The 65645-nt window shown below is 36.5% G+C and overlaps 8 protein-coding genes across 8 annotated transcripts; 3 read left to right on the top strand and 5 right to left on the bottom strand.

The window, feature by feature from the left end:
* Positions 1–20421: 20421 nt before the first annotated feature.
* Positions 20422–22788, top strand: LOC113492819 (juvenile hormone esterase-like). The gene is made up of 3 exons (XM_026870496.1): positions 20422–20683; positions 20974–22253; positions 22449–22788. Exons 1-3 carry the CDS (start codon positions 20483–20485, stop codon positions 22657–22659), a joined length of 1692 nt encoding a protein of 563 aa, XP_026726297.1. The 5' UTR covers positions 20422–20482; the 3' UTR covers positions 22660–22788.
* Positions 22789–27113: 4325 nt separating this feature from the next.
* Positions 27114–29580, top strand: LOC113492818 (esterase FE4-like). Its single transcript, XM_026870495.1, has 3 exons — positions 27114–27388; positions 27616–28895; positions 29070–29580. Exons 1-3 carry the CDS (start codon positions 27185–27187, stop codon positions 29278–29280), a joined length of 1695 nt encoding a protein of 564 aa, XP_026726296.1. The 5' UTR covers positions 27114–27184; the 3' UTR covers positions 29281–29580.
* A 4044-nt stretch (positions 29581–33624) lies between these two features.
* On the top strand, positions 33625–36268 carry LOC113492816 (esterase E4-like). The gene is made up of 3 exons (XM_026870493.1): positions 33625–33877; positions 34049–35331; positions 35541–36268. The coding sequence occupies exons 1-3, from the start codon at positions 33674–33676 to the stop codon at positions 35749–35751; spliced, it is 1698 nt and encodes a 565-aa protein (XP_026726294.1). The 5' UTR covers positions 33625–33673; the 3' UTR covers positions 35752–36268.
* Positions 36269–37243: 975 nt separating this feature from the next.
* Positions 37244–40923, bottom strand: LOC113492817 (juvenile hormone esterase-like). The gene is made up of 3 exons (XM_026870494.1): positions 40696–40923; positions 37928–39210; positions 37244–37796 (listed from the first exon to the last, which is right to left on the bottom strand). Exons 1-3 carry the CDS (start codon positions 40894–40896, stop codon positions 37586–37588), a joined length of 1695 nt encoding a protein of 564 aa, XP_026726295.1. The 5' UTR covers positions 40897–40923; the 3' UTR covers positions 37244–37585.
* Positions 40924–44724: 3801 nt separating this feature from the next.
* On the bottom strand, positions 44725–47274 carry LOC113492806 (juvenile hormone esterase-like). Its single transcript, XM_026870484.1, has 3 exons — positions 46838–47274; positions 45202–46487; positions 44725–45022 (listed from the first exon to the last, which is right to left on the bottom strand). The coding sequence occupies exons 1-3, from the start codon at positions 47051–47053 to the stop codon at positions 44812–44814; spliced, it is 1713 nt and encodes a 570-aa protein (XP_026726285.1). The 5' UTR covers positions 47054–47274; the 3' UTR covers positions 44725–44811.
* Positions 47275–49260: 1986 nt separating this feature from the next.
* Positions 49261–51219, bottom strand: LOC113492813 (carboxylesterase 1C-like). The gene is made up of 2 exons (XM_026870490.1): positions 49935–51219; positions 49261–49586 (listed from the first exon to the last, which is right to left on the bottom strand). The coding sequence occupies exons 1-2, from the start codon at positions 50858–50860 to the stop codon at positions 49379–49381; spliced, it is 1134 nt and encodes a 377-aa protein (XP_026726291.1). The 5' UTR covers positions 50861–51219; the 3' UTR covers positions 49261–49378.
* Positions 51220–53621: 2402 nt separating this feature from the next.
* On the bottom strand, positions 53622–56232 carry LOC113492812 (juvenile hormone esterase-like). Its single transcript, XM_026870489.1, has 3 exons — positions 55644–56232; positions 54148–55421; positions 53622–54071 (listed from the first exon to the last, which is right to left on the bottom strand). Exons 1-3 carry the CDS (start codon positions 55842–55844, stop codon positions 53861–53863), a joined length of 1686 nt encoding a protein of 561 aa, XP_026726290.1. The 5' UTR covers positions 55845–56232; the 3' UTR covers positions 53622–53860.
* Positions 56233–60847: 4615 nt separating this feature from the next.
* LOC113492808 (esterase FE4-like) lies at positions 60848–63325 on the bottom strand. The gene is made up of 3 exons (XM_026870486.1): positions 63125–63325; positions 61542–62830; positions 60848–61273 (listed from the first exon to the last, which is right to left on the bottom strand). Exons 1-3 carry the CDS (start codon positions 63323–63325, stop codon positions 61063–61065), a joined length of 1701 nt encoding a protein of 566 aa, XP_026726287.1. The 3' UTR covers positions 60848–61062.
* Positions 63326–65645: the final 2320 nt, after the last annotated feature.

Below are 65645 nucleotides of genomic sequence, written 5' to 3'. Positions count from 1 at the left end.
CTTGGTTCAGAAGTGCGGACTGCATGAACCGATTATGTTGAGTCGTTTTCATTTAAAATGTGAAACAGCTGTCATTGGTCCTATAACAAAGTGGTCAAGTGTAGCTCAGTAGTTTTCATTTGAAGTCGTAGACTAATAATCAGTACTTTTACTTGAAATTAATGTTTAATTTAATATCTTTAGTGGACTTGTATTTTGATTGGTAGTTAAGTACCTCAGGTATCGCAAATGATTCGTTGTATTCCCCAATCACATTGTAAAAAAGTTCCTAGGTTCGCTTCTATCTTTTAAATAGTCTTCGTATGTTACCAAAATCCCAGGAGAGACATATCGAAAAGATCAAGATATTTTTATTCCGGTCAGACCGTTTAAAGACGTGACGTCTGAGGTCCCTAAACGCTGGAAACACGGGATTTTTCTGAAGGTTTTTGCTAAGGTGTACTTCTTAGTTTGATATCAAACTAGGATCATACATTTTGTAATAGGAGATCAGTGAACAAGATAGTTACTTCCGAAAACATTTACCAACAACCTGTGTTCGAAAGATTTATTTGTATCTTGTTCAAAAATACATCAGCACAATTCTAAAGAAGTGACAACAATTCCGCGTCAACTTTAAAGTTCCAAATAATTACAAAGTCTTAACAATGTCAAGTCGTTTGCATATAAAAGTCTTCGACAGTCAGCGGTGAATATTGCGCTAAGTTCATTATCATGAGAATGATTGATGCCATACATTTATGGATGACTGAGTAATTTATTCAAGTCATGTATTATGTATCTAGGCGATCTCATTTATCTAGGTTTAGTGAAATGCGATTGGATTTGCCGCGAGATGTGTTCGATGCAGTTATCGCCATCAATACTAAAATTAAAATGATTTTTTTTAGTAGGTAGAATAACCGACAAGAAATTCCAGTAGTATGATGTACATCGGGCTTTCGATTTTTTGTTGTTACGATTGTTTTAAATAATCATATATTTCATCCTAATTTTATTATAAGTAGCATATGGATATCGTATTCGATTTAGTTTTCAAACTGTAGAGTACCTAAGCTGAATCCTCCAAAACATTTGGCTTTCAAAACTTTCGAAGAAAAGAGTTTTTTTTCATCTAAAAATTGTATTTGATTAGTATACTTAAGTTCATGGTGCATACTAAAAATTGTGCTAAATGGACCAAGGAACTCACTTACATAGACGAAATTTAAAAAAAAACTCATCTTTTTTGGGCAGTCACGTTATTAGTACAGACTTTAATCTAAACCATTCACATTATACGATACCGATGCTTCCTACACGCTATGAAAATTCATAGACAAATCACCAGTTCCGGCAGTTTCCTGAACAAGTTAGTAGCTAATGCAATCACCGTCAGATGAACGACACTGGAAACCTTTTAGCGGCTCACTCGAAACTCGCAAACCTTTGGCTAGGCCGACGCGTGGCACAGGTATTAGAATGAGGAAAAATTGAAATCTGGAAAACTTTTCTCTACATGAATTATTTAATGATAGATTTACAGGAATTTTGGATAAAAAGCTAATTTAGTCAGAGACTAGTGCCAGACTTTAAATCTGTAACCTGTATATGATTGAGTTTGCCTTCAGGAACAATTTTGTATTCTAGAATGAAAGAAAGATTTAACCATAGCCATGTCATGGATCGTGAGATACAGCATCTCGATAAACAGACGGCTAAACTAACGGGCTGCTAAGGCAGTATAAAACTATACCAGCAGTAAGTAATTATAATTATCGATTCCTTTAACCCAAGGATTGCTCTAACGTCAATACATTACGAATCCACAGTTTTAAATTACCCAAATAGGATTGCCAGTTCTATTTTACAAGTTTTCAGTTAATTCCGGTTCGGTCTCGCGGTGGACCTCAATACGGCTCTGTGCCACTATTGTGTGCAAATTTTGGCTCATTATCAATTACGATTGAGTTATCAATTAGCGGCCTGCCTATGTATGTGTATGTATTGACCACATACAAGTGTAGCTACAATGTAACAACGGGATGAGAGGGATTTTGTGGAATGGATTGAACACTTTTGTTGAGGATTCATTATTATTCATTTTTATCACTTTTGATACGGATTCATTCATCAACTTTAGGATAAAAGATTAGTTTTTTTTTGATAATGAAGTAGTGAATATACCTACATGTAATCTAAAGATGCTTGTTACAAATGTGTAATGTGACACGAATAATGGAAATAGGTTCTAGGTTAAGCAAAGGTTGTTTGCTCATAAGATGAAGGACCAATTTTTATACGCATTTTGTTCTTAAGCCTCAGCGTAAATTTACCACTTTATTGTATTATTTGTAGATTTGTATTTGTATAAAAAGGAATGCGCCGATGTTGACAAATCAGTAATTGTCTGGCAGTGCAGCGGACACGGCTTGACGTCCGCGTCGCGGTCGCTCTAAATGAACACTCCATTTTGTACGTTCTGATGTAGGTATTCATGTTATTCAATTTTAAATTTAATAAACTTTAGAGCATTTTTCACTGTGTTCCCAAAACATCAATTGCGATTGATATAGTCAAAATTACATTTTCAAACGATGTGAACTGTTTTATTATAACTTCTACTTCCAGTATCAATTTCCATTGACTTAGGTATAAGGTACCTATGTATTATATTTAGCAATAGTATTAAGTAAGTCTTTGACAGCACACAGCATTAGCCGGCAAATTTAAATAATTAACGAACACGATTAAAATACAGATTACTCTGCATCGGACTCTCTTGAAGGAAGTAATGCCTACCGTGGTAAAATTGGAGAATTATGCTAAGCGAGCGGAACCGCGAGGACTGTAAGACTGTTTAATTTAATACGAGTATGCATTTCATTAGTAGCAAACGGTTGCCTCATCCTGTGCTTATGAATGAGTGCTATTACGTATTCCTAGAGTATGTGTGTACCTCTGTAGAGTCGGCAACACAAGTCCGCGGAAATCAGATTTACTAAACTCCTATATAAAACCAAACGCTGTTAGATGAAATTGAGTAATAAACTGGCTTAAACGTCAAAATTTTACTGAAATTTGCTGAACACAAATATCACAGATGTTTTTAAACAACGTCTCAGTTCGTAAATATGATCTTGAGAATTGTCTTTCTTACGCTTACGATCAAATATTTTTCCGTAAATAATTCCAAATAACATGGTTTCTTAAGAAAAAAGCCAAATTAAAGCCAGCTCTGTTATCTGTTAATAAAGTTATATTGAATTTATCATTTAGTTAAGTCAAAAGCAAAGGAGTTTGAGAAATGCGGTGCTTGTGTAATGGCCGACGCATGCAATACACGTTACCGAAATTTAGTAGAAGCTCTGTGTTTTAACGTTTCTTATGGACCTTTGAAGCAAATAACCTACATGTTTTATTAAAGACACCTGACGACCGCTCTTACTTTACTCCATCTTGAACCTAAACAGGCATTTCCTTAAAAACTAAATCTGTTAACCCACCCCTCTGTAGTCATACTAGTCATGTCGTAAGCCCGCATAAGTCATGGGAAAGTCCAACATGGAAATTAATTTTATGTGCTTCCATTGGTTTTTTATTACGACTAGGGGTAGTTAATTGCTGATTTAATTACTTGGACGTTGCGTGGTCGCGCCGGTACCGCACGTAGGCTGGTACTATAATTAAACATGTAAAGTTACTTGGCTCAGTACATCTTTACTGTTTTAGGGGACCGTAAACGAAGGACGAAACGTTGTGTTGATATACCTGTAAATTAAATTTATTAATTGTTAGGTGATTTGCGTTTTTGACGTAATGTTGGCGGCAGTCCTTAGATGCTTACTAAAGCTTGAATATCGATGAATATCAAAAGGGTTCGTAATTTAAAGTGCGTTGCTAACGAGTATCCATTCGAAGTAGTTTTATTTTAATCAATACTGCATTTTTGACAGTCGTTAATCAGATCAGCGAGATTTTAATCCGAGCTTAATTCATTATAATCTTCAGCGACTGTAAATCAGCTTAGCACCTTTGAAACTAACTTTGAAACCTTGTAAGCACTCTTTTTTATATTTACTTGAGTAGGTAGGAAGCCGATTTATAATTAGTAACTGTGAAGAAATCGAATTGCTTCATCGGAAATGTATTGACCTTTAAAACTATTCGATAATGGAGTTATTTTTGTCAATCTCCAAAAATGTTATCTCGATCATTTAACAAACCTGATAAAATTTAGACAAACTCATTTAAATTCTATACTTGTCTCAAACTTTGTCACAATTATAAAGTCTACAATATCTATGGACATTCCAAGTTCGAAAAGTCACGTTTTCTTATGAAGCATTGTTTTTTTGCTCAGCTGTCTGTCATCGGGAATACAATTAAAATTATTATTATTGAATGTCACTAGTTGACATTAATTAATGGAGATTAAGATGAGAAAAAGCTAATGTCAGTTAACGTTGAATAATGGCGACGCAAGTGTTGTGGGAAATTTAATTATTATAATGTTGTCAGTTGACTGCTTTTTGTAAATTGAAGTATGGTTTTAATTTAAATTATGAATGCAGCCCAAAATGACTATAGGACTAGGGCTGGTCGTGGTTTTGTCCAAGTATTCTTTAAATGAGTTCCTATGTAGTAAACTTTTTTACAAACGTTAAAAATGATGGGATTTACCTATATTTTTGACAACTAAACGTCTTTAAAAAAAAAAACACTTGGCATGATATCAGCTAATGAAATTAAATTAATTTACTTATGATCCTTAACCTCTAAAATAACTGGGTATTATGGTTTAATTCAGAAGAGGTTGACAAAAAATGATTTTTATTCCAACTCATAACTTCAAGACATACTGAACCCTTTTTTATAAGAGTGACTAAAGTTTTTAAACGTAACAGCTTTGCGAGTCCATGACCGTTTATACGTTTTCACGTTAAGTAATTTCATATTGCATTAAGGGTTGCTAAAGTTACTGCTTGCGTTTAACGAGAGTAACGTTAGGGCAAGTCGAAAAGGAAAATAAAGTCAAGTTTTAAAAATTATATAATTTTTAGGGATCAATATCCGTGCTGAAAGGATAAAAACGGGACCCTATTACTAAACTGTCTGTCCGTCCGTCTATCACAAAACTGTATCTCTAAAAACTAAGACGGTTGAAACGTTCACAGGTGATATTACTATTGCTGCTATAATACCAAGGAGAGTTTAAAAATTACCTTAAAAGAGAGACCTTAACTTAAGAGAGAGTACAAGTGATATTTACCTATTATATAAAGGCCACTGACCTGTTGACTTGGCCTATTTTGCAAAGAAGGTATTTCACCATTTTGAGAACTTTTGCTACTGGCGGTTTCGGTTTTGTAGTATACTTAACACATCTAATTAAAAAAAATCTATTGATCATACTACTATAAATGTGAAGGCTAATCTACCTGAATTTATCTCTGTCTCGCTTTCCAAAACTACGAAACCTGAAAACATGTAAACAGAAGTCCACGCGGACGGAGTCGTGAGCAACAGCTAGTAAATAATATGACAGTAAAACAGCCAGTAAAATGATTAACGATAATATAAACCTAGCTGTTCCCCGCGACTTCGTCCGCGTGGTTAGACGATATAAGTTAGGAATTTTTGAACGAAAGTCCTCGAATATTAATATTTTTCCCCGTCTTTGCCACATTTTCCATTGTATCTTCGGTCCTATTAGTTGCAGCATGATGTTAAAACCTTCCGGTCTACTGAACACAAAAAGATTTTTTGGCGCGTTCAAACAAACAAACAAACAAACTCTTCAGCTTTATATATTAGTATAGATGTTATGGAATGACGAATTCATACCATGATTTATTACGAGCATAACTAAATACCTACATCAATGATTTATAAACTGCCGTTTCGAATGCCAATAAAACGTAGTAAATGTTGTTACCTATGTTATTTGATTGATTAATGCATTTTTTACGTGATACACATTCTATTGGTTGGTGTGTTATTAACGATTTTGTTAATGCGGGCTGTGATTCGGTTTAAATTGACTTGGGTAACTAATGGTTGTGGACTGAAATGTCAATATGTTTTAAAGCTGATTGTGTTGTATACGATATTTTTATTTGAATTAAAAAAGGTGGAGGTTCTGAATTCGTGTGTATCTTTTATGTCTGTTACTTCAGGACTGGATGAACCGATTTTGTTGACTCTTGATGAATAGCTGCTATTTGATCTAATATCAATTCATTGTTTAACATTAAAAACAAATAACCTTCTAAATAAACCTATTGAGAGTTTCTAAATAAATGAAATGAATTCGCTATCGTAGACTTTTCAGATAGTCCAGAGAACCAGATTTAGCTTACTCTCAAATTAAATGCGTGAAGTTTGAAGGGTGGAGGTGGAGGTTGTAATGCTATATAAATTATTTATAGGAAAGTTCTGATGTTTCTAAAATAATACTTACATACGAAAAATTAAATAAAAAAAAACGGATTTTAGGTAGAGACATTAAATGGTATAAAAATAACATGAAAGACGAAAAAAAATGGATGTTAGGGTAAGCCATTTAGGAGTATAGAAATCGAATCCACGACCACCACTATAGTAGCCCCTATACCAACAGGCCAGTCGAGTAAGACTTACTAGTCACAATTGAACAAGGTGTGTTACCTAACCATTAGGATTATATTATGTTACAATCATTATTTAAAAGCAACATAAGATTTCCTTTACTAAAACACTTCACGTTTATATTATAGTATCTTAAAAAAGCTTCCTCAAATAGAGTATTTTTCCGGACAACCTTATTTTACAATTACATTAAGACGGGCTCCCATTACGGTTGATATAGCTTTTATCACTTAGATGTTGGAGCGAAAAATGATGATGAAGATGTATTACAGTCATTATGAGTGAGTGTAAACATGACGTAGACTCCTGTGGGTATGTTTAGTAAGTGATATTGTGTTATCATTAAAATTGATGAAAACTTCTGTGGAATTGGTGTTTAGCAAGTTTTCAGGAGATTAGGTATTGGTATACGTTAAGTCTTGTTTGAATTTGAATGATTTAGCAGTGTTGTAAATTGCTGTTTTTCATTTGAGTACAACTTCTTTAGATGTCACTTCAGTCACGTTTCTATACAATCCGGTTTTCAAATGTTTTTTTATTTATCAATAGATACCTACACAGTTTATAAACAAATCAATCATTTTTTTTAATAGTTTTCTTCAATCGGTAACAGTATAGTAAACGTATAACAGCCGGTACATCACCTTTATCAATCTACAAAAACTGTTCTTAATAGCCCATTAAAAAAAACGGTCTTGCCTTTCTGTTACCGTCTATCAACAAAAAAGTATTGATGAATCTTCAATGGTCTTAAGACTTAACCTTCAATTTATCACGTATCACGGTAGCCAGCCCGAGAGGGCCCCCATTGATCCCACCATACCCTTAAGTTAAAAGCTTGACCCGTCGGTACCCCGGGGGTAAGCTTCACCATGACAGTACCGTTCATACATCATTATATTATTTTAAGCGAGTTGTGTCAAAGTTTAGGTTTCCTACCACTATATCTTAAAGTAATATTTATGCGATTGTGGAAAAGGGACAGCGTATTACAAAGCATAGAGCAGCATCTCTTTCTAACACAGTAATAATATTCCTTTAAGCCTTGGTGGAAGTCTTCAGGAGTTGTGAAGTTTATACTTAAGTTGGTTTAACTTGACTTCAATTTAACTTGAGTTGACAGTCCCTCGATGTAAGTTACACTTGCATTGTTACGAAGTGATGTATAAAGCTGTTTATCTTTCGCGACTCCTGCAGGTGGTGTTTGTGAAGTATGACTTGACGAGTTAAAGGAGCTTCTGTTACAGATTTTATTATCATCTTTATCTTAACTGACATTATTGTTTAGTTATTTAAATTGTTGTACGAGATACGATAAGATTGGAAAGTAACTGAAATATGTAAAACATTAAAATGCCAATAGGCAGGCAGGACAGTTAATAGAAAGAACTATTAAATGAACATTAAACACTAGTAGTGAAAGGTATCCCAGAGATGGAAAAAGGAGAAAAGGGCGACAACCAGAACGCTGGGAAAATTACCTACAGAGAACTGCTGGACTGGAATGGATGAGAATCGCAAGGGATAGTGACAAATGGGAATCTTATGTAGATTCCTATGTCGAAAGGCAAGCTGGGGATCGATCTGGAAGCCGACACTAAAATAATGTTGTATGAAATGTTGTTAACTCATGAATAAACGCTTATTTTACTTTATTTATTTATTATTTTAGCGAGTGAAGTATCTTCGAAATATGTAAATAACGTCTGTTGAGGTCTTTAATTATTCTTTTTTTGGAAGAGGGATCCACCATTAGCCTTGTAGAAAGGCGAATAGATACATTTCATCTATTCGTCAACTGAACGATTTTATGGAACTGACCAGTTAAAGTCACTTGACATCTTTGTACCCACTTAATTTTCGTCATCGTTACTAAGTAAAGAAATGTCACTTATCAAGCTTATCAAAAAGCAAGCAGTAATTTTAAGTCAGCCCTCAATAGTTAAGTACATCCAAGATTTTATTTTATGTCACGTGACTAACTAAAGCATAACTTGGATTGTCTAAAGCAATTCTTATCATTAACGATGGTATTTAATGATAAGGAAGACTTTAATGGGACGAGTGCGATGGCTGCGCGTGCGCATTGCGGGCTGTTAGCGTCATCACACGTAATTAAACATGTTTAGAGCTGACGAGTGAAGCTGTATCGTAAACCTCAAACACTATGTACTCTTAATAGCTTCATATATAGGGTCAGGACAGAAGGTCGAGACGTATCATTTGTCTCGTGGGAGTATAAGCTTAAAACAACATAAGCTTTGTATAAAAGTATTGTGCTACAGTAGTGAGCTTTGTACCTAAGCTTGCATTTGTTTTATCGGAATACTATTAAATATAGGTATGTACTGATTATTGCGGCTTGAAACTTTTAAAGGACACATCCTATTCGATTATATTGTAGGACTTACTAAACTTTAAGTTTGCTTCTTTTATGCGTTTAGCCTGTCGGTCTATAATCAAATCTTGCAAGTTGACTTAAATTTATTAAGCATATTTATTGTTAGTTGTTCGATTTTTTATTGTTAGCTAAGTGTGTTAGAAAATCAAACTTCTGCTATTACCCTTCAGATACTTTGACCGCACCCAGAAACCATTATTAGCTAGAGTTGCAGATATCCCGGTGTTATTAATTTAAGTACATATTTCACTTAAAAACTGTATGAAAAAAACAGTTGAAGATGAAGATTGTCATCAGGGCGCCCTTAAAAAGTTCATTCCCAAGTCTAATCGTGTGGGTTTCCCTTTCTATACTATACTACATTTTAGTCTGCTTTTAATATAACTCTGTAGTATTTATCTATGTTATTTGATTAGTTCCGGGTGTAAAGGCAATGTCCTCGTTCCTGTACACAAATACCCTGTAAATCGTAATGCTTGACTGATACCTTTGAACGTAGACGCTCGTTAGGCGGAGCCGTAATAAAGTGAGTAATGCTGATTTCAAGTTATTACTGAATAGGAAGCAAGATTATAGAATTGTGAACAGCCCGTCCTAAATACTTTGTATTGTGACGTGACTGACTTTTAATTTATTTGTTGGACTGTAACGAATCCTGGAAGCTTATCACCGTTCTAGTATTGCTGTAGTGAAAAAGAAATGCCGGTCTAAGCCATGTATAAACTATCTCGTTTTTTTTTTAATGCAACAATGCCGCATATAGTTTGCTGGGCCCTCTGAGCTCCTTTTAGGAAGTTTAAGCTCACCTTGATGTAAGCCCATCAAAACGCCAAGTCTTGGAAACAAATACGTTTATTAAAATACGATAAAAAGGTAAATTCTGAAGAAAAGTGACGTCATCACATCATGAGTATCCAGTGACGCAATGGCACTGATAATGGCCGACGTTTGTTCACATATAAGTTTTAAGAACAGTCAGTTTTAACAACTGTTCTTTCACTGCTTCAAGCAACGATCGCAATTCTAGATTTTAATAAATACTTAGTTGTGTGGATTTATCGAATGTTTGTTCAACGTAGAGTTTTCTAACAAAATGGTTTTTGTTAAATAATACCTTTATGTATTCCAATTGAGTCACATTTCATGTCGAGCTTTTTGCTATGTTCACCCGCGTTCGTTTTATACTAATTTATTTGTTATTCTAGTTTGTCCAAAAACCCAAATGTATGGTAATTGTTTGCGTAACGAAGTTTCCGGCTAAGCGCGGGTAAATTCCAAACGGGACTAAAGTAAAACATTCACAAAAACAGAGGCTTTTGTGGCACCAGTAGTGACACAAAATCCCTGGATGACACCAGAAAACTGACGACGTATCAAAGAAAAAAAGCAATGATGTTTTTATTCCAAATTTTTATTTAACAAGAGATTATATACGCTTTCGTCATTATACTTTTTCTTTTTTATTATCCGTTAAAAAAGTATTCGCTTTTTACGGCCACGTAAACTTGGAGTGTGCGATGCCGTTAGAAATATGAATAATATAATAGGCATTTATATAGGTATATAGGTATATAGGCCCAGACAGCGGAGAATAGGCGCGTCGGATATTTCAGAAAGCTTTTACAGGCTTTTCCATTACCGTTAGTTCGTAGCGAGGAACTTATAAAGTACTTAGGATGGAACTAAAACTGAAATGGCATGTTATGTTTTCTCGCTATTTAAAAAAGAAGAAAGGAATGTTACGTTATATTGGGTAGTATAATTTGCTAAAAAACATGTTTTTGCCGGCACTACTTAATTGCGACATTTTTTCACACAGAAGCCTTTATGAGCAACGTTGGAATACCGTTTCTAAGATTTGTCATAATCAAATCATTTTTAAAGGGTCTACCTGGAAATGTACTATAAACCTACATAAACTTAAAGAACATGAAAACCACAAGCCGTTAAAGAAAAAACAATTTTGTTAAATCATACTTCATTTACTGTAGCTACATCGCAAAAGCCACTGACTCAATATTGCACATTTGAAGTATCTATTAACTCCTTCCGAATCACCACATCTGGTCCATAAGGAGTCTTAAATCCAACGCTCAACATTTACGAGTGGAATGAATGCAAATAATTTCCACTAACTCTCGTCCCGTTAGATTAATATTGGCAGGCCCATAAAGAGGCGTCGTTATACATTAGACCCAAGTCAAATGACTCGTGTTACTGAGTGTCCGCTTTTGTTTTGCTTCGGTAAGGCCCAGGGCAGTGGACACTTTTGTATCTTGGGTCATATACAAGCTACTGATTTCTTTTTATAAAATCAGCTTTAAATAGTCCACGCATACGTAAGAAAACTGTGTCTAATTATCGCTATGTGACCTAGCAACTACGGTTTCCAATTTTCGTTTGCGGTAGGTATATTGTAACGGCAAAAATAATCTACGTTAACTTTATACGTTGTCTACTATGCCATGATATTTACAATAATTAAAATTTATAAAAAAGAAGAAAAGGATAACATTATATTGAGTGACGCGATTGGTGTTCATTTTTTGTTTATTCAATAGTTTACTGGAGCTGTTTGGGGCTCTTTTGAAGGAGGAAGGAATTTTTCATAGTAGGTACCTGACGCCAAATGCAGCATACCACGTGACGATGTAGGCAGCTTATATCGTCTGCAGGCGACAGAGGTGTTAGCAAATAATCTGAATATGATCTTTCAAGTGTCGTTGTAAAATGTCTAGCTGTACAGCTTACTTTATGCACTTTTATCAGGCCATTACTGTACCAGTAGTAAAATGCTTTACACACTGTCCCCCGATTGGCTATACTTACTTGTATGCTGTTGTTAGTGATTGCGAAGCGAACACTCTGCAAACAAAGGACGTTTTAGGACGAACAGCACTAACTATTGCTACAATAGTCTGGACCGATCGTTTCAATTTTAGATCCTATTTAGCATGTATATTGCTAAAATAATGGTCGGAGAGTAGTTGTGCATTTGACTATTTGTCATAATAGTAGTTACAGTTTAATAAATAATAATAATAATAATAAATGCGGACAACATCACATACATTGTTCTGAACCCAAAGTAAGTTGCTATAGCACTTGTGTTATGGAATTCAGATACAACGAAGGTACCACAAACACCCAGACCCGAGACAATGTAGAAATGTGAATTTTTACATTGACCCGACCGGGGATCGAACCCGGGACCTCAGAGCTAGCGACACCTTGAAACCGGTGCGTACGCCACTCGACCACGGAGGTCGTCAACATAATAATGTAATGGTGACTCGGTAGAAAGACCGTGACATACTTTTCCGTCAAATCTTAGCTTCCTATTATTTTCACCCTCATATGCAATACTTCATAGTAGGTACTCTTGGAGAGGCCTATGTCCAGCAGTGGACTGCGATAGGCTGATGATGATGATGATGATGATGATGCAATACTTCTTCACCTTCTTTGGATTGTTCATGTCTATTTTCCCATAGAGCTTGGGTGAATGATGCCTAGAAGACAATACTTTTAAGATTAAAATTCTTAATTGGGCATGTTGGTCTGGTCTCCCATAGCACGTCTTTAAAAAAAACCCGGTGTCTTAATATGCAGTTATCCCGTGAATGGAAAGACATACCTAGTTACTACTAAAACGTTACACCATCGGTCACTTATAGTCCAATTACCTCACTAGAGGTGTGACAAGCTTGACCAATAGTTGTCATCTCGTATGGTAAAGCCCAATCGATGAGTTAAAATGGAAGACAGCCAAACTGATGATTTTTTGCCGAACTGCCAGCCATTTGCAATTCTTCTAAAAATGCAGTTATTGTGCTAATGGGCCGCTGAGTATACATAGCTTAACTGCTAATAGGTTCATCGTCATGGAACAGAAAACAAGAAGGAAGTGTCACCCTTCATTCAGGCTTCGAATCCTGTTACAAGAGGGCTTGACAGGAATAAAACCAGTTCTATCTTATCTCTATTTATATCTTTTGATGAGTAATTAAGAAATCCCGCTTTGGGTCATTTGATGTACTGTGGCCACGGTTATCCTCCCTGCTGGTTACCACTCAATCCGTGGAGTCGATTTGGCGTTTTCTTTTCGTTTTACATTTTACTACGATACCAAGAGTAGACTACTCTGGTTTCCAGCACTAGAGCTATGTAAAGGCACTTCCTTCAACTAAATTTGTTTCCATGTAGGTACTATAACAGTCATTGTAAAGGAAGCCATATTAGTGCGAGCTTGTGTTACAGTAATGGTAGGTAATTACAGAAGGTTTACGCGAATATTGTTGTAGTGTTGAGGACGGGAATCCTTACTAATAGTTTAACGTTTGTTTGCTTGTGTGTTTTTCTGCTTGTAAGACGTTGTGCTAGCGTCCGTTCTGAATATATTTGATCATGTACTTTTGTTTTTTGCTCTGATTCTATTAAAGTACTATGCAACGAGGTGACAAATTGTTGCTCTACATTTAGAGCAAATATTTTTTATATTTAACCAGACTTTTGACTTATCTCAAATATTTTTGTCATTACATAATATGTTTTGCTTATTCCACTAAATAAATAATAAGGTCTATGTAACACCACTTCAAAATAATTGACACAAAGTTAAGATTGTTAAGTCTAGACTTTAACGTGTTTGATTCTAATTAAATTGTGTTTGAGTCCAGCATCCTGATCGTTTCGATATTGTGTCGAAGCATAAAGACTATAATTCCATTAATGTTAATATAAACACGGTGCATTCTCGTGGGAGAGCTGAAGGTATAGATCATTTATTATTTGGTATCGGGACGAACACTGAGCAGTCGCCGTGACTCAATATAATATCCGGTGTGAGACTGGACGCGCGCAGCATGGATAACTTCACAATAATTTACTTATTTTCTTCCTCAGCCTTGTCTCTACTGTTTCGTAATAGAAAAATGATTTAAAACCTTATGACATTCCTTGTACCTACCACCTAAGTTCACATTAGAGTTATATTCAACTTTAGAGTTACATATTTCCACACATTTTGTTCGACTTGCCAAGCCTGTGGCCAAGGGTTGTCTGGTTTAATTACAGGCATGAAGCGGCTTTTGGCCAAAAAAAAACAAGCTCTTCAGGTTTCCTCCTACCTATAGATAAAAGTACTTGTTTACTTGATGTAGTCTCGCTGGCAGTGTAAGTCGGTTATTTTAACTTGCAGATAAAGGGACTGATGAGAATAGATAAGGGCTTGTAATATGACTTGAAATGAGTAAACATACTGCTGTAGATGTTTTTTCGCCGGTGCTTTAGCACAGCCATAGTGCTTGGGCGGGACCGGGTGCAGTTCAAAGAGTGGTATATGGTAGCCTAATTTGAATGCATGTCCGTACTAATAAAACTCCAATCGTCGGTTATTAAACAAAGAGAAAAGAATTTCCTTCTAGTTCTTATTCATAAGGATTACATTTTGGAACAGCCTAATAACTCAGGCCTAACTTGCAATAAAGACCGTTTTGATTTTGATTCAAACGAAATTAAAACCTTTTACTAATAACAGACAAAGCATCGCATAGTGACCTGGCTGCTAGCTAAGAGTTACTCGGTATCTTAAGGAAGATGTACTTCTTGGATCTTTTCCCTGCCCAGTAATAACTATCAATCATTCCGATAAAATAAATATCAATATTTCTCTTTATTTCTACGTACTAATTAAGTGGAATGGATTGGGCGAATAACTGTTAATGAACAAGATGTACATAAGTCTGTAGTTTGATGAATGTGTTAATAAAATAGATAGTTATAAGCTCTAGTAGTTTCGTTCCTTTTATTATGTTTTTATAAACAAACGAGATATAATCCCTGTCGAAGGAAGGAAGTCTCCTTTTTTGAGTCGGTTAAAAGAAAATTGTATTCGTTATTTGTCTTTGCGACCGGACAACTTCATTCCAAAAATTTGAACACCTAGTATGTTTTGCATGGACGAAAATTAGTTTCACGTTACCAAAATCACGATTTTATGTTCAAAATCTCTTATTTTCAGATATATTACTTACGGAAGTCGTTAACATTGTATTATACAACGTTTATATACTAGGTGGATATGTTTTATAAGGAATTCAGATAATATAATGACTCACATTATATTTTGATTGCACAGATCACATTATTTTTTTATTAAAAGATAGATTATTTTTAAAATTGTTTTTGTAATATTTTTTTATTGATTCACATTGTAAAAATACTCAACTCCATCATTCGACTCAATTTAAATACGACTCATTCCATGCCTCTTTAAGTCAGTCAAAAGTCTCTAATCTATCAATACGTCAAAAATACGCGAACTTTGTCTATTGTGCGCGAACCATTAGCCTTCTTGAAGTTTGACGCTTTGACGGGCAACCCCTTCGGATTCTTACGATTCTTATAAAATGTTTTTATGTTGCAAGTAGCCTTGAGGTATATTTATGACTTTATATTTACTATTTATTAATCGTTGTTTTCTTCACTATGAAAAAAAAGTGTTGAATAAAGATTGTGATACTTGATTTACGCTCCGTTTTGGTATAGACTACACAGCTCTATCTTCTTTCCTTTGAAAGTAAAAAGTTCTCAAGAAAATTTAAAGGAAACAGCTCACGACTTTGTAATGAAAATATATTTCAAAAGTCGCTCGCCTCAGCTCGTTATTTATTTGACACTCGATATACTGCCAAAAGTATCTGGAAGGCCATAAAATTGTGCTCTGTTTATCTAAAGGTGGCCGGGAACCGACACCTAGCCGCCCAGACCGCCGCCCAGCCTGCCGCCCGCCCAACGAACACGGTCATATTTTAAGTCCATGTTCTATATATGGACACTTTAATAGAACGTGCTTAAGAAGCTTGGCTTATTTGGACAACTTGTTTGCTTCTGTTTCTTTCATTTTGATTGAATTTTATTGGTTCCCGATTCGATACTGAAATGGCACTATTAAACCAAACCATAGGCGCGTCGCGGTCAAGTTTTAAAAGCTCCGGTAGCTGCCGAAAGATACAGCTCGTATCAGTGCATGAATTAGCGGCTGTTCTACTAGGATTAAGCCTACTAGGACTTATTTTGAAAACTGCTAATTACTTTCTCAAACAACCCAAAAGACATATTTTGAAAATATTGATCATAAACAATAAAAACTGGACAATATTTTTTGCGAGAAGGTGCATTTCATATATATTATGAGTGAAGGTATGCATGCATGCATTTCCTTTACACGTTTAATAACTTATATTAATTACCTTTGTGAATTTACGATGTACGTAGATATTTATGATTCGTAAACCAATATGCTACGAAACATTGTTTTTCTTAGGATTTAATAGTCAGTATATTTCGTTGACAAATAAGTAGCAGTTTATTCCATTACAAAATTCGCGCAAGTTCTATAGATCCATAAAATAAAACTAATTCATTTCTTTTATTTTTGTTTTCTTTATTTTTGTCAATATTGTGTAGCAACGTAGTAGGAACACGAGCTCGTAAATAACGCTGTTCAGAAGATACTGCAGCAGCAGATCTAACTTTTGAATCGGTTAAAGCAATAACAGAAGATTTATTATACAATAAACGTGTTTGAGCTGGAACTACTCAGCTTAATGCGACGATAACACGAGTCCGGACACGTACTGTGCGTAGCTCAGCGGATTGTTGCGAGACTGAGATACCATCACAAACACCAAGAGCCCGAGAGACCACGACGCGCTTCTTCAGTTTCATTACATGAGTTGTAAATTTATACCCACCCCCACGCCCCGCATGACACACCCCCGCCACTGATACACGCACACCACTGTTTACTCCGCACCAAAAGCTTCGAAGTTAATTATGCCGAAGCCTTCGGGAGTTAATTAAGTTTACAGACTTATCTTGGCTGTTAGCCCATTGTTTCGACTTGCTCCCAATCTCATATTGGTTCACTGGCGAGCTCCCGCCAAACTTGTTTGTCTCGCTTCTAATTGATTTATGTTGGGAATGACTGATACGAATGATGGTTGTGAGAATAATAAAAGTATGCTCCTGAATTAGTTTTCATTGCGTCCCGACGAACTCCCGGGCGAGATGCGCGAGGGATTTATTCTTAATTATGGCGGCGCCACGCCACTCCGATCGCATTTTGTTTTTGCTTGAAAGAGAAAACGGTAATATGTCGAACTGTCGTCTTGTCAGCTTGTCACATTAATTAGACCATTTAGTGATGTTACACACGAAACGTGTCAATGTCGAGTTTTCGATGTGCTCGAGCGCCTTGACAAAATATATGCGCAGCGATACGCGTGCCATCGAACTTAGTAGGAGTGAATTTATGCGTTGTGTTGCTGAGTAACCGTTCGACGGCATAATTAATAAAGTTTGTGCAGTTTGTCGATCAGTTTGTCTCGTCGCGTGTCGAGACCCACGCGTACTGAGCTGTCACGCGTGCATCCGGCTGATCTGAAACTGCACTAATATTGTCTCGAGGGAATAATATTACCGCGCTTAATTAACGCTACCCGTCGCTGCTGGGTGGGACAAAGTTATCCTTTTGAACGCTTCTACTAAACATTCCAGCAAAAACTCTCTTTCATCATCTTTAATGTTTTCAAGTCATACCTACTGTTATCATTGATATCGTGCTCATTGATTATAATTTTGATGATGATTATGTTTTTCACCGTGTATTTTATCAATGCAAAGTCATCATGATTTGCTGCTTTTTATCATTTTAACATATATTACTATCATTCAGATGAGTTTGAAAATAAACTGCCTTTGTATTAACACGCCTTTTTAATGACAGGTGTGTCATTACAAAGGCGTGTTAGGTGCATGTTTCAGTTGAGACAGGGAAATTTATCGGAATAATATGCTGTGCTTCAAATTTTAATCAATTTGTCTACATGCCGAAAGTTAAACATTACTTATGAACATAACTTACATTTGGACTTTACTCTGGGGGGAAAGTTCTACCGCCGCAGAATCCCTTTATTATTTCTAGCCTGGAATGACCCACTGCTGGGTAAAGGCTGCCCCTCTCTTCAACTTGTCTCTCTCATGAGACGCGAGTGATCAGTTCGGTAAGAATGAATACACGTCATCCCGCCATTTCTGTCTGGGTCTGCGTCGATGACGTCGGTTTTGAGGTGCTAAGACTGTTATTTGGTGGATCTGAATCTTAGCAAAATTAAAATGGGTATTTGACAAAATAAGACTGTTGTAGAAGTTGTTTACCCGGGTGGTAACAGTCTCACTTTAAAAGACAATGGTAAGCGAATAGGTTCAAATTACAAATAAAACAACATCACTGGCAAATCCGGTATCAAAGATAGGTAATTAAAAGAACTGATTACACAGATTTCTCGTACTTTCAAGGGAATTAAAGCCATGAAAAAACGTTTGCTCTGATTGGACAGTTTAGAAGCTTTACTGATCTAATAATGGATGTTGCTCTTTCAGATATACGGCTTCAGTCAAACGTAAGTAGCCTTCGAGAAATCGCTTCGATAAACGCATGTTCATTGGCAATTAATAGCGTAATTAAAAAGCGGATGTTTGTTTTCTTTTTCCAATAGTAAAATGTAAAGGATAGATTACGCTTGTAATTAAGATATATAGAAAGACTGAATTGAAGACTAAGGAAAATAAAGGGATTAAAATGTATAACTCACTTAATTTTGAGAAAATAACAGTTTAGCTGAAATCAAAAACCTAAATCAAAATTCATTTGTTCAAATTAGGCTACTAAGTAGCACTTTTTGAAGGTCACCCAGTTTCACCCACCCTTCACCGGTTCCTAAGTGTTTTCATTAAGTGGTAATAAAACAGTAAAAATATCCGCAGCTTTTATTTATAAACACACACACACTATCTTGCACATGCAGACCCAATACAATAGTGGTTTGAAAACACACAAGATTTTTATTAAAGAAACGACTAATGGTTTTAAAAACACACTTAAAATATAACTTGTAAAACACGACCAAAAATAAAAATATACAACACCAAAAAAATATCACACGAAAGCTTGACCTACGCCGGGATCGTACCCGCGACACGTCGTGTATAGCTGATTTAATGTGGGGTTCTCAAGAACTCCGCTATCCGTGCAGTTAGTTTGTGAGTCGGCTTGATATAATCTATCCTTAATACGAAACATTTCCATAAAAAAAGATAAAATTAATCTATGTGATTGTTTCAACCAATTTTATATCATGGTGATCGACAAATTCTTGTCATAACCAAAAAGCGTTTAGTAATCCCATACTATACTTTTGCTTGCACGACAGTAGATACAAGACGTTAAAAATGTATTTTGTCAGCGAATATTGAGCTATCCAACCCGATTCCAACGTCTTCCTGTCACCTTACAAGTATGTTTGATGTATAACCTGGGGTCAGAGTTTAAACCAACCGTAGGCTTGTGACGTAATTGGCTAGTGGTGTACACCTTGCAAAGGTGTCAGTGTGTCACTTTGAAAAAGGTTTCCGCACTATACTTTTCTTCAAAGTTTTTAATTCACTGCAGTTTTTATTTTGCAACACGCTCATAAATTTAATAGGGCATTGATATGTGCCAGTATTCGAATCTACGATCTTTGACTTGGCAGTCCAACGATCATACTTCACTGCTTTCATTAAATCAGTAATCGGCTTCAATTGGGTCATAAGATTACAAGATAATAAATACATACCGTGCAGTCTAATTTGGTTTATCGTCGTAATTTTTGGTTGTCATCCTGCGGTTTTACTGCATTATAAGAATAACACATTCAAGTTACAAATTAAAACTGCTGAGTCAAACCCGACGTAACTTTTATGGGACCAACTTACTAATCTATATCTATACTAATATATAAAGCTGAAGAGTTTGTTTGTTTGTTTGAACGCGCTAATCTCAGGAACTACTGATCCAAATTGAAAAAATATTTTTGTGTTGAATAGACCATTCATCCAGGAAGGCTATAAAACATCACGCTGCGTCTAATAGGAGCGAAGATACAATGAAAAATGTGAAAAAAACAGCGTAGGTATAAATCATAACTTATAGCTTCTACCCACGGGGACGAAGTCGCGGGCAACAGCTAGTTTAACATATGAATGTTAAACTAAAATAGAATCAACAAAATCAGTTCATCTATTCTCAACTTCTGAGAGTTTCTTCTCCTTTTGAAGTTGATGATTTTAGTGTTGAAATATTATGTTGGGTTAATTCAAGTTCAATTCGTTTTTGTGTCGTTTAAATGAATTTAAGCATCGCACTCGGCTGAATTGGAGAACTGAAGTTATTTTCAGTTGTATCGTTCGAGAAAGGATGGACAAGTTTCAATATTGATAGTGAGTTGCTGTTTAGTTTTTGCTGCTCATCGTGATTTCTCTTATCTACAATATAAAAGTGTCAGATTTGCCGAAACATTATCACTTCAGTGTCTGCTTTTAGGGAGACAGTAATTGTGAACAAAATATAAGGTGACAGCTGTAATCATGAAGTTGTGGACATGTGTGTTGCTGCTGTGCGCGGCGGCCGTGTGCGTCACATGTGAGCAGCCGAGTGACGAGGACTGGCTGGAGCTGGACACCCCGCAGGGACCGGTGCGCGGGCGCAGGGATCCCGATGCAGACCACCTCTACTCGTTCTATAACATACCATACGCTACAACTCCAGTCGGCGAAAACAGATACAAGGTGATTACATCTGAATAATGTTGCTCTTGAAAATCCATTAATAGTGTTCCCTTTTAATTCAGGCAGGCAAAATGGTCATAGAACAAGTCAAAAACGGCAATTATAAAATAATTATTACTTAGTGTTTCTTTTTAATTCCAGCAAAAATATCGTTATCCCTATTTATTTTAATAACATAACCTTTTTGTGGGTGCCGACATTGAATCGAATAATATACGGCCTACGAACTTTTTGACAATTTATATAGCTTAAGTTGTACTTTACTATGCCTTACCAAATTTTCGTTTTAGGCTCCTCTTCCGGCACCTGTTTGGGAAACACCATTTGACGCCGTAGACAAACGTGTCTTATGTCCACAAACGATAATACAAGATGCCCTGCCAAAAGATTTTGTGGAACAAGAAGATTGTCTGATCGCAAACGTATACGTGCCTGACACGAGAAGGAAGAATCTCTCAGTTCTGGTATACGTGCACGGAGGTGGTTTTGTAATAGGTTATGGGAATTTCTTTAAATTTAAACATTTTTTGAAAACGAAAGACATCGTTCTTGTCACCTTTAACTACCGCCTGGGAGTGAACGGTTTCCTCTGTCTCGGCACTGAAGACGCACCAGGTAATGCCGGTATGAAGGACCAGGTTGCCTTGCTTCGGTGGGTGCAAAAGAACATAGCGAGCTACGGCGGGAACCCTGATGACGTCACTATTGCTGGCTACAGTGCTGGATCCGCGTCAGTAGAGCTCTTAATGCTCTCTAAATCAGCAGAAGGTCTGTTCCACCGAGTTATACCTGAGAGTGGAGGAGCTCTTGCGGTATTTTCAATACAAAGAGATCCTTTGGATATTGCAAAAACGTTTGCTAAACTACTGAATTTCACAAACGTTGATGATAATAACGCTTTAGAAGAATTTTACAAGACAGCTCCACTAGAATTGTTAAATTCCTATCTCTTAACTGAGAGATATGATTCTACGTTCTTATTTTCACCATGTATAGAGCGTGAGACGACAAAAGACGCGTTTCTCACTGAATCACCTTTAAGTATATTGCAGAGAGGTGATTATAGGAAGTTGCCTGTGTTGGTTGGTTTAGCTGATATGGAAGGACTTTTACGCATACACTACTTTGATGACTGGAAACATAAAATGAATGAGAAATTCTCTGATTTCTTACCAGCTGACCTGACGTTCAAATCCGAAGAGGAAAAAGATGAAGTAGCAAATAAAATTAAGAAATTCTACTTTGGCAACAAGCCAGTTGGAAATGATAACATACTTAGTTACGTTGATTATTTTTCGGACGTCTTCTTTACTACGTCTATACTTTGGGCAGTAAAGCTGTATGCTGAGGCGGGGCATAAACAAGTATATTTGTATGAATATTCGTACGTGGATGAGGATATTCCCACAGTACCACACACAAATGTACGGGGTGCGGACCACGTTGCTCAAACACACGCTGTTATGGATGGCTTAAACTTATTTAATCAAAACGAAAGTCTTGCAAGCGCTGGGCGTCTGGTCATGAAGAAGAAGGTTCGACAATTATGGCACAATTTCATTAAAACTGGGTAAGCATTTTTTGCACAAGATCAATATTCAATTGGTAAATGAATTAATGAATCATCGAAACAATATCATTATTTTTGTATGTTGATGAAGTAAATTATTCGTGTATTTGTAACTAAACATCCTTCAGAAGTTAACAATGTTTTTATTAAGCATTTTAATGTGAAAAATAATAATAATAAAATGATTTCTTTTAGTAAACCGGTGCCAGAAGGATCGTCGCTACCAGCGTGGCCGGCGGTGGGCGCAAACTTGTCACCGTACATGTCTTTGGGACAAGAGTTGGAGTTGAAGCACGAGCCGCTGCAGGAAACGCGCTTTAATTTCTGGCTGGACATCTACCAGAAGTACTACCTGGACCCTATACCTCCACCAGCTTCTAGTGCTCAGTCACGCCATGAATTGTAGACATAAGTAATAATTATAGGATATAAATACTTATTATTTTTATAATTATTCATGTCTCCGTCTATATATATATTTTATAGCACGATATTTTTTGGAACTTCGAATTTTTGCGGTATTAAATAGTTTATTTGAAATCCCAGAATGGCAGTCTTGAATGAACTTTAAGTGATAAACACATGTGATAAACGTTGATTAGTTAAACGTTATTAAAAATCGAATACAAATTTTGAGTGCTTATTAAATATTTATAGGAGTCCTACAGGGTTGTGTTATGGGTGCGATACTGATATTTATTTACATTTATAAGTATGAAGTAATTATTAATAAATATGGTAATATTTTCAAGGTTTACACGAGTATGTTTACAATTTATAGTAATAAAATAATCGCATACGTAAAATAGTATCGATATTTTATTCAGGATCGACTTTAATAAAAAAATGCAATAATAGAAGTATAAGTCGCGGCATGGACATGAAAATCATAAACTGCCAGACTAAAACTGAAAATTAGCCAGTCTATTACTCCTCGAGAGATTTTGTCATAAAAATCTTCAGAACCCTTGGATTCTTCTTCCTTTCGTATGATTGATGGACAACCATGAAAAAAAGAGCACCAAGCAAAGTATATAGATTCGAACTCGCTACTAATTTATTTGCGTTCGTAACAATGATAATTTTAATCTATCTATGTTATCTAGTCAACCTATTTTCAGTCATAGTGATCGGCGATTTTGTGACGTGAGCAAAGTCGTCTTCATGATTATTTAGCAATTTATTATAGTAGATATAGTATACTCTATACTTTCGTTAACCTGTCCGCATATCATTTACCGTACATACCGTTTTATAGTTTTAAGTAGTAATAATCGCACTTCGCAATTACCTATCGTTTTAGTGAAGTATTTAATCTAGCCCCTGCGCAAAATCAAAAACAGGTTTTTAATTCTTAATCTTAATAAAGTTGTGTTTAAGGAACTATCTAAAAATTAGGTAGGTTGGTTTAATATAAAATCAGGACAATCAACCAGAAATCGGACATATATTATTAAAGTTTTTATTACAAATATTGATTTAGTACAATAAGCAATAGTTAAACAAATACAAGGTATTAGTTATATGAAGCTTGTAGTTCCTAAATTTTGACTAACTGATACAAACAATTAAATTTGATAGCTACTACGTTTAGGATATGTAGTATATTCGTTGAACATATTATAGTCTTCGAGAAAAAGTTGTTGTTGGGTAGACCGGAAATACTTTTCTTATCTTTAAAAATTAGACATAGACTAGTTACGGAAAGACATCAATGTAGCTAAACATAGAGAGTAATAAAAAACGGCTAAAAGTGCATTTACAACTGAATACTCAGTAAAGTCATCTTATTGCTTTTAAAAACATTTAACTCGTTTCGCAACCGACTAATAAAACGGTTTACTATATTAAAGTGAAATTTCACATAAAATTTTGGGTGAATTTAATATTAAAAATAAAACTCAAAAAAAAATCAATTACCAAAATTAAAATTTGTATAGTGGTTTCTTAGGTTTACGCGAATGTTAGACATTGAAATGAAACTACTTTTACGGATTTTATCGCGGTTTAATTTTTGATTTTAGTTCCCGACGTTTCGACACCTTTGCAGGTATCACTTTTACGGATTTTATGGTCACGGGTCTGCCCGTGACCATAAAATCCGTAAAAGTAGTTTCATTAAAATTTGTAGATTGCCAAAATTGGGAGTAATGCCAATTTTCTCCAACTCCAAGTGTCATTTTGGGAAATGTGAAAGAAAATGACGACCTCCGTGGTCGAGTGGCATACGCACCGGTTTCAAGGTGTCGCTAGCTCTGAGGTCCCGGGTTCGATCCCCGGTCGGGTCAATGTAAAAATTCACATTTCTACATTGTCTCGGGTCTGGGTGTTTGTGATACCTTCGTTGTATCTGAATTCCATAACACAAGTGCTTCAGCAACTTACTTTGGGTTCAGAACAATGTATGTGATGTTGTCCGCATTTATTTATTTATTTAGAAAAAAAAAAAAATTACACTATAATTCGGAACGCCGAGTAATACGTCTCGTTTCCACAGCCATAGCGGTATTCACTTGCAAAAGATCGAATTTTCCTTTTATTCACTATCTATTAAAGATCATGTGTGAGACAATTCTTATTTTGTAATAATGCTGCGATTTAAAATGGTTTCAAAATAAACAAATCAAGAATCGGTCCCTCTGTTCTTCAGTTATGATATGATTAAATGGTGTAAATAACCTGATTTTTTCCATTTTGTAAATAAGCAAAGGTGCTAACGCCATCTGTATCACGACTCATTAATTATTACAAAGTTAGGTAAACATAGGCTCATCGAAAGATTGTAATAAGTTGCCACTAGATGTCGCTAAGTGAATCATCTTTCTGAACGGTGGTGTTGAGTACTCCGCAAATTAATAAGTAGCAGTCGTTGATTCAACATTTTTTTTCAAGGTAGCTTACTATAGGTAATGTACATTGCAAAATACTCAAAAAAAGACAATTACAGAATTTAAAAAAGTCCATTAATTTTATCCCTTCTGGTTAGTGCGTACTTTAATTACCGAGTAACGTTTTTCTGGGCAATGGTAGTGTTACATCTAATGCTCGAATGATATAGTCTAACATTCTAGTATGTAAAACTCAGCAAAATAGAGAAGGCCCGCTACATGTGCAAATGTGGTACTTCCTACCAATCAACTAAGCGTACTAAGTGTATGAGTAAAAAAAAAATCGGGGGAACTTTCCTCGAGTAAGTAATTTGATTAACTCAATAGTTTTCTGATTCTTAGTAATTCGCTTGTGTTTTGTTTTTAATTATCCTACTACTATTATAAAGGCGAAAGTTTGTAAGTATGGATGTATGGATGTTTGTTACTCTTTCACGTAAAAACTACTGAATGGATTTGAATGAAACTTTACCACAATATAGCTTATACATCAGAATAACACATAGGCTACAATTTTTGAGGCTTCTAATGTGAGGTCTTAAAAAAAAACATTTTTTGCGATTACATTGCAAACGCTGACTGAATCCTACAAGATAGATGGAAGGCAGATAGATAGATAGATAGATAGAAGGCAGGTATAAATTATAACTTATATCTTCTAACCACGCGGACGAAGTCGCGGGCAACAGCTAGTCATTATATAGACAAATACAGCTGTGAACCCTTTGCACTTTAGGTATCTACTCCAACTAATTATTGAATTTAAGTTTAACAAGTCAGACATTTACTGAATAGAACTCATACTCATGTTCCTTCCTTTGCCGCCTTTTGGCTAACTATTAGCAGTTTTTTGTTATTTTTCTCTGACAGTGTAAGACGATAATGTCATCATGGTTTCTTATGGAAAATTTAATTTTCTAAAACATTTGAAATTTTGTCGTATTTACAACAGACAAAAATTCAAAATGTTTTGGGCAATTTACTATTAGGAAAAATAAGAGTGATACGTATTTTTTTATTGGTCTTTTTACCATGTTTCATTGCTGAGATGAAACTGAAAATTACAGTTTTAGAAAATTAAATTTTCCATAAGAAACCATGATGACTTCGCACGAAAAAGCCTGATTATGTGACGAAACTATCAGAGCAACCGCTTCTGCAAGAGATCTGCTTTCCAATTATTGTTGGCAAAATGCTTAGGAGAATACGAATAGTGATAAACTCAAGCTAAATCATATAATAGGGGTTCCCTGGTTTCCCACGATGCGTAAACAATTCCTTATAATATTACCTAGTATCTAAGGGGACCGTTTTATTGTTATCAGACGTCCGTTTCAAGTATTTTGATTTGATCCATGTCCCATGAGTATGGTGTCCAATACCAGAACCTGTCATTATCGTCTTACGCTGTACTATAAATAAAGATAAAGAACTTGCATACAGTATACGATTGTAAAAAAAAATCAAACTATCTGTCGAGTATCCATAAAGGCACTACCATTCATTGCCGCACCATAATAGAGAATCATATGTTTATATGATTAGGTATATGGCAAACATGTCTTAACAAGTCTAAAATTAACGGGCCGAAGCCGCTATTGAAGGTCAGGCCAAGTTTATCAATGTTAAGTATATGAGATATAATAAATTGTGTGGCTGTCCACGTAATTTATTTTAGGGTTTATTAAAGTCTTCGTCCAAGCGATTTATTTTAGTTTTTAATTTATGTATTTTATTCAGTTTTTTAAAAGTTTGACGTTTCTACTAACGACTCGCGGCAGGTAGATTTTCCATGTAGGCAAATAATTAAAACTGAGATTATTTTCAATTGATCGAGATCATTTTATTATTTTTGGTGAAAACGTCCCTTCGAAATAGGTAAAAAGTATACATAAAAAATTGATAGAGGACTTTTTGCAAGTCATTATGATTAAAAAAATCTACAGTACATATTATATAAATGCAGAGCATCTACGTTCCGGTATCATTTCAGTATCTCTTTTCAGTGAAATAGTCTACAATTAAACATTGAGAGTCGGAGACATGAAGTTGTGGACGTGTGTGTTGCTGCTGTGCGCGGCGGCTGTGTGCGTCACATGTGAGCAGCCACCGAGTGACGAGGACTGGCTGGAGCTGGACACCCCGCAGGGACCGGTGCGCGGCCGCAGGGATCCCGATGCAGACCATCTATACGTCTTCTATAATATTCCATATGCAACTGCTCCGGTTGGCAAAGATAAATACAAGGTAGTTACATATAAATTGTTTTCTCCACACCGATTACCGACACCGCTTAGATTGAATTTCAAATATTTCAAGTGTCAAGTGTCAGGTCAAAAATAGGAACAAGTTGTCCATTTTTAATAACAAGACAATTTTTAACAAATGTAATGAAGAAATTTTTTTAATACTTATGTGCCTTGCACTTTCGCGCAATCAATTGATACATGACTGATTTCGTATTTTTGTTTAAGCCTCCCCTACCGGCTCCTGTTTGGAAAACACCGTTTGATGCCGTGGACAAACACGTCAAATGCCCACAAATGATGAATAATAATTTCGTGCCTATGAATCTGGTAGAAAAAGAAGATTGTTTGATCGCTAACGTATACGTGCCTGACGCAAGAAAGAAAAATCTCTCAGTTCTTGTATATGTGCACGGAGGCGGTTTTATAATGGGATATGGAAACTTATTCAAGTTTAAACAATTTCTGAAAACGAAAGACATCATTCTGGTCACCTTCAACTACCGCCTGGGAGTGAACGGTTTCCTCTGTCTCGGCACGGAAGGCGCACCGGGTAATGCCGGTATGAAGGACCAGGTTGCCTTGCTTCGGTGGGTGCAAAAGAACATCGCGAGCTACGGCGGAAACCCTGATGACGTCACTATAGCTGGCTTCAGTGCAGGGTCAGCGTCAGTAGAGCTTTTAATGCTCTCTAAATCAGCAGAAGGATTGTTCCACCGAGTTATACCTGAGAGTGGAGGAAGTCTTGCAGTATTTTCTATTCAGAGAGATCCTTTGGAAATCGCAAAAACGTTTGCTAAACTACTGAATTTCACAAACGTTGATGATACTAACGCTTTAGAAGAATTTTACAAGACAGCACCTCTAGAATTGTTAAATTCCTATCTTTCAACCGAGAGCTACGATTCTAATTTTTTATTTTCTCCATGTATAGAGCGTGAGACGGCAAATGATGCGTTCCTCACTGAATCACCTTTAAGTATATTGCAAAAAGGTAGTTACAGGAAATTGCCTGTGTTGTATGGTTTTGCTAACATGGAAGGACTTGTACGCATATATTACTTTGAAGACTGGAAACATAAAATGAATGAAAAATTCTCTGATTTCTTACCAGCTGATTTGACGTTCAAGTCTGATGATGAAAAACACGAAGTTGCAGATAAAATTAAGAAATTCTACTTTGGCAATAAGCCAGTTGGAAATGATAACATACTTGGTTTCGTTGATTATTTTTCGGACGTTTTCATCACCACGTCCATGCTTCGGGCAGTAAAGCTATACGCAGAGACTGGGAACAATCAAGTTTATTTGTATGAGTATTCTTACGTGGATGAGGATATTCCCACAGTACCTCACACAAATGTACGGGGTGCAGACCACTGCGCTCAAACATACGCTGTTATGGACGGCATAGACATATTAAATCAAAACGAAGATCTTGCAAGCGCTGGGCGTCTGGTCATGAAGAAGAAGGTTCGACAATTATGGCACAATTTTATTAAAACTGGGTAAGAACTTTTTATAACAGATCAAACTTATCCTGTGTACGTATCAAATTCTCGAGTCATAATTATATTGCAATTGTTATTTAATGAATTAAAATTTCAATTTAAATGAAACCTTAAACCAATGGTTTTCATAAAGCATGATAATGTGATAAACAATAAATTGATGTCTTTCAGTAAACCGGTGCCAGAGGGGTCGTCACTGCCCGCGTGGCCAGCGGCAGGCGCGGGTAGGGCGCCGTACATGTCTCTGGGACAGGACGTAGCGTTGCATCACGCGCCGCTGCTGGAGACACGCACACGCTTCTGGGAGGACATCTACCAGAAGTACTCCCGGGAGCCCATACCTCCACCAGCTACCAGTGCACAGTCACGCCATGAACTATAGAACATAATAAATATACTGATTAGGGTTTCACATGTGTTTATCTTCATGTGTGTCATTTGTTTGTATAAAAAGCCACTCGAAGACTGTTTACCATATTATTTTTAAGAAATTTAACAGATAAAATGAATGCCTGTGGAGATCTTTGTACTGATTGACGTCAATAAACTCATCTTTTGGTATCTATATCATTATATCTGTAATATTTATTGAATGTGTAAATAAATATTGAAAATTGCTTTATTTTGTACATCAAATAAACGCGAAAAAAGAATTCCCAAGGATTTCAAATAAGTAACACTTTTTCTTGTCTTCCTTTTTTCATCCTCAACGAAAAACTACAGAAAGATGTTAGTCTTTGCAAGCATCATTATCGCCGTTGCCTAATCGATCGGTCGATCAACTTGTGTAGTTGTGGCTAAGCAACGGGATCCTCAACTCCTTGCTATCATATCAGCTAAAATTATTTGAGGATATGTAAAGTTTAGAAACCTAGCCACCTACCTAGCCCAACTTATCATTTTTCCTTTTTATCTAGCTTACTGTGTCCCATTGCTGGGCAAAGGACTTCCGTAAATCGTAATCCTAGGCCGCGATAGGCCGGCGGAACTAACCCACACGTTAAGCGTTTAGATCTTCGAATAACAACAACGAAGGTCTGGAGCATCTAACTATTCGCAATCCAGCTACTTTTCCTCACACTTTCCCTCAGATCTTCCTCATCATCGAACTTTCAAAGGTATGAGGGAAAGTGTTGATAAGTTGGCAGCATCATGATCACTTTTCAATGCAAGTGAAGGTTTGAAACACCTGATTTTAACCAATCAGCCTTAAATGATGAATGAGAAACGTAAGTATGGCCTTAGAAAATATTGTTTGATAGGGGGGCTCCACTCATACTCATAACTCTTCATAGGTAGGAGTTACATTAGCAATGCTTTAGAAATTTTCCGTTTATATGTTTTGGAAGTAAACCTTCTAGTCCATTGAAATGTTACATTTGGGGTTGCGTTTTTTAGAGGACTTAATTTTATTTTTCTGATATGATCTGGGGGGGTCACGATAAAACCAAATATGTATTACATCAGAAAATTTAAATATTAAATTGAAATACATAAAATGCAGATATTATGAATTATTTTTAGCAAAAAATAGATGGACTTATAGAAATTCAGTTGTGTATGTCCTTGCAGCCGTGTGAAACAGGGCTGAATTGCCAGTTATACATAAAGAGCTAACGCTAACCTTTCCAATCCCTGATAAAAATATCTGCATCAAAATCGGTTGCGTATTTTAAATGATTGAAGCATATTCATATAGGAATAGACAGACAGAGGGAGCGGCTTCAATTTATAATGTTATGTGGTAATATTGTCTGGTGAATTATGTTTTACGGGTCTTATTTCCTGACTTGCGTTAAAAAATGTTAATTATTACTCTCATTTTTGCTCTGAAGTTAAGGAGGAAAATCTTTGCACGTTTTCATTTGCGCCTGTTGGCTTTCGCGGTCCATAACTTGACATAGGATTGCCCCAAATTGCGTCACTACACCCGATTCTCCAGTTTGCATTTTTGACTGTTCAAATCATTTCGTAAAAGAGGGTCATGATCATTCCGTTACATCTATTTCTTTATATAAACAATAAACTGTCGTCAAATAACAAACCGAATAAAACAAAACATTGCGTCATGTAGTAACATCAAGATGTAAATTATGAAGCGTGATTATGACTCACTGAGCCAAAAATATATTTGATTGTGACATTATCACCAAAAAGTAGAAACAAAACGTATATAGATAACATCGGTTGTAATCGATATTTTATATGTAGACTAGATTAGTGTTACCTGACTATACCTGCAAAATTTTAGAATGACCATTTAGAAGTATGTCTAAAGGCATGGCGGATAAGTCGTGATTTCACAATTTTGATGAAATGATTATTGAAGACTAGCGGTTGCCCGCGACTTCGTCCGCTTGCTAAGAAGATATAAGTTAGGATCTTTTTAAGTTTTGTTTGTAACGGCCATGTAATTAGATTTTGAACATAAAAGATGTTATTGTGACTAAACTATACTAGTTCGACAGGTACCCTTGCGGACTTTTAATTTTTTTAATTTACAAACCCGTAGTACATCATTTTGTTCTATTGACAATATTTTTGCAGCGTACGCAGAAATAGGTTTCTGATTTTGCACCTTTGGTTACAATATCGCAATTTTTTTACAGAGCCCTATTTTTTTTAAATTTATTATATTATGTTCAGCGGGGATAATGTAGCTTCTTAGCAGTGAAATGATCTTCTAATCGATCCAGTAGTTTCGAAGCCTATTCGTGACAAACAAACAAACAAATCTTTCCTCTGTATAATATTAGTATAGAAAATATTATAATAAACGAGTATAAGTATAAATCTTAGGAAAGTTATATCTGTAAATTAAATATTACCGATACCGTAGCCAAACAATAATATGATGAAAATTTAAAAGTACTAAAAATATTGTTTATGTATTTTTTACTCAAAGTAGGTAGGTACCCAAGCTATTTGCCGCAACACATGGGTTAAATATTATTACGCATTTTGTTACGGGTGTAAGGAATCCTCGGTCGGTCAGAGAGACTCAAAACCGACCTAAGAAAAGGAAACCTAAGGTTGCGTTAATCATTATCAAACTTCATTAGTTCTTGACTTCTTTAAAATCAAAGAATGTCGTCGCTTGCAACAGCTAGTTAATTAAAAAGGAAAGTCCGAAAATATCTATCTTATAAGTATCTTAATACGCACCAGGCCACTGTATAGTTTTTGAAAACATTAATCGCATTCCACGATCTTCCATGTAAATTGTAATACAAAACTAATATGGCTGAAATTGTCAATCAAAGCGTCAACAATTTTGTTTCAAAATAAAAGCGTACTTAGAAACTTTAGACTTTTCAACTTTGTAACGGCGATTAGAAGGTCCACATTTCCAAAATCGGGTCAGCTCACTCTCTAGTACTACTAAATTAATATGAAATTATTCGAATGAGAATATCTTGTTATAACTTCAGCTCGCAATCATCTCAATAAACGAAGAGGTTCTACCACTGGGGCATCAGTAGTGCACAGAGGTGGATGTTTCGAAACAGCTTTACCACGTTAAGAAACTATCAAAGCCTGACTGTTTTATTCGTTATTTTCTGCTACTTTAAGCGATTGAGATACTACACCGCTTGACTGAAAGTATGAGTACGAGATTTCCTTCAACTCTTAGCGGTGCGCGTGCGCCTCTATAGTACCTAACGTGATGTTACATAGCTCCTGTCAATATGTAGATAACTATTTAAATAAACAGCAAACTTTCCTTCAAGCTAACTGTCAGAGTTTAATTTGCCTTTAGGTCTATTTTATGGCTGAAAGTTTCAAGATTCTCGGATATAGTACTTGCTAAACCAAACGAACTCTTAATAGTATTAGTATCTATAGATATAATAGTTATCAGCCGCCCGTTACAATTAATTTGATTTTATCCATGAGATAACAGTCTGTATGGTGTCCAATATCATATCTTGTCATTATTGGATTAGAACATTACGACATGAACTCATGTCGTATTAAAATGAGTGATAATAAAAACTGTCTAACATGTCTTAACAAGTCGAAACTCAACAGGCCGTGTTGGTGGCCGCAAAGTTAAAGATCAATATATGGTTTAACTTTTGAACTTGTTCAACCAATGTTTGGTATATCAATATTTTTTTTCGAGAGTCGCTTTTTTGTCAAAAATTATGATGTTTTTTTATCTGTTTGACGTTTTTACTACAACTTGCGGCAGGTTGATTTCCATGTTAAGCATTTATCCCTTTTTCCATTCCTTTTGTTTGATAAGTATATGATGTACCTACCAAAAGTAATTTAGTAGCATTTTTTTTAGGCCCATGAATTGTCTTTAACGTTCATTCCGGTAAGGAACTATTGTAGATCAGCCTTGGAGTCGGTAGAGGTAGGTACACAAATAACACTATGACCAACAAAAAAGTTAATCGACGACCCTTTGAAGATTGATTTGAATTAAGTATTTCTAGTGTCGAAGATTCCGTTTTGGTTTAAACCGAGTTCAGTAATTTTTTGTCGAAGTTAAATAAGCATAAGTTAATAGGAAGCAAACGCTGCTAAACCTAAGCTACATGATTATTTTCAATTGATCGAGTTCATTTATTATTTTTCGGTGAAACAGCCCCTAGAAATAGTTTAGGTAAATTTAAAACTGATTGTGAGATTTTTGCAACTCATCATGATTTCGACAATCTACAATACGCATATATAAATGTAGATCTTCCATATGCCGGTATTATTTCAGTATCTACTTTCAGTGTAACAGTTTACTATTTGAATAAAACCTAAGAGCCGCAGATATGAAGTTATCATTGTCTGTGCTACTCCTGTGCGCGGCGGCTGTGTGCGTCACATGTGAGCAGCCGCCGAGTGACGAGGACTGGCTGGAGCTGGACACCCCGCAGGGACCGGTGCGCGGGCGCAGGGATCCCGATGCAGACCATCTCTACTCCTTCTATAACATACCATACGCAACAACTCCAGTCGGCGAAAACAAATACAAGGTTTATTGCTCTTTCGTAGATATTTGTAAAGTCATATTTCTAGTCGCCACCAAATGGCTGCGCTTAGTTTAAATGGCAAATATTACAGTTGTCATGACACTTTTTGTCAATTTAAATATCAATTGGTAGATATATCACTTATGCTTTATTGATTTCGTGTTTTTGTTTAAGCCTCCCCTTCCGGCTCCTGTTTGGGACAAACCATTTGACGCCGTGGACAAACACGTCATATGTCGACAAACGATAATGCCCTTAAATTTAATGCCTCCTGGTTTGGTAGAACAAGATGATTGTCTGATAGCAAATGTGTACGTGCCTGACACGAGGAAGAAGAACCTCTCAGTTCTTGTATACGTGCACGGAGGCGGTTTTGTAATAGGTTATGGAAACCTCATGAAATTTAAACAATTTCTGGAAACGAAAGACATCGTCCTTGTCACCTTCAACTACCGCCTGGGAGTGCAAGGATTCCTGTGCCTCGGCACTGAAGACGTACCGGGTAATGTCGGTATGAAGGACCAGGTTGCCTTGCTTCGGTGGGTACAAAAGAACATCGCAAGCTACGGCGGGAACCCTGATGACGTCACTATTGCAGGATACAGCGCTGGGTCTGCAGCAGTAGATCTCTTAATGCTCTCTAAATCAGCAGAAGGATTGTTTCACCGAGTTATACCTGAGAGTGGAGGAAATCTTGCGGGATTTTCTATTCAGAGAGATCCTTTGGAAATCGCGAAAACTTATGCCAAACAACTGAATTTCACAAACGTTGATGATATTAACGCTTTAGAAAAGTTTTACAAGACAGCTCCTTATGAATTATTACATTCAGATTCTTTAAACGATCGATATGATTCTACTTTTGTATTTTCACCATGTATAGAGCGTGAGACGACAAAAGATGCGTTCCTCACTGAATCTCCTTTAAGCATATTGCAAAAAGGTAGTTATAGGAAGTTGCCCGTTTTGTATGGTTTTGATGACATGGAAGGTCTAGTACGCATACATTTCTTTGAAGACTGGAAACATAAAATGAATGAAAAATTCTCTGATTTTTTGCCATCTGACTTAAAGTTTAAGTCTGAAGAGGAAAGACAAGAAGTAGCAGATAAAATTAAGAAATTCTATTTTGGCAACAAGCCAGTTGGAAATGATAACATACTTAGTTACGTTGATTATTTTTCGGACGTCTTATTTACTATACCCATGCTTTGGGCAGCAGAACTGTATGTAGAGGCTGGCAACAATCAAGTATATTTATATGAGTATTCTTACGTGGATGAGACCACTCCCACAGTACCTCACACAAACGTTCGGGGTGCGGACCACGTTGCTCAAACATACGCTGTTATGGATGGCCTAAATATATATAATCAAAACAAAGATATTACGAATATTGGTTTCCAGATCATGAAGAAAACCGTTCGGCAGTTATGGTACAATTTTATTAAAACTGGGTAAGTTGTCTTTCACAATACTAAGTTATTTATTTTATAAACTTTAAAAATGAGTGCTGGCAAAACCGCTGCTATTGAGGCCAAAATCTTTTGAACTTTTCAATAAGTTTTGTTTTGCATACTCCATAGACAATGATAAAACCTCTTCAAAAATTAAGTAAGTGTTGATGAGTCATGGCCAAGTTAAAAAAAATATCTATCCCTTTTAGTAAACCGGTGCCAGAAGGGTCGTCGCTGCCCGCGTGGCCAGCAGCAGGCGCGAACAGGGCACCGTACATGTCTCTAGCACAGGAGTCGGAACTGCGTCACGAACCGTTGCTAGAGACACGCTACCGCTTCTGGGAGGACATCTATCAGAAGTACTACCGGGAGCCCATACCTCCACCAGCTACCAGTGCACAGTCACGCCATGAATTGTAAAAATAAATAATTACTATAGTAAATAATGTAGAAATTAATAAAATCTTCTAAGTTGGTTATATCAGATTCTGTGGAGATCGTTTTTACCGTCGAAGGTTGCGTATTATTTATTTTGCAATCATACGGTGATGACACAATGACATTCTTGATAAATAAAGATAGGTATATGTGATTTACAATATTTGTTTATTATAACATAATATATTTTGATATATTTCAAGCTAAAATGTTATGGTGTACCACAGGGTTGTCCACTTGGTACGATACTGGTCTTTACTCACATTTATGTGTTTGCTACTGTACCTTACCCTCCCAGTATTTAAGTTTTAATGCTACCGATAGATCAGATAGCATCAAAACCTCTTCATTCAAGCTCAACATTCTTGAATACATTGCATTGAGTACTTGAACAGTGAATGAAGGTGTATTTTTTTAATGGTACAAGTGTAACAGTGTTACATTGTTTTTGTTTATTACGGCTTACGACTATTCTAATAAATGAATACCTAATTTATGAGTAAGTTTTTTTCTTCCATTAAATACGAAGAAAATATATATTTAATACAATATTTACTCGTATCATTCTAGCTTCATAGCGATTTTTAAGTACGAAGTGGTTGTAACGCCATCTCTCTCACGACGCATGAATTAATATTGTAATATTATTATCAAGTGAGGCATTCCCCGCCAGATGTCGCCGAGTAAATCTTTTATTTAGATGTTCTGCAAGATTCTGACTATCAGTCGTTTACCGTTTAAATGAGATTTACTTCCTGAGTATATGCCATATTTGGATAAATTATATTAATCCCTTTTGGATGGTGTGAGACCTAATAATAACAACAACGTGTTTGACTGCACTAGCATTAATTGTGTGAAGTGCATATGACTTGCAAATGTCCAATACTGTACTAAAATTTTGTTATAAACAAATTGATTTATAGTGAAATCCGACACAATGAATAAATTCATTTCAGCGGAAGTCGTGCAAAAAAAAATGTTCTCTGTTCTTTAAACATATAATTATTCTTATACTTGTAAACAGCTTTTTGTCTTTGTGGTATCTTTAATCTCAAATAGTAGATAGTTTAATGTAGTAACTAAAACTATTGTTTAGATAGATTATTGTATAGGATATAGCAAATAAAAAAATGGCTGAAGAATCACAAATATTGACTTCAACCCAAGAACTCGCATAGGACCGTTTATTATCATACTGTTTACAATAGACCACAGTTCACTCCATACCACGCATATTTGACTAGAGCTAGTTTTCAATCCCTAAAGACTCCAAAAATATTATGGTTCGTAATTGATCTTACTTCATCATTATCATCAAACCATATTCGTCCACCGCTGGACATAAGTCTCTCCAATTGCACGCCATCGAGATCTATCTTCGGCTGCGCGCATCCAGCTCCTGCCAGCCATCTTGCGCAGATCATTCTGTGCCTGAGGATGTCTTACACTAGGTTTGCCGCAACGCAAATAATTGATTTCTTTTATTTTTTTATTAATTGGATTAAAATAAGAACGACAAATTCGAATAAAAACATACATAACAATATTCAAAGTCAAGGAATATTGTAGCATAAAAATGAGATTAACCACAAATAAACACAATAAGCTTTAAATTAAAATAGCTCTTTTTGTCTTATGATAGCAATAATACTCGTGTCTGTAGTGGCAAGACTCGTCTCATTGTTTCGAAGTAGGTACGTTGACTTATTTGACCCTAGTTAATTAAACAAAGAGCACTCTTGCAGAAACTAAATTAACTAAATTAGTTTTAGTTTATTTTTATGTAGGATATATTTACAGTTTACTTATATAATTATAATTCTTGGTGTGATTGATCACCGGGTGCTGGTGGAGGTATGGGCTCCAGGTAGTACTTCTGATAGATGTCATCCCAGAAGCGGAAGCGACTCTCCAGCAGCGGCTCGTTACGCAGTTCTATCTTCTCTCCCAGAGACATGTATGGCGAACAGTCGACCCCTGTTGCTGGCCATGCGGGTAGTGATGAACCTTCCGGCACCGGCTTACTGTAAATATAAATTTATAATGCTCTACTGAATAACATAATACATCTTGCATGCTATCAAGGAGTTAAATATTACTCAATATACATGACATGTGTAAAAATAATCTAAATTTCCCTTTAGGCCGTACGTACCCAGTTTTAACGAAGTTGTGCCAAATTCCTCGCATGATCTTTTTCATGTTCTTCATGGCTGGAGTTATCGAACTTTCATCTAAGTGCGTCATGTTTAATCCGTCCATAATAGCTCCTGTTTGAGCACAGTGGTTTGCGCCCCGTATGTTAGTATAGGGTATAAGAGGGGTATCCTCGTCCACAAAGGAATATTCATACAAATATACTTGATTGTGACCGGCTTGAACATGTAATTTAACAGCACGGAGCATAGGGTAATCAAATATAATATCCGAAAACATATCAATGAAATTCAATATTTGATCATCGCCAACCGGTTTGTCACCGAAATAGAATTTCTTAACTTTATCTGCTACTGCTTCTCTTTCATCTTTAGATTTGAAATGCAAGTCAGCTGGCAAGAAGTCAGAGAAATTTTCATTCATCATGTGTTTCCAATATTCAAAAGACCATAGTCGCAGCATTCCTTCCTTTTCCGCGAAACCATACAAGAGTGGCAATTTCTTGTAAGTACCTTTCTGCAGAATACTTAAAGGAGACTCAGTGAGGAATGCTTCATCTGTGGTCTTACGCTCTACACATGGCGAGAAGAGGAAAGTAGAATCATGTCTATCAAAAAATGTATCTTCAGTTATCCATTCAATCGGGGCAGTCTTGTAGAACTTTTCCAAAGCGTAAATATCATCAACTTCGGTAAAGTTATATCTCTTTGCATAATCTTTGGCAATTTCAAGAGGATCTCTCTGGATTGAAAAAGCGGCAAGATTTCCACCACTTTCTGGTATGACTCTGTGGAACAATCCTTCTGCTGATTTAGAGAGCATTAGGAGATCTACTGATGCAGACCCAGCACTGTATCCTGCAATAGTGACATCATTCGGGTTTCCCCCGTAGCTGGCGATATTCTTTTGCACCCAGCGGAGCAAGGCAACCTGGTCCTTCATACCCACATTGCCAGGTACATCATCAGTACCTAGGCAAAGGAATCCGTGTATTCCCAGTCGATAATTAAAAGTGACCAATACAACATCTTTCTTTTCTATTAAGCGCTTTCCTGAGAACATTTCACCATATCCCATCACAAATGCTCCACCGTGAACATATACAAGCACTGATAGGTTCTTTTTTCTTGTATCTGGTACAAAAACGTTAGCGATGAGACAATCTTCTTGCATCACCATGTGTTTCGGCATAAGGTCTATGTGGAAAGTCGGCTGCGGGCATATGACATGCTTGTTGACGGCGTCAAAAGGTTTTGTCCAAACTGGTGCAGGCAAAGCCGGCTGAAAGTAAAACAGTTTGTTGTAAACATTATGTCTTTAAAAAGAAAAAGTTAGTTTTAGTTTCTTTTTCATAAAAACGTCTTTCAAAAACGGTTTTTTGTCAGCGATCATTTAAATGCCACAATTTATGAAGTATTTAGTCAACCGACTTCAAAAGGAACGATTCAAATCAATTCAAACTCAATTCTTCTGTATTTTTTTCATGTTTGTTACCTGGATCAACCGATTTTATTGATTATTTTTTAATTTAACGTAAAATAGCTGTCATTTTGACAAAAGATGTCAAACGAAGTCTAAGTAGTTAAAGTTAAAGGAAGTAGTTATTTTAAGTCGGTTGTATGTTTTTGTTGTTATTGGTAAACACATCATGGGTGTAAAGAAAAAACATGTTAATATGACCAAATCCGATATGGAGTTTAATCAATATTGTTGTTTTAGTAAAACAACAAACAAAATATTATCTGTTAATTTATTTAATTAAATCTACATAAAGCACTATCTCCACGTGAGACAACAAATATCGTCGCAATGCCTTGTGCGAACAGGAAAAACAATTGTTTTATTATAGTTATAAAACTAGTATAGTTTTGGTCTGTTTCAAGGAGGGCATGCCCTTTAGACCGTGCGAAGTCATTGTGGGTAATTTTTCAATGGCATTATTATACATAAACACTTCATGTACTTATAAATTATTGATACAACTCTGATAATTATAATTCTAGGTTATCAGGAATAGATAACGAAAATTCTTGTCTGTTTTTACTGGTTTTTATGGTAGGGAATTATCCACCTTAATTCTTATTTATCATTTTAATTCGTTAAACACAGAATTGATGTTGAGTATAAGATGATCAGAGATCCTCCAATCTTATAGTTAGTTATATTGTCTAAATATTAGGTCATAAAAAGGCTAATGGCGCTACGCCTGAAGCAATACGAACATGGTAAAAGATTTCCTACAAAAAACGTGTTGTTTCTATGAAGGTGTTATTTATAAGAAATATAATATGACCTTGAATTTGAAAAACTTGTTTGTCATTCTGATGTTTACACATTATATGTTTGAAGATAATAACATTAATAATAAGCTTATAATTAAAGTTATCATCGACAAACAAACAACAGACAATTTACAGAACAAGGATGACTATTAGTCAGGTGGATACAGGATATGACCTTGGTGGTCTAATAACTAAAATTATAGAGCGGGCCCCGCCGCACGTACAATTACCCAATTGTGAACACATACCTATATCAACGCCAAAAACGTTACGTAAATGACATAATTTGGCTTGTTATCTACCATTTATTTTTGGATTAGTGTCTTAATCTTGATAAATTAAAAATTGATAAATTAATACATTATATTAAAATGCTATAATAATTAAGGATTTGGGGGAGGCCTTTGCCCAGCAGTGGGACACAGTGGGCTAGAGAAAAATAATAATAATAATAATAATTAAGGTGTATAGTTCTCATAACTACCTTGTATTTGTCTTCGTTCAAAGGTTGTGTTACGTAGGGTATGTTATAAAACGCATATATATCCGAGTTGGGATCCCTGCGGCCGCGCACCGGTCCCTGCGGGGTGTCCAGCTCCAGCCAGTCCTCGTCACTCGGCGGCTGCTCACATGTGACGCACACAGCCGCCGCGCACAGCAGCAACACACACGTCCACAACTTCATGATTACGGCTCTCGACTAACTCGAATCATAATTTGAACACTTATATAAACTTCTTGTCTTACAAATGATAGGTACAGCAATAAATGTGTATTATCTTATCAGACTTTACATAACCTACTGGTAAATTGTTATTATAATCAACTGATTTTGACAGTGCGATAGCTTAAGTGTGAGATAATAATATTGATTATTAAATAATTTAAAATAATCTATTTGCTAACCTGAATGTTTGAATCACGATGACGATGAAATTTACACTACACTGAGTTATTGTTTTAAGTGCTTATATAATGATGGAGCCAAGGTCTCATTTTTATAATATATAGGTACTGAGGAGCTGGTGAGCCTTTGGATTTATAAAAGTTCCATTTGTTTTCTCATTTGTCTCATACGGACCGTTATCGATAGATTCCTACCCAATCAGAACAACCAGCTTTTCACTTTCCGATTGCCTGACTATTGAAATACATCTGATGATATAAAGGTCAGGTCGATTTATTTGTTTGAATTTAACGCTAAAAACCAATTACACTACTTTAATACGTGTAAAAGAGCTACCTATTACGATTCGTTACGAGGTTATATTACTTCTGGTAGATACCCAACCGGAAGCGTGTCTCCAGACTAAGGTTTTCAAAATTTCATCAATGTGCGTTATAAGCCCACCATTCATTAAGAGTTGATGAATGGTGATCAGCACCGACTATGTCACTGTGGGGTACTATTACACTGTACTAATCCACAAAATAAACCCTTGATTGTGACCAGGCTCTACATACATCTTTGCAGCCCAGACCATGGTGTACGTAAAAACGATGTCTGTAAAGTAATCGGCACAACTCAATATTAGATAATTGCTTGTCAAAATAATAGAATTTCTTGGTTGAATCTGCTTTTGCCAAACTTTTTACTTCAGACTTGAAATGCTAGCTAATTTGTAAAAGTTATCATTCTATACATGGTGAGAATACGAAAGTAGCAAAAATATCTGGGCTGATCCGTTTAACCGGAAGTCTTGTAAAACTTCTCAAAAGTGTCAATGTCATTGGCATATTTTTTTCATGTTCAAGAAGACAGAAAGAAGCAAGTTCGCCCACTCTCGGGACTATGTTTATTATGTCTGTGAAATAATCCTTCTGCTGACTTTAAAATATTATTATAATAATATATGAGATATCTGATAAGCAGACCCGGCACTGAAGCCTGCAACAGAGATTATTACTGACATATCTTCTCATATTTCCACATTAAAGATCTCAATTTTAAGACAATATTACCTTTTACATACGTTTGCACTTTTTATGCCATTTCTTTTAATTTAAAATTAAAATAATCTCGTCAAGCTTTTATTTTTATATTTTTTACTTAGTTAAGTTGTTTCCTTTTACAACTTATAATTCATGGCGTGACTGAGCACTAGAAGCTGGTGGAGGTATAGGCTCCAGGTAGTACTTCTGGTAGATGACCAGCCAGTAATTAAAGCGCGTCTCCTGCAGCGGCTCGTGTTTCAACTCCAACCTTTTGGCACCGGCTTACTGTAAGTAATTAAAACGATTTAAAACTTATATGGAAACGCAAGTACGCAAACGCATGTACACCTAAAGCTTATAACACCACACCATGATCGCTGTTGACAATCGTACAATCATTAACCTTAATACAATTATTTTAATACTTCATATAAAGCAAACACGCTTACCCCGTCTTGATGAAGTTAAGCCACATTTGCCGAATGGTTTCCTTCATATCACGATATTCCGTGCTTGTTAAATTCTCATCCTTGTTAGTTGAATTTAGACCGCCCATTAGTGGTCGGCAGCCCGTATGTTAGTATGAGGCACTAGAGGAGAGTGATCATCAACAAAGGAATATTCATACAAGTATACTTCATTATTTCCAGCCTCAACGTGCAGTTTTACAGCCCAAAGCATAGCTTTATTAAATAAAACATCTGAAAAGTAATCCATGTAACGCATTGTGTTGTATTCGCTAACAGGGTGGTTTCCGAAGTAAAATTTCTTAATCTTATTTGCTACTTCTATTCTTTCTTCATTTGATTGGAATTTTAAATTACTTAGTGGTTAAGAAATTGGAGAAATTTTCGTTCATCTTATCTCTCTAGAGATCGAAGAAAGAAGTCTAAATGCTCTAAGCATTCCATTGCGGCAAAACCATATAATACGGGCAGTTTCTTACAACTACCCTTTTGCAGTATACTGAAAGGGGATTCTGTGAGGCAAGCTTCACCCACCGTATCTGTCTCTAAACATGGTGCGAAAAGGTAAGTAGAATCTGTTGTATCAGTAAATTGTATAGAATATTACAACTCATGAGGAGCTGTCTTATAAGACTTTTCTGACGCGTAAATATCATCAACGTTTCTAAAGTTCAGGAGTCTGGCCAAATACTTTGCATTTTCATTTTTTTCTTTCATTTCATTTCCCATACAGGTGCCGGAAGTGGAGGCTAAAAAGAAAGTGTGAAGTTGTTAATTAATACTTACTCAAGTAATTGCCCTGGCATGTAATTTATTCCTTAATTTTATTAAATGTTAATACCTAATGTACCTTATAGAAAAAAAAAAAATCTGCCCGGACAAATACTTCGGCAATTGACAGCAGCCGAGGTTACTTATTCGAAACACTCAGCCCTAAGCAAGCCTTCTTATTCGATGTATGAGACACCTATTAAAACATTATTCATTATTTGATTCCAGTCCTCGTCACTCGGCCGCTGCTCACATGTGACGCACACAGCCGTCGCACACAACAACAACACAACCGACCATACCTTCATGACTGCGGTTCACGACTAATAACAGATTATTCAAACGTAATTTGTTAGTTAAAGAACCTCAAATTCTAATGAGATCGGAGTTTGCAAGTTCTGTATTTAAGTCTTTTAGATAGAATTGACAAAAAAACATCGTGATTAGGCAATTTTATTGAGAATGGTATGTACTGGGAATGAGTACAATTTTTTCTTATCAGAAAAGGATAATCGGACTTGTTTGACGGAATTGTTAAATTTGATATCTTTTTCCATAAACAAGATAAGGTCGATTGATGAAATAATTCATTCTGTTTTTGCTATTGAAATCATTGTATTTTTAAATTACATATTACTACTTTATCGTGAATGAGGAAATGATCCCGAAAATCTGTTAAAAGCTCAGATTGCCGCCTGCAGTGCAACAACAACCGGCCAAGGTAATCGGCCGATTCGTGGTCACCACTGATTGAACTCCTCTGCTCCAACGGCCATCGGTACGTCGGTAGACATGACCAAGAGACTGTCGTTTTATCTTGCTAGTCAGACACTCAAGTTCTTTTCCGGACAAGGTCATTTCGATTTCGTCTGGCGCTATTCTTTTACGAACTAAATTCGTGAAAATCAGTTTTTGAATAAATATGTGTCCGGACCTTCTTTAGAAATTCTATTTGTTTCCTGCCGCAAAGTGTATAGATATTTTAGTAGACAGTGTTATCTTATCCGATTATAATTATTTACTCGTACCATATAAAAATATTCCAATGGATATAATGAGTTTACCTTCGCCGATTAGACAAATCACGATGATTGACAAAATTATTTCGTATCGCAGAAATCTATCCAGTGCAACACGAACTTATCAACTTATCGGTTGCCGTGGCACGATAATCTTTACAGGAAAAGTTTCTAAACGAAAACAACAAAATCTTTGTGCTATAATTTCTAATTAATTCTCGAAAAGATTAATACACAATTAAATGATGAAACATTAATACGGAGCGTTTATAAAACGACTGTAGAATATCGAAATAGTTCTTTTTAACAAATAAAATCTCACTAATTTGCTCCTTTAACAGAGTTGATAACACTGTTATAGCAGCAAAAAGTTACTTCTCAGTTCCATGCAATAATTAAATTCTATCTCTATAAGTCTTGGCATCGTGGAGATTCCGGTGTTGGTGGAGGTATAGGAGCTCGGTAGTACTTCTGGTAGATATCCTCCCAGAAGCGGTAGCGTGTCTCCAGCAGCGGCTCGTGACGCAACTCCACCTTCTGTCCCAGAGACATGTACGGCGCCCTGTCCACGCCTGCCGCCGGCCACGCGGGCAGTGATGAACCTTCCGGCACGGGTTTTCTGTAAGGAAATAACAATGATTGTGATCTCATTAGTTATTTTATTCTTCGAAATCAAATGAAACCGTTACCATTTTTGCATTGATGTATCTTTTAAATTAAAATCGATCCTTTTTTATCACTGAACGTCGACAGTACAAAGACAGGGATGAGAGCCAAATTTTTATCAAAAATACTTGCCCAGTTCTGATAAAGTTGCGCCAAATTTGTCTCATAGTTTTCTTCATACTCAAATATTCTGGGGTGACAAGCTGTTCATTCGCTTGTGCATAATTTGCACCATCCCATATAGCAGCACTTTGAGCACAGTGGTCCGCGCCCCGTATGTTAGTTTGAGGCACTAGCGGAGTGTTTTCATTCACAAAAGAATATTCATACAAATATACTTCATTGTTTCCAGCTTCTCCATGTAGCTTAACAGCCCAAAGCATGGGGTAAGCAAATATGGTATCCGAAAAATAATCAATGTAACTTAAAATGTTATCATCACCAATTTGTTTACCTCCAAAAAAGAATTTCTTAATTTTGTTGGCTACTTCTTCTTTTTCGTCTCCAGTCTTAAAGGTTAAGTCAGCAGATAAAAAATCCGAAAACTTTTCATTCATCTTATGTTTCCAGTCTTCATAGTGTACGTGCACACGCATTAATCCTTCCATTTGGGTAAAACCATACAATACAGGTATCTTTCTATAGGAACCCTTCTGTAAAATACTTAAAGGAGATTCTGTAAAGAATGCTTCTTCCCTTGTTTCTCGTTCCAAACACGGTGAAAAGACAAATGTACCGTCAGTTCTATCATAAAATGAGTCTAAAGTTAATAGTTCCCATGATGCTGTCTTATAGAAATATTCTAAAGCGTAAACATCATCAACTTTCGTGAAGTTTAATCTTTTAGCATGATTCTTGGCAATATCTAATGGATCCCTCTGAATTGAAAATGCGGCAAGGTTTCCTCCGCTCTCGGGGATTACTCTATGAAACAATCCTTCGGCTGTTTTTGAGAGCATTAAGAGGTCGACTGCTGCGGCACCTGCACTGTAGCCTGCTAAAGCAACATCGCTAGGGTTCCCTCCGTAGCTTGCAATATTGTCTCGCACCCAGCGAAGTAAAGCAACCTGGTCTTTCATCCCGGCGTTTCCAGGAACGTCCTCAGTTCCAAGACACAAGAAGCCATGAATGCCCAAACGGTAATTAAAAGTGACCAGTATTATATCTTTTTCTTTTAACAAATTCGTCATTTTTGCTGCATCACCATATCCCATAACAAAGGCTCCTCCATGGACGTAAACAAGTAATGTGAGATTTTTCTTACGTGTATCGGGCACGTATACGTTAGCAATAAGACAATCCTCTTGCGTCACTAAGTTATCAGGCAGTGGTGCTATTGATATTGTTGTTTGTGGACAGATTACGTGCTTGTCGATAGCGTCCAGTGGTGTCTTCCATATTGGTGGTGGAAGGGGTGCCTGCAAAAAGAGTTTTACAATAATTAATTTGATATTTTTATGGTAGAACAGACTTTACTATAATGTAATAATACGAAGTAGATGCAGAAAGTACTTAGTCATTGTATTCAAAATTTCTTAAGTTTGTAAGCTTATCAAAGTTGACGGAATTCCAAAGGAACGGAATCAAGCAAGTACTGACTTGACACCACTAAGTAGGTTAAAATTACTGTTACCAAAGCGATTACTTGGTGAAATCGCTGTTCTGTTATATTTATGTAAAATTATGCTCGCGATTCGAAAGAATATCTTGGACTGTTAATAGTTGTAAAGCCGCATTTCTTAAAAATATTTAGTATTTTTTCAAATACCTTGTATTTATTTTCCTTGACAGGAGCCGTTGCATATGGTATGTTATAAAAGACGTATAATTCTGTTTCGGGATCTCTGCGACCACGCACCGGTCCCTGCGGGGTATCCAGCTCCAGCCAGTCCTCATCACTTGGCTGTTGCGCGAATGTGACGTACACAGTTACCATGCACAGCAGCAACAGACACGGGTACAGATCCATGACCACGGCTCTCATATCCGTAATACCGGCGAAATACTTCTTACGTTTTGGATTGTATGTTATCCTATACAAATGTATGATAATCACTATATATATGCACGCACACGAACCCAGATAATAACATTATTGAATAAGCGAACAAAAAAGTTAAATAATGGTAAGATAACTCTTAAACTAAACTAATATCACAATAAGCAATCCTTGTAGACAAAAGATCTATTTTATGATCCAACGTTTTGAGCGCATGCAGCGCGCGCCACGCGTCGTTTATATTTAGGTACAGACCGTATTAGTCTAAGACTAGTCCAAACGTCCTTAATAAGTCTAAACAAAAGCGATGTGTTAGTCCTTTTAAGTAATAATAAAAGAGTAGGGAATCGGCAATAAACCTGTGATCTGGTTAAAACCTTTGCTATTTTTCCGGACACAGAAATGATGAAATCAAAGAAGAGGAAAAAAGAATTCCATAATTATGTGACCAGGTTTTCTTTGAGCTTACTTATCTGAGACACTCCTTCTGTATTTGCATTTGTTTATCATCTATACTAATATATAAAGCTGAAGTGTTTGTTTGTTTGTTTATACGCGCTAATCTCAGGAATTACTAGTTGGAATTGAAAAATTATTTTTGTGTTGAATAGACCATTTATCAAGGAAGGCTATATAACATCACGCTGCGACTATTAAGAACGAAGATACAATGGAAAATGTGGAAATAACGGGGAAAATCCTAACCACGTGGACGAAGTCGCGGGCAACAGCTAGTTATAGAATATAGGTAAATATAGTCACATATAAAAATTTGTTCACTTTCCATTACCAAGTCTACTGGTATGAGTATTATATCACACTGATATGGTTATGTTTGTTACATCTTCAAGCCCGAATGGCTGGACCGGTTTTTATGTTTTTTTTCTTATGGACACCTCAGATTAACTCATTGATTTTCGTTGAAGGAGGTTAATGTTTTGAAGCTGTAACCAACAGCGAGTGTAAATAATAATAAGTAAAGTAAAAACTTGGTAAGTTTTGTCACAATTATGCTTAGACTAGCTGTTGCCCGCGACTTCGTCCCCGTGGGTAGATGATATAAGTTATGATTTATACCTGCCCTGCTTTTTTCACATTTACCATTGTATCTTCGCTCCTATTAGTCGCAGCGTGATGGTTTATAGCCTAAAGCCTTCCTCGATGAATGGTCTATTCAACACGAAAATATTTTCTCAGGTTTATATATTAGTATAGAGTATAGATATAAAGCTGAAGAGTTTATTTGATTGTTTGTTTGAACGCGCTAATCTCAGAAACTACTGGTCCGAACTGAAAAAATATTTTTGTGTTGAGTAGACAATTAATCGAGGAAGGCTTTAGGCTATAAACCATCACGCTGCGACTAATAGGAGCGAAGATACAATGGAAAATGTGAGAAAATACAGGACTGGTATAAATCATAACTTACATCTTCTTCTACCCACGGGAACGAAGTCGCGGGCAACAGCTAGTATTAGTATAAAGTATAGATATAGATTAGATAGTACAGAGTAATTAAACCCTTATTAATGAACTATTGGTATACGTACGTACAGTACCTGCGCACATTGGCTAGGCTTAGCCAAATACATAGGTATTCATGAAGATATTTAAGAAATTGATTATGCACGTGTCATACTGATTCAATTACAATACGATCAATGATTATAAATAGATAGAAACTTAACGTTTTTAACTGTACTTACAGATTATTATATGACCTCTTTTAATTACATAAGACTATGTTAAGTGTTTAACCGCAAATGTGTCAAAATATCAAAAGTAAGGTTCAGTTTGTTCCACCATTTTCCACAAGATGTCACTGTGCTTTGAGACCGCTTTTCTGAATGGCGGTGTTAAAATTTTCCGTGTATACTATAAGGGAGTCGAGGATTTTTTTTTTGGTCTCATTTTATGTAATATTCGGATTAAAGTATTTTGGTAACCACGACCAGGTGCTTTAATCAAATCAACCCCCAGCTTAACCCTCCGATACCGAGGGTTAAACATTAAGGATCGGGTGAAGCAAAAAGGTAAGTTTCTAAAATGTACTAAAATTATTTTAGTCCGACGTGTCAAAGTACGTGTTTATTTGTTTTTCTCAATAAGAAGTCGTATTATACCTATATTTTTGTTTTTTTGCTCCAAATATCGATACTTAATTTTCGAAAATATAAAAAAAAAATCGTTCATAAATTTATAAAATTACTCAATGAGTATATTTATTTATTAGTGCAGTTATTACACTACACAACATATAGAAAAATACACACATAATGTAGGTACATTAAATTTTCATGTGTATCCTTTTTAATACACAGCTTGATTGAGCACTGGTGCAGGTGGAGGAATAGGCTCCAGGTAATACCTCTGGTAGATGTCCTCCCAGAAGCGGAAGCGTTTCTCCAGCAGGGGCTCGTGTCGCAACTCCACCTTCTGTCCCAGGGACATGTACGGCGCCCTGTCCGCGCCGGCCGCCGGCCACGCTGTTAGTGCCGACCCTTCCGGTACAGGCTTGCTGCAAGACAAAATATGTTTTACTGCACCTATATTCTCTTAGTATGTCATGACTCTAGCGTCAGCTCCCCAACAATTATTTACATTTCGAAACATCAAATCACTCATGTCATGCGTATTCGCCAAGGCTTTGAGGTTTCACGGTTCCACAAACCAAAAAGGTAGTCAAGAACCATTTACCAAAGTGACTATTTAAAATTATAACAGGCATGAACCAAATATGGGATTCTAGAATCGCCAGCCCACGGTGAGGCGAGGTGATGGTGAGTTAAGGTCTTGTACATAGTGGGCAGAATTTTATATTATAACTAATGTAGATATAATTGCCAAATTAACTCGAATTTCTTACCCGGTTTTAATAAAATTGTGCCAAATTTTTCTAACGGTCTTTTTCATAATGTGAAAACTAGCGCTTGCAATATTTTCATCTCTGTCACCAACAGCATCTGTTTGAGCACAGTGGTCTGCACCCCTAACGTCGGTGTGAGGTACTACAGGAGTGTTCTCATCCACAAAAGAATAATAATACAAATATGTTTGATTATTTCCAGCCTCTACTTGCAGCTTTACAGTCCAAAGTATAGAAGTTGTAAAGTATACATCTGAAAAAAAGTCAACGAATCTAAGAACGTTTTCGTCACCAATAGGCTGACTGCCAAAGTAGAATTTCTTTATTTTATCTGCTACTTCTTCTTTTTCCTTGTCAGACCTGAACGTCAAATCAGCTGGTAAGAAATCAGAGAATTTTTCATTCATTTTATGTTTCCAGTCTTCAAATGATTGGATGCGCATCAACCCTTCCATATTAGCAAAACCGTACAACACGGGCAATTTCTTGTAACTACCATTTTTCAATATACTTAAAGGTGATTCTGTCAAGAATGCGTCCTGTTCCGTTTCACGCTCTAAACATGGCGAGAAAAGGAAAGTGGAGTCAGATTTATTAGAGATCTCTACAGAAGTTAAAAGCTCTAAAGAGGCTGTCCTGTAAAACTTTTCCAATTCGTGAATGTCATCTACGTTCGTAAAGTTCAAACTTTTGGCATATTCTTTTGCAATTCCCAAAGGATCTCTCTGGATTGTAAATGCCGCAAGATTTGCTCCACTCTCAGGTATAACTCGGTGGAACAATCCTTCTGCAGATTTAGAGAGCATTAAGAGATCTACTGATGCAGACCCTGCACTGTAGCCAGCAATAGTGACGTCATCAGGGTTCCCGCCGTAGCTTGCAATATTCTTTTGTACCCACCGAAGCAAGGCAACCTGGTCCTTCATACCGGCATTACCTGGTACGTTATCAGTGCCGAGACAGAGGAAGCCATGCGCACCAAGGCGGTAGTTGAAGGAGACTAGAATGATATCTTTCGTTTTTAAGAAATGTTTGTGTGTTGTTAAGTCTCCGTAGCCCACTATAAAACCGCCTCCGTGCACGTATACAAGAACTGAGAGATTCTTCTTCCTTGTGTCGGGCACGTACACATTAGCAACCAGGCAATCTTCTTGTGCCACGAAGTTTTTAGGTATTACGTCTAAGTCAATGGTCGTTTGTGGACAATTGATCTGTTTGTTGGTGGCATTAAATGGTTTGCTCCAAACAGGCGCCGGGAGAGGAGGCTGAAATGGTAATGACAAACTTATAATGACTTATTTAAAGCAAGCATCGCTTAAGTATGTATGTAGTAATAATGTATGTAATGTATGTATAAGTATGTAGTATGTTTTTGATAATGTCTGGCACACAAACATAATTAAAGCAGTCATGATTTGACGACTATTTTAAGCGGGTGTTTTCGCATAGCATACATGTATTTAATTTTTATCACATGTTTCTTGATCTAAGGTTTTTAGTATTGGGCTGTTATTATAAGAATAATTAAGTTTAGATTACCCTGAATTTGTTTTCGCCGACGGGAGTGGTGGCGTACGGTATGCTATGAAAAACGAATAGGTGATCTGCATCGGGATCCCTGCGGCCGCGCACCGCTCCCTGCGGGGTGTCCAGCTCCAGCCAGTCCTCGTCACTCGACTGCTCACATGTGACGCACACAGCCGCCGCGCACAGCAGCAACAAATACGGCGATAGCTCCATAACTGTGGTGTTTGGTTATAAAAAAAAAACTGATTGATAATATATCGCAGTGTTTTTTCTAATTTTATAAGAAATGTCTGTCAACAGTAATTTACGTACATTAGTATGTTTACAACGAGATTCACGGACTTTTCGAACAAGATCACGCATTAAAAAAAAACAGAATCGCCCTTTAAGTATTTGTTACTTTTATAACATCCATTAAAAAGATCAACTAAGAGTGGACAGAGTATAAGCAAATAAATCACGAACTCACTTATTTGTTTAAACAGAAGCTAATACGACATGAGCTCTATTTTCGCTGCCTCGCAAGAGCTAACACATTTAAGTCTATTTTGCACTGTAAACACGACTTATCTAACTATAGCTGGATTTGAATCTGAATTATATTTGGAATTGTAAAAATTCAAAATTCCTTTTATAGGTCAAAGCCTTCCACTACAACTTAAAGCAAAATTGTTGCGGTTGTGAGAGAGAAATAGCACTCAACGCCATGTATAGGGTCCTCTCGCTTCCACGTTTGCTAAATATTCTGTTAGAGGTATCTCCTCGACTCGAATCGATAATGGCTGCATGAAGATAGTCTTAAATCAATTTTAAAATAATATTTGACCTTTAAACATCTAGGTAGCAGCAACTATAACTTTATAAATGTGATTTGACTAGCCATATAATATTTTTTTTCGATGTGTAGCAGATTTATTTTGAATAAATTTAGGAGTTTATGAAAACCTTTAAACATAATAATATTCACATTTCATTTAATTGGCTGACATATTCCATTTCCCTTCAACTTCTTGTGACAATACTTTGGTTTTATCCAATGTCTTAAGGGTCTAAACAGACGGACCGCATTTCAACTGCAATCCAACTGCAAGTTTGCATTAACCGTTACAGCAACCGTCACACGACTGCACGCCGACTGCAATTGGACCGCACGGTAGGTTTGCAGTTCTATTGCAGTCGTGTCAACTGCATTCAAACTGCATCCGAACTGCAAATTTACAGTTGGATTGTCCGTCTGTTTAGACCCTAATAGCTCGTCGTTAACAAACATGTTGATCGAAGAGGTATTTTCATATCAAAGTTTTTAATCGCGTTCGCCGATTTAATCAATTTTACATCTCTCAATATTAAAACTTTAACATAAATTTGTCATTAATAGTTCATTGTTTCTGATCAAATTTAACACTTATTTTTTTATGTATAAAAACAAATTCATAATTATAATCGATTAACCTTTTTAAAATGTAAAATTATTAAAATAATTTCCTGTTTTAATATTTAATTTCGTGTCTAAGTTTTTAGTTTATAGTTTTCAAAAAAACTGTGACCTTTTATTAGGAAACTTAGCAAAATTCCATAAAATTCTATACACATATAGGTACCTACTTGGCAATACTTTTCTAATATGCCATTGCTATGTAACACAATATTTTCAGACTGTTTGTAAATCTTCAAATTATTAGGATATTGAATAACAATAATTATGAACATTTGCTTATGTTTTCCTGTATTTACGTCTTGCCTACTATGAAATCGCATCCAGGCACGTACGTATATACGAATACAGAACTGAGAATTTGAAAAGTCTGTTTTACATTGTCAATATTTAGTGAATAGACGCGCGGTTGTTTGGAGACGAACACAAATTTTAGCACACAACTAAGTATTTAATCTCTGAATTATCTAAGATAAAATCAGTTTTTGATATATTTGGGAATTCATTGTTCTAGCAGCTATCAATACTTTTGGTATACACGAGGACTGCGGATCGTAGCTTTTGTTGCTAATTGCTGAACAGTTATGCAGTATGCACCATTCGTATATTCAGTCAATGTAATACTGTACACATGCCTATTTTTGAAATTGTATAAGACATTTATTCTCTGTCATGATTAAAGAGATCTAGAGTGACTAGGCCACAGGTAGAAAAAAAATACATTATTGACTATTAGTATATTTATTCGACTTATATGACTGAAATCGGTAATTTGTAACATTAGATCTTTAAAGTCCAGTTTTTTTTGGTGATAAATAAATAAAACTACTTAAGGTAACGTATAAAGCCATATGCTAATATTTTAATACCTATCACTTTTTTCTATTATATAATGTTTAGCGTCGAAGCGGTCAAGTGGTGTTTAAACAAGTTCAAAACATTTCAGAATACCAATCATTTTCTTCTATAACTCAATACGAGAATTAGGTATACGTTCTGGTGGAGGTATAGGCTGTAGGTAGTACTTCTGGTAGATGTCATCCCAGAAGAGTGTGCGTGTCTCCAGCAGTGGCTCGTGCCGCAACTCCAACTCCTGTCCCAAAGACATGTACGGCGCCCTGGCCGCGCCTGCCGCCGGCCACGCGGGCAGCGATGACCCTTCCGGCACCGGCTTACTATAGAAAAGAAAACAAGAGTTATCATCAGGTACAGAGTTGAAAATAATGCGTTGTAAATGTCTTATTAACTTACCCGGTTTTGATAAAGTTGTGCCATATTTGACGTATAGTCTTCTTCATGTTCTTAACTTCAACGCTAGCAAGGTCTTCATCTAGGGAGTCCACAACAGCGAATGTTTGATCACAGTGATCTGCACCTCGAATGGTGATAGGAGGGACTAGAGGGGCATTTTCATCGACAAAGGAATACTCGTACAGATATACACTTTTGTGCCCAGCCTCTGCGTACAGTTTTACAGACCATAGCATTGCATGAGAAAACGTGACATCTGTGAAAAAATTAACGAAGCCTAATTTGTTGTCTTCGCCGACCGGTTTGTCTCCAAAATAGAATGTCTTGACCTTATCTGATACTTCTCTTCTTTCTTTTTCGGAATCAATTTTTAAGTCATTCGGTAAAAAGTCTGAAAAATTTTGATTCATTTTGGGTTTTAACATTTCGAAAAATGCTAAGCGCCCTCTACCTTCCATTGCGGCAAAACCATATAACACCGGTAGTTTCTTGAAGCTGCCCCTTTGTAGAATGCTCAGCGGTGACTCTGTGAGAAAAGCTTCATCTTCCGTTTCACGCTCTACACATGGTGAAAAAAGTGCTGAGGAATAAAACCTTGTTGATAAAATGTCCGTATAATACAATTGTTCTAGAGGAGTAGTTCTGTAAAACTCTTCTAAAGCGTGAATGTCGTCGATGTTGGTAAAGTTGAGTAGTTTAGCTTGATACTGTGCAACTTCCAAAGGATCTCTCTGGATCGTGTAAGTGGCAAGATTTCCTCCGCTTTCAGGAATAACTTTGTGAAACAATCCCTCAGCTGATTTCGACAGCATCAACAAATCTACTGACATAGATCCCGCACTATAGCCTGCTATGGTGACATCATTGGGGTTGCCACCATAACTTGCAATATTCTTCTGCACCCAACGAAGTAAGGCTATCTGATCTTTCATACCTGCATTACCAGGTACATTTTCAGTGCCGAGGCAGAGGAAACCGTGGACACCCAAGCGGTAGTTGAAAGTGACCAAAACAATGTCTTTACTTTTCAATAATCTTTTCGGTGTCAAGAAGTCTCCATAACCTCCAAAGAAGCCACCTCCGTGCACGTACACAAGAACTGAGATATTTGTCTTTCTAGTGTCAGGTACGTACACATTGGCTATCAGACAATCTTCTTGCTCTACACTATTTTTAGGTTTCAAATTGTATAATTGAAGTGTGTATTGTGGACATATGATGTTTTTGTTGATGGCATCATACGGTTTTTCCCAAACTGGTGCTGGAAGAGGTGGCTGAAAATAATTTAAAATTAATAACTAAAAGTTATTAACGAATGCAAATCTTCATAATTGCTACGGTGTATGATACTTGAGAAGTGGGTTGGGAATCTACTGGTGGTACTGTATTTTATTTTAAAGAAATAATTGAGCCCTGTATATATTTCTGTTCTTAAGGAATAAGCAGTGTAACTAGCTCTACTTCGTTTTACTAAATTTAATTAGAAATTAAATTACCTTGTATTTATCTTTTCCAACTGGAGCTGTTGCATATGGTATGTTATGGAAGGCATATAGGTGATCTGCATTGGGATCCCTGCGGCCGCGCACCGGTCCCTGCGGGGTGTGCAGCTCCAGCCAGTCCTCGTCACTCGGCGGCTGCTCACATGTGATGCACACAGCCGCCGCGCACAGCAGCAGCACGAACATCAGCTTCATGGCTATAGTGGTCAATTAATTATTTGTGAAATGAGCTTAGAATATCAGAGAACTGTTTTTATACGTTTGTTGATGATGAATAGTCAACATTCTTTCTGAAATTAGTTTCTTATCACTGTCGACTGATTTCTGTGTGCTTATCTCCTTTTAATCTGATCTCGCTTTGAAATTAATTGGGTTTCAATACTTTTTATTTTTCACCATGCACGGTCTGTATGGTGCAATGCTAATGTTGAAAATTTTTTCATATATTTTTAGTAATAAAGTGGTTACATAAACAGGGCGTGAATCCGAATCATGGTGTGGCAGAAAGCTTGGTGTTAGAGAGAGGAAAATGATCGCAGCTCGTGTCGCAACTGCACGGATAGCGGATTGGCTGAGGTCACCACACCACCCAGCGAAGGACAAGCATTTGTGTGATCCGCAAATGCTTGTTCTGAGTCTGGGTCTTGTGGTGGGTCTTTGTGGTGCTTGTGATTTGTATGTTTGTACAACCCCCCGCGACACACGGATTTATTTCCTTCCAGCGGGAGTCGTTTCTTTAAAAAAAAAAGAACAGAACAATCCGTCCGGTACCGGCTTACTGGTGAGCCTACCAGAAGGATTGCTGGTTAGACCCTTCTACCAACCACAGATTTACTACGCTCCCCCCCCCTCGCCCCTCAATGTTCTGCCACCTGTCGGTTCTCAAGCCGCAGTGGCATGGTGTTTAGTATACTCCTACGCCTAAAGGATCCTTGTCCTCGGGACAGTGAACTACCTATGGCTCGATGGATGGTCTCGATGATGATCGATCTTTGGCGTAACAAGCAACTTATCTTGCCAGTAACTCCCAGTACGTACGGTTGTCGCATCTACGAGTACATCGTGATATGGCATCTAGATCTATTTATATAAAAATGAATTCCTATTTCCCTTGGTCACGACATCACGACATCACGTGCTGGACCGATTTCGCTATTTTTTTTTTGGTTATATTTGTCATTGTCAAGAGAAGATTCCTGTGAAAGAAAGAAAATGAAAAAGTGAGCGAAAAATTAGACAATTTAAAAATACTTAACCAGCATAATAAATAATCCCAACTTCGATAGTGATTTGTTGGATAAAATAACCGGGAAACGGCGGACCACAGCAAGTAATCTAATAAATGTCATACTGTCGTTTATGTACAAAAGTATTTGCTTAGGAACAATACTTTTGCCATTAAAAAACAGATCTGAAAAATTGCAAGTGATTATTCGTGCCTAGGATTGAGTTTTTGTTAATCACGGTGATTGTTGTGATTTACGTATCTTTTGTCATGTGTATCGTATATCGCATGGCAATATAATCATATCACATTGTATTCAATAACATTCTTATCATAATTTCTTAAGCCTAAATTTATCACACACGGCGGATAAGATAATTCACACTGTTTTGACTACTGAAATATGTGTATTTTTGACAGTCGTCGTGAATCAGTATTTTTGGAACGATTATGAAGATTTTCATGTTGTTGCTATGTGGAGTTACAGGGTAAAGCTATAAAGACGTATTGCAGGACAATCATTTTCGCACATAATTGTAATCATACTAAGTATTGGAATAATTTGGCACAAGGGATGATCGGAATGATTTTTATTTAGACAGTTGTAATTTGTAATACGACTGCGACACTGATTTCTTGAGACTGTGAAGAGCGCAAATCTATTTTCACCAGCGATTTAATGGTTAAACTTTATCACCGAACCAGTAAATTGCCAGCAGAATAGTGCAAAAACAATGCCAGTAGTCAAAGCTACCTGAAAATTGGTGAAGAGGTTTACGTTGCATCCTACTTGAAGAATATGAATTAATCCTAAAATATGAAATTCATCACTTTATTCTGAGGACGTCTACAATGTACTAATCGATTTGAGGAAAATAATTGAAAATCAAAATCTATATTCATGGTGACATTTTAAATTATTTTGTCGCAGCCGCAGTGTATAGTGCTAAATCACTTACAGACACAACAGTGCTATCTTATCCGGATACTTATTCTGATAATACGATATATGCTGATAACAATGCTATTAAATTATGTAATTTCCGTAGTTTCCGTGGATCATGATGATTGGCTATAATTCTTTGAATCGCCAGGTCAAACTACTTTAGCACTATCTTTGTCTAATTACCTTAATCGGTTTTCGGGGCATGATAAAGGCTGAAAAGAAATATTGGGATTGGGCCAACACGATATAAGTGTATGTGTGTGTTAATAAGTGATTAAGCTCTGTGGCCATTCGGGAAGGCTATATTAGTTCTCACGGAAGGTTCATGTGTGGTCAGATTCCTTGAACCCAGGCCAGGAACAAACGTTTCTCGAGGTCATTTTTGTTTTTATTTATACTTTCTCCTTAATTTTCTTTTTGAAACACCCCAAGAATCCCAACTTTAAGGTTTTGTAAATTGTTTAAAAATACGAGACTAAGCCTACTTGAGGAAATCCAAACATCTAAAGTTTAAAATATAAGACTTTGTGCTTTACAGTCCCATGTGTAGCAAATCGATGATTCGATGAATAAGTCGATTATAAAACTTAAAATAAATTGTAACCCTACGAGAGGAAGATGTCACATAGGACAGTACACATGTCCGCCACACTCTGGCTGCCGAATTCAACGCGATAATGATATGTTATTAATCAGTTACCTAAGTTTCAAAAGTCTATAAACATTCTATCTTACCTCTCATTATCATTGACTACTTTATCAGTAGAATATTTAACACACTTATTACCTACTTTTATTTTATCATACCTAGTATCTTCATGCAATTACAAGTCACGATGGATCCACAAAATTACTTGTTTGCTTCCCGAATGATTGATACTATCATTATCCTTTCGATCTAATCCGATTTCAATTAATTGATTCATCTTTAAGTTTGACGCATGACTAGAGCATTTGTTTCATAATAATTACAACGGGGAATATGAAAAAAATATCGTCGCTGCTTTTAAGGCCAGTAAAGAAAAATTACAGATTTTAAAAATAATGACGAAATAAAAAAAGAAAATTGGAATGTAAAAACTTTCTGTACGAAGGCAGTGTAAAAACAAACCAAATTCGAAGCTTGGACGCCTCCATGTAAATATTAAAAATAAGATTACTACTCTAAAACGTTAAAATTTGATAGAATGCAGGATGAGATCTTGGTTACAGAACACCGCATAATCATAAAGGAAGACGTTATTAAATCGTGAATTAGTATTACTATTAGTATATAATTCAGCGTGGGGAATTTAAAAGTAGCTGGCTCCGACTGGTTGCAGAAGACGGAGCACGGGTGTTTTGGTGCAACTCCAACTTGAGAGAGGTCCATGTCCAGCATAGCGATAGGCTGAATTGATAGCGAATTTCGTACACTTTGTAATTGTTTTGTACAATGCACAGCAAGATTTTTGGGAGAAATGTGGAACCATGACGTGTGTAATAAGGTTAGTTGTAGCATTGAATGGCTTGTCTAATTCTAATCTCTCTCGAAAGCTACTCGTTTTTCTGACGTAACTTGGCTGCGCTGCTTCAAGCTACTTAAGTAACCGGAAACAATGTGTTGAGATTACTCGCATTGATAGTAACTTAAGCTGTACCTCATATAGATCGAACTACGAATTCAACAGATTTGGAGTTCCCCAGGGGAGTGTATTGGGACCGCTCCTATTCTTGATTTACATAAATGACATTCCAAAAGCAACTAAACACAAATGTACGTTATTTGCAGACGACATTGATAACTATAAAATAATACTAGAAAATACAGTAGAAAATACAGTAGAAAATATAACAAAATGGCTTGCTGAAAATAACCTTAGCGTAAACATACATAAAACTAAATTTATACAATTCAGAAACTACAATAGTAAACATCAGAACTTAAAAATATATCACTGTGGGCAAGATATAGAAGAAGTAAATGAAACTAAATTTTTGGGTATATTATTAGACAAACATTGTAACTGGAAAGCCCAAATTAAAAATGTGTGTACACGAGTAAACAGATCTACGCCCTTAGGGAAATAAGAAAATTAGCAAGTGACAAAACGGCTTTATTGGCATACTATGGATATGTAGGATCCGTTCTAAATTATGGTATTTTTTTATGGGGAAATTCGACGGATTTAAATCGGGTTTTGATTTCTCAGAAAAAATGGATACGAGCAATATGTGGGGTGGGGCCACTAGACTCCTGCAGGCCATTATTTAAAAGACTAAAAGTCCAGACTGTTGTTGGTCTATACATTTATGAAATCGCAGTCTTTGTTTAAAAACATTGCTATCTTTTTGAGAAAGCGAGTCTAAATAAAAAATATTCTTCAAGGGATCCCACCAGATTGGTCGTCCCAGGTAAATCCACAACTCTATTCAAAAAAAATTGCAGTTGCATGGCAATTCAGATTTATAATAAAATTCACAGACATTTCCGAGAAATGACACTAACAAATTTTAAAATTAAATTCAAAAAATGGCTCATTGACAAATGTTTTTATTCTGTAGCTGAATTCATATCATGTAATAAAATAAATATAGATAGTTATTTGTAAAAATATTGGTGTAAAATTGAAATTAATTATATATGTTTATTTTTTTTAGTTTGTCAAATATGCTCTGAGATTTTGATAACATAGTAAACATAATTTAAATTATAACCCCACATACCTTATTATAATGGTCATATAAAATTTTTGCATGCCGGTTAAACGGCGAGACATGTGAAACACTACCTACTGTACCATCTTTGTAACAACAAACCTTGAGTAACTTATGGAGTTTCTTGCCGGTTCTTCTCCATAAGAATGACACTTTGGAACCGTGCAACTAGAGTCAGTAATAAACCGTTTTTAAAGTGCCTGAGATACGGCCTATTTGAAATAAAAACTTTTTGATTTTGATTTTGATCATGTTTCTAGCAAATAAAATTTCTTATTCTTCTTCTTCTTTAAAGCAATTCTTATTAATTGCAACAAAAATAAACAGAAATTGAAACAAATACTTTATTCAAACCATAATACCAACAAAATCTTAACGAGGGTATTTTCAGTAGTCGTATTTGCCTGTAGTGTTTATTTATATACAACACAGAGTTAAATATAAGTTAGTTCCTTATTCTTCTCAATTGCATATTCACAATATATGTATTTAAATGGTGTCATACATATTTTTACAAGCCTTAATATATGACTAAAAGATTAACTCTATAGTTCTTGATGCTTTCGTGGTTCGGGTGCTGGTGGAGGTATAGGCTCCAGGTGGTACTTCTGGTAGATGTCCTCCCAGAATCGTGTGCGTGTCTCCAGCAACGGCTCGTTTCGTAGTTCTACCTTCTGTCCCAGAGACATATACGGCGCCCTGTCCGCGCCTGCCGCCGGCCACGCGGGCAGTGACGACCCTTCAGGCACGGGTTTGCTACAGAACAAAATTAATAATTTATGCATTTATTTAAATAAATTAACCTGCAGCTGATCCTTTCCTATTAATTTCAGATCAAAATTTTATTACACATTTTTACATGATTACAGTATATTATGTTACAAAGCTCAATTTCTCATAATCATGCTTAGCGACATTAAAGTTATCGTATTCTCGTCATACGTAAGTTTAGCCCAATAGCACTGGATTGGGTACAACGAGCTACAGCAAGTCAAGATTTGCGATAAGTTCTAAATATGCTCACCCAGTTTTAATGAAGTTGTACCAAATTTGTCTCATAGTTTTCTTCATACTCCTATATTCTGGGGTTGCAAGGTTTTCATCCACATGTGTTATGTTAGCACCATCCATTATAGCCATCGATTGTGCACAGTGATCTGCGCCCCTTATGTTAGTATGTGGAATTAGCGGAGTGTTTTCGTCAACAAAAGAATATTCATACAAATATATTTCATTGTTTCCAGCCTCTACATGTAGCTTGACAGCCCAAAGCATGGGGTAAGCAAATATGATGTCCGAAAAATAATCAATGTAACTCAAAATGTTGTCATCACCAACCGGTTTGCTTCCAAAAAAGAATTTTTTAATCTTCTCTGCTACTTCTTCCCTTTCTTCCTCAGACTTAAAGGTCAAGTCAGCAGGTAGGAAATCGGAAAACTTTTTATTCATCTTATGTTTCCAATCTTCGTAGTAAACGTGTACGCGTAGTAGCCCTTCCATTTGGGCAAAACCATACAGCACGGGTAACTTCTTATACGACCCCTTCTGTAAAATACTTAAAGGAGATTCAGTGAGGAATGCTTCCTCCCCTGTCTCACGTTCCAAGCAAGGTGAGAAGACAAAGGTTGAGTCGAGTCGGTCAAAAAATGAGTCCGAGGTTAATAGTTCCCATGATGCTGTCTTGTAGAAATCTTCTAAAGCATAAATGTCATCAACGTTTGTAAAGTTTAACTTTTGAGCGTGAGACTTGGCAACATTTACTGGGTCTCTTTGAATTGAAAACGCCGCAAGATTACCTCCGCTCTCGGGGACTACTCTGTGGAACAACCCCTGCGCTGATTTTGACAGCATCAAGAGATCCACAGACGAGGAACCTGCACTGGCGCCTACAAGAGCAACATCGTTCGGGTTTCCGCCGTAACTTGCGATATTGTCTCGCACCCAGCGAAGTAAAGCAACCTGATCTTTCATCCCGGCATTTCCAGGAGCGTCTTCAGTGCCAAGACACAAGAAACCGTGGATGCCAAGACGATAGTTAAAAGTAACCAATATTATATCTTTTCTGCTGTTAATAAGGTTTGAAAATTTCATTAGCTCTCCATAGCCCATTATATATGCTCCTCCATGGACGTAAACAATCACCGTAAGATTTTTCTTTCGTGTGTCAGGCACGTATACGTTAGCGATAAGGCAATTTTCTTGCGTCAGCAGATTATCCGGTAATGCCCCAAAAGGAATTGTCACCTGCGGACAGATGACATGCTTGTTGATTGCATCGAATGGTTTTGTCCATACTGGTGCAGGAAGGGGTGCCTGCAAAAAAAGAATATTATAAGGAATATGCCCAGGTAAAACTAAACCAGTACGCCGAAATAAATGTTTGCCATTTTTTGTTGGCTTAAACATGCTTTTTAGAGTATGTATGGGTTTGAAGGCACGCAGTGCAGTTTCTATCATAAATGCAACTATGAATGTGAAATCAAAAATTGCAAAACCGCAGTGTGCTAGCGATCAATTCTCAAAACTCTCCTCCTATATGAGAGGATTGAGGCCAGCAGTAATACATTCATAGTATTTCTTAGGCGAGTATTATTATTACATAAATACCTTGAATTTATTTTCTTTTACTGGAGCTGTTGCGTATGGGATGTTATAGAAGACGTATAGGTCCGTTTTGGGATCCTTGCGGCCGCGCACCGGTCCCTGCGGGGTGTCCAGCTCCAGCCAGTCCTCGTCACTCAGCGGCTGCTCACATGTGACACTCACAGCCGCCGCGCACAGCAGCAACACACACGTCCACAACTTCATAACGACTGTTTTGAAATAAAACAATTAAGTGTAGATAATTTATTTTTATAGAGCGAAGTTTGAAGATAATATTGTGTATTAAAATTATCAATGCCGATTTTTTATCATTTTGCTGTCTGTAGCGAATATGAATCTTTTGACTTGCTACAAAATGTCTATGCCATCCGAAGCACATGCTAACACGTATGAACTTGTTCATCACTTCTGAAATAGCTGATAAATCTGAATGGTGCACAAACGTTGGATCGCCGTATTGTATGATTATCCTCATCATTTTCCCAAGCCTGTTTCATATTTGGAAAATTTAACTCTTGGGTGTCAATGAAAAGCTAAAGAATAACCAAAAGAACAGCCGTTTAAATAAAAAATGGCTGGACATGTTCTTTGTCCAACGGTCCAACGTGCAGAGGCCTTCATGAGAACTTTAATCTACAAAGTGATGGGGCATCTACTAGGGATCATTCACCTCTGCTCTATGGGAGAACAGACATGAAGAATCCAAAGTAGATGCAGAACTATTGCAAGTATGTGTGTAAAATCAATTTGACTATTATATATATGAGACATTGTTACGTGGACCAGTTCCTTAGATTATCCGGCAAACTATGGCACCTGCCTCTCTACACATGGTGATGTAAATAAATTGGCAGGCGGTGACTCGCCACTCACTAGATGGGCCCCCTATGATACCGTCACGCTTGACAGCAGGTGGGCAACGCCAGTGCGAGTGGCTAGGGGTGAAGAGAGGTGCGACACCGATTTCACTATCGCGGGTCACAGGCCCGGAGCGGGTTTCCTCGTTATTACGCCATTAGACAATTCCACCCCCGAGCATATAGCTCTAGCGACCCCTCTCTAGCCAGTCAGTTAAGGCAAGCAAGAGCTGGGAGTCCCCGTAAAGAGTGACCCCCTGGGGCATTTAGGTTCCGTTGTGTCGCTACTCATAAACAGCTCGCCACAAGCTGCACTGCGGATGTATGCTCCTATCTCAAGGTTTGAAAAAGCGTTGGTCATGCGTAATTCCCATGGAGAGAGAGAACGACTAGCCCCGAGGGGGTTATTTTATTTATTTTTATCATGTAGTTCTGCTGAATTTGAGAATATGGACTTTTGGCATAATTATGTTGTTTTAACGGAGAGGTCTTCTTCTTCTTCTTTTATTTTTAATTGTAGAGTGTGCATAGAATATAAAGCTTTCTGGCCGTAAGTAGATCACAAATAGAGTACAAATATTCCTATGAGAAACTATACGGTTTGAAATACATAACCTTAATTAAAGACCATTATTCTTGATCAAGGTCCAGAAACTTTATCTTTATTGCAGCGCCCTACACTGGTATGCAATTAAGTAATTATTAGTTGCGGCAAAAGAGCATAATTTTTTATATTATCTTTTTATTCAAGCGCGTTTAATTTTATAAATACCTAGATGATAAAACCATAACATCACATATTGTGGTAACACACACACATAAGCGACCAACAAGCGACATAGCTTGGCAAGTAAACTTGTAAATGCAGTGTAAAGTTATACATGAATAAATGATAAAAAAAGCGGCAGGCGGCAGAAAGCAGGTCGCGTTCTAGAACAACAATTACGTTACGCGGTAACTATACACCGTGATTTTTTAGTCGTCTTACAAAAGCAGCCCAGTTCATGTATCCAATGACTAGAACACGTTCATGATAAAAAAATAGGTATTTATGAGATTTGAAAAAAAAGATGCATTTTTTATTCAATATTATGATGCAATTCGTAGCTTTTTAGAAACACAGCTCTGTTGCGAGCGCGGCTCGAGCCTTGTAACAATGGTGAGGGGCGCGGGCGGCAGCGTTTTTATCATTTTTAAGAGTATATTTCAGATTTCTCTTGTTTAATTCGCTTTTGTAAGACGACTAAAAATCATCGTGTATAAAGGCCATCGGACGCCTACAATGTACTTAACTAAATAACTAGAAAATATATAAAGACTAGATACTAGAAATATCCACAGTCAAACCACTAATTACGTACAGAGGAAATTACAGTCAGACATGGTTTCTGTAAGAATTTTATATAAATAAAAAAAGGAAAATAGGAGTTAAAAACGATATTAACAGGAGATTTTGGTGCTAAATGTATTGCTTTTGTTCGCTTGTTGCAGGTGGAGTTATGGGCTCCAGGTAGTACTTCTGGTAGATGTCCTCCCAGAAGCGTGTGCGTGTCTCCAGCAGCGGCGCGTGACGCAACTCCACCTTCTGTCCCAGAGACATGTACGGCGCCCTGTCCGCGCCTGCCGCCGGCCACGCGGGTAGCAACGACCTTTCTGGCACTGGATTA

Source organism: Trichoplusia ni, chromosome 4, assembly GCF_003590095.1.
Source record: "Trichoplusia ni isolate ovarian cell line Hi5 chromosome 4, tn1, whole genome shotgun sequence".
In the NCBI taxonomy this organism is placed as follows: Eukaryota; Metazoa; Arthropoda; class Insecta; order Lepidoptera; family Noctuidae; genus Trichoplusia; species Trichoplusia ni.
This window is presented reverse-complemented; position numbering and strand designations above follow the sequence as displayed.

What these genes read in the sequence shown, in the direction of transcription:
- LOC113492806 (XM_026870484.1), bottom strand. Translation starts at nt 47,053, where the DNA reads ATGAGAGCCGTGGTCATGGATCTGTACCCGTGTCTGTTGCTGCTGTGC. An exon ending in TCAAGGAAAATAAATACAAG is followed by an intron (nt 46,488 to 46,837) that starts GTATTTGAAAAA and finishes CTCTTTTTGCAG; the next exon opens with GCACCCCTTCCACCACCAAT. An exon ending in CGCAACTTTATCAGAACTGG is followed by an intron (nt 45,023 to 45,201) that starts GCAAGTATTTTT and finishes ATTTCCTTACAG; the next exon opens with AAAACCCGTGCCGGAAGGTT.
- LOC113492818 (XM_026870495.1), top strand. Translation starts at nt 27,185, where the DNA reads ATGAAGTTGTGGACGTGTGTGTTGCTGCTGTGCGCGGCGGCTGTGTGC. An exon ending in TTGGCAAAGATAAATACAAG is followed by an intron (nt 27,389 to 27,615) that starts GTAGTTACATAT and finishes TTTTTGTTTAAG; the next exon opens with CCTCCCCTACCGGCTCCTGT. An exon ending in CACAATTTTATTAAAACTGG is followed by an intron (nt 28,896 to 29,069) that starts GTAAGAACTTTT and finishes GATGTCTTTCAG; the next exon opens with TAAACCGGTGCCAGAGGGGT.
- LOC113492816 (XM_026870493.1), top strand. Translation starts at nt 33,674, where the DNA reads ATGAAGTTATCATTGTCTGTGCTACTCCTGTGCGCGGCGGCTGTGTGC. An exon ending in TCGGCGAAAACAAATACAAG is followed by an intron (nt 33,878 to 34,048) that starts GTTTATTGCTCT and finishes TTTTTGTTTAAG; the next exon opens with CCTCCCCTTCCGGCTCCTGT. An exon ending in TACAATTTTATTAAAACTGG is followed by an intron (nt 35,332 to 35,540) that starts GTAAGTTGTCTT and finishes TATCCCTTTTAG; the next exon opens with TAAACCGGTGCCAGAAGGGT.
- LOC113492819 (XM_026870496.1), top strand. Translation starts at nt 20,483, where the DNA reads ATGAAGTTGTGGACATGTGTGTTGCTGCTGTGCGCGGCGGCCGTGTGC. An exon ending in TCGGCGAAAACAGATACAAG is followed by an intron (nt 20,684 to 20,973) that starts GTGATTACATCT and finishes TTTTCGTTTTAG; the next exon opens with GCTCCTCTTCCGGCACCTGT. An exon ending in CACAATTTCATTAAAACTGG is followed by an intron (nt 22,254 to 22,448) that starts GTAAGCATTTTT and finishes GATTTCTTTTAG; the next exon opens with TAAACCGGTGCCAGAAGGAT.
- LOC113492808 (XM_026870486.1), bottom strand. Translation starts at nt 63,325, where the DNA reads ATGAAGTTGTGGACGTGTGTGTTGCTGCTGTGCGCGGCGGCTGTGAGT. An exon ending in TAAAAGAAAATAAATTCAAG is followed by an intron (nt 62,831 to 63,124) that starts GTATTTATGTAA and finishes CTTTTTTTGCAG; the next exon opens with GCACCCCTTCCTGCACCAGT. An exon ending in TACAACTTCATTAAAACTGG is followed by an intron (nt 61,274 to 61,541) that starts GTGAGCATATTT and finishes TTTGTTCTGTAG; the next exon opens with CAAACCCGTGCCTGAAGGGT.
- LOC113492817 (XM_026870494.1), bottom strand. Translation starts at nt 40,896, where the DNA reads ATGAAGTTGTGGACGTGTGTGTTGCTGCTGTGCGCGGCGGCTGTGTGC. An exon ending in TGAACGAAGACAAATACAAG is followed by an intron (nt 39,211 to 40,695) that starts GTAGTTATGAGA and finishes TTTTACTTTCAG; the next exon opens with CCGGCTTTGCCTGCACCAGT. An exon ending in CACAACTTCGTTAAAACTGG is followed by an intron (nt 37,797 to 37,927) that starts GTACGTACGGCC and finishes TTATATTTACAG; the next exon opens with TAAGCCGGTGCCGGAAGGTT.
- LOC113492812 (XM_026870489.1), bottom strand. Translation starts at nt 55,844, where the DNA reads ATGAAGCTGATGTTCGTGCTGCTGCTGTGCGCGGCGGCTGTGTGCATC. An exon ending in TTGGAAAAGATAAATACAAG is followed by an intron (nt 55,422 to 55,643) that starts GTAATTTAATTT and finishes AATTATTTTCAG; the next exon opens with CCACCTCTTCCAGCACCAGT. An exon ending in CACAACTTTATCAAAACCGG is followed by an intron (nt 54,072 to 54,147) that starts GTAAGTTAATAA and finishes TCTTTTCTATAG; the next exon opens with TAAGCCGGTGCCGGAAGGGT.
- LOC113492813 (XM_026870490.1), bottom strand. Translation starts at nt 50,860, where the DNA reads ATGAAGGACCAGGTTGCCTTGCTTCGGTGGGTACAAAAGAATATTGCA. An exon ending in CACAATTTTATTAAAACCGG is followed by an intron (nt 49,587 to 49,934) that starts GTAAGAAATTCG and finishes TTTGTCTTGCAG; the next exon opens with CAAGCCTGTACCGGAAGGGT.